This window comes from Azolla caroliniana, unplaced genomic scaffold (assembly GCF_043228905.1).
Source record: "Azolla caroliniana isolate FFs.n. ecotype wild unplaced genomic scaffold, voAzoCaro1.0.p SCAF_18, whole genome shotgun sequence".
NCBI classification, from domain to species: domain Eukaryota; kingdom Viridiplantae; phylum Streptophyta; class Polypodiopsida; order Salviniales; family Salviniaceae; genus Azolla; species Azolla caroliniana.
The window spans coordinates 910,055-975,040 of NW_028230453.1; the positions used below are offsets into that span (position 1 = coordinate 910,055).

Here is a 64,986-nt window from a genome sequence, read left to right on the forward strand (position 1 = left end):
TCATCAAAATATCCTTCTCTCGTCCCATATGAGGCCCCCCTATATCCGGACCTTGGGTAATCTTCATCGACGGTCCCATACCCACCATGTCGATATCCATTATTACTATTACCTCCCCTTCGTCCAGGGGGAGACCTGTATCGGGGTCCCGAATCGGAAGAAGCTTTCTTGGGCTCAGCTTTTTTTATCTCTATCTGCATCCATACAAATCTCAGCCTTTTTAATCTCTATTCTCTTACACACAAATCCACATTCAATACTTGTGAAAAGGTCTGGACATGCATAAAAATAGATAAGCGTCCAGAGATTGATGGCACCTGTTTTCCTCCAAGTTCTAATGTTCTGTCCTGGGATATAAGATCATCAACTGCTTGTTCGTCATCAAACGTTATGAACCCGAATCCCCGTGACAGTCCAGTGCTGTGTTCTAACATAATTTGATTATCTACTACAACTCCAAATTGAGAAAAATACCTCTTGAACTCATCTGACAATTAAATGCAATCAATGATCAGTGAGAACATGTGTCTTACATATAGAATTCCACAAGATCATGCACAATTTGTTACAAAGCTTTACTTTGCGAAGAATGTGCTGTAAAAACCATTAACAAAAATACGACTAAATGTGCAATATTGTACCCAATAATATGCACAACAAAACTATGCATAATCATTGTATAATTTGAATTTAAAAATGGAAGTATTTTCTCAAAAGGCCGGTAGCTGTGCATAAGAAAGACGAATCACGTGTGTTTGAGATACATTTCATACATAATAAATCCTGGAGTCCTGTATAAAATATGGATAGGTAATAGATTTGATAAGTATACCTTCGGTCACAGATGGAAGAAGGCCACCCACGAATATTTTTTTGGTCCTCGGACCCTTTACCATACTCTCACGAGGAACTGATCTCTTAATCTCAACCTATATAATCCGCATAAGACCGTAAATGGAAGAAGATTGGCACCCCTAATAAAGCTTGAGAAGAACATATACTTACTGTTCGTCCATCAATGAGGTGAGTATCTTTGATGACCTTATCAATGACAGATGGATCAGCGTATGTGACAAATCCAAAGCCCCGGGGTTGCCTGGTGGAGCGATCTCGCATGACAACTGAGTCAATTATTTCACCATATCTTTTGAAGTGCCTTGTCAATTTCTCTGTACAGAATATTGAAATGCACTCAACATAACATATTTTCATTGTTTTAAAATACTCCTACTTCAAAGCAGTAATTAGATAATCCTATGACCCTGGATTTGAAACAATGCTCACATGACTCTAGCTTCGACCAATGGTGTAAAAAAACCTAGCTTCAAAATAAAACTCACATAATTCTGGCTTCCAAATAATGGAAACATAAACCTAGCTTCCAAACAATCGTCTTATGACCTACTTCAAACAATAGTAGCTTAAACAATCAGTAACCATAACTTTGAATTCCCAGATCATCAAATGGAATACGAAAATATTGCTAACTGGGTTCTAGACTCACATGACTCTAGATTCCAACAATCATAGAATACTGTTTCTCACCTGTGGTAGTCTCCCATGAGATTCCTCCAACGAAAATTTTCCTTAACAAGCAAACCAAAGGTACAAATTTTAGCGTTGACCCAAGGCTTTAAAAGATGCACATAATAGAGAGCAAAAACAGAATTTCAGAGGTATTCTCTTTGTGCCAACATTAGCAATTTTCAAATCTTGTGTGCTTTTATAGCAAAGCAACTTCTAGACCTTCTTAATTTGAAACTGAACGAGTTTCAAAAAGAAGATTCATTTTCTGAACCAAATCTCTTTCAAAGTAACTCAATTATTTTTTAAAAACATTGTCTAACTAACCCTGCGTTTGTCGACTTCCCACCAAACGAATCATTACCATAACTATCACCTCCTCTCGATCCTCTCCTGTATTCACCTCCATTGTTCATCTTGAAAAATGACAACTCTGTGAAACTCTGGGAAAGAAAAGAATTCCCTAAAACTTCCTTCTGTTTGCTTTCCTGATGAGTCTAGAAAAATATACACCTGATTCCTGAATGAAGAACCTGGAAAAAGATGGATTTCCTTTCTGAATGAGAGCCCTAGAAAATAGTAAAACTTTTTTTTCTGAAAACCCGAGAAAATGCTACACTTGCTTTTCTGAAAACCAAGAAAATACTAAACATGCTTTCTAAAATCACTTTAAAAACCTGCACCTCCTCTTCCGAAGACCTTAGAAAATCCTGACCCTACTTTTCCGAATAAAAACCGTAGAAAAGCTGAACTTGAATTATATCAGAACCTTGGAGAAACGTGGAGCTTTTCTCTTAATTCCGTCTCTTTGCAAGCTTTAAAAAACGCGACTCGGCTTTTCTGAAAACTCTAAAAAAGCTGAACCTACGTTACTGAATGAAAACCACCCAACACAATAGAGGACACTGCGTTTGCGAAGGCCCTATAAAACATAATATTTTCCTCGATTACAATTTGGAAACCCTAGAAAAGCTGGATTTTCGTTTTTCATTGGAGAACCCTGATCTTTGCTTTTCTTTCTGACAGATTGATTGTATGGAGAAGGCGACGAATGCGGGAGAATGAATCAATTTAACGTCTTTTACACAGCGAAGGAGATGGATGGATATCTGAACAGAACAGAACGGAGCAGAGCAGAGTTAGGGTTTCGACAGAACAGAGAAGGGGCAGAGTTAGGGTTTCCATCCGGAAAGGAAGGAAGGGCATTGAAAGAATATTTAAATTTTACATATATAGATGTAGACATAATGTTAGGGTTATTTACAAATATATGCCTAGAATTAGTGTTGCATCATCTCTAGGCACTCTAGATTTAATTGGTCTTTCATGAAACAATAAGTAAAGTAGCTAACTAGATATGTCCCGCCCGATCTTGTCAAATTCAATGGATCATCAAATTATATGCTTGAGTTTATCCAACGCAAAGAGAGAAAGGGAGAGTAAATCTAATGGCGAGGTCTATTGGAGGCTAAAGTCGGTCGATGAGACAAAATCATGGTTACGAGCAATATGGTGGGGAAATGAAAACAATAGCTCTAGGTTTTGATCTCGATGCATTTAGTGGACCGATTCTGGAGATGGATATGCAACATGAAGTGCATATAATTGTTATGCGTGTGCGGATATGCTATTTGAGGTTGGTTACTGTGTCTTGCGTGAGGTTATGTTGAAGCTCGTTGGCTTGCTTTTTAGGTATCCTCGAGCATATTTACTCATGAGGTCCTTGTTATGGTCCATGTGTCAACATAGAGAAAATAGACAACGTGTAAATATGCATGAATTTCCTCTTATTCGATATGAAGGAATCCCTATATTAACCTCTCTGCATACAAGTTTAAGAAATCAATATTCAGTTGTGCAAATATATATATAAGTTTTGAAGCTTTTTTCCACCATTAAGGGTCTATGTGCATGTAGACCATTGTTCATGGTGTTAGATGTAAGCATCTCCCGTCACGTCTACAAATGTCCATGTTCTTGTATATCATAACATTGGTTCAGCTCCATCGAACCCCCCACTCTACCTTGATCAAATTATAAGCACAAAGATCATGCCCATTGCATGGATCAGAACAAAACATTCATTCTTTTCCAATTGGATACAATTTTCTTGACCTGTTTGGATATTCTTGTAGTGAACTCTTGAGGTTATTGAAGGTCAGTGCCATGATTAAAGTGAGAGCAAGAAAAGTTGTGTCTATACAATGAGACTTTATCATCATTCTTGATTGGTGACATTACCCCATCTTTGACATCCTAGCACCAATTTGATATCCTACTTATTCAACCTTCCCACCATGAACAAAGTACAAGCACAAAGATCGTGTTCATGGTTTCAGGTGTGACCTATATATCCGTTGCCCCATTTGGATTGGGCACACAACATGGGAATAATAAGTTGAGTGGATAATCAAATCCCCATCTTTTTATTCACTGAGGTTGCCATGTTTTCGAAAATGACCAAACTATGAATTGATGTTGAGTACTTGGATACAAGGGCACGTCAAAGAGCTTTTATGGCAATGTTTCTTGCAAATAAAAACACTAGGAAAGTATTAACAATTTCACCCAAATAATTTTTTGTATACTTTCATGAAGTTTTTGAATTGAACACCCCTTTGTGATCATTAGTCATTTGGATGCCTGACAATGAATTTTCGAATGAAGTGAGAATCTACATTATATTCACGTAATATTTAGAAACTTTAGAAATTATGAATACATGGATAACGAAACCCTCATATATATATTCTTATGCATGTAGGAGGACGATGCGATGATGACAAATCATACGATTAGATACAAATTAGATGGCAACTACAAGGATGTCATCTTTGATCTCTGTAGGGGCAAATAAAACAAACAAATCATGAGGCCGATACAATTAAGGCTAATTAGTGCATTTCAATCTTCATATCGATGCACATACCTATGACTATGCAGATTCAATTGATGTAGCTCAGTGCTCTAAAGCTGGAGGTAACATAACACTAATGCACACACACATAGATCCGTAGACACATAAGACACACGCATCAACACCAGGCATGGTTCCAAGATGAGGCACCATTATATTAAAATGAGTCTAACTAAGTCCTTCCCAAGTTGGCTTTACAATAATAATACCCTTCAAGGGCATCTGACTCGAGCGGCTCCACTTGGGCGATTGATTACAAGAGATTCAAACTTCATGGTTCTCAAAGGGCGAAAAAAAAGAACAACATGTACATACTTATGGAAGTAGCGACCGAGTTCACACGTGAATTCGAGAGCCTCGGATCAGAGGAGTGTGTTTCAAACCAAACCCTAAACCCCGGCGGCCGGGGTCATTCACACATGAACAATTAGTGACCATCAGAAGTCTGAAGAACTTCAAAATCAATTAGTGACCTTCCACCTCAAAGTGCTGGGGATGAAGATGCACTCACTATGTATATAGGCAATGAATGTCCTTTCGACGTAGAATCCCTCACAAATCTTCGTGGGCAGATCCCTGTTGGGCACCAATAAAACCAGGTTTTGGCCATGGAGATCCACGGAAGCAACTTAGCAAGGGGAACTTCAGCAACAGAGATGACGAGGAATGCTCTGCTTTTGCTTTTGTGGGCTTACTCAAGGCGTCTACCCAAAAGAAGAACCTTTCTGAAGGGTCAAGAATTCATGCTGAGATCTTGAAGAAGAATTGTTGTTTACTTGAACATAACCCACACCTAGCAACCGCTCTGATTAGAATGTATGCACAATGCGGTGAACTTGAAAAAGCAAAGGAAGTGCTTGAAGACAATTTTGAACCAAATGTGGTCTCTTGGAATGCACTCATTGCTGGGTATACCAAACATGGCCAAGTTCATGAAGCATTTAAATGTCTTGAAAAAATGCAACAAAATGGCATATATCCCGATACATTCACCTTCATTTGCATGTTGAGGGCTTGTGGCAAATCCAAATCAATACAAAAGGGTATACTAATTCATGATGAAATTGTGGTTAGAGGTCTCCTAGGGAAAGATATCGTGCTTGGAAATGTATTGGTGGGTATGTATGCCAAATGTGGAATGCTTGGAAAGGCAGAAGAAGTGCTCGAAGAGCTACCATCTCAGGATATAGTTACTTGGAATACACTAATTTCTGAGTATGCCCATCATGGACAAAGTCATGAAGTATTGAGATGTTTTGATCAAATGCGAACCCGGGGTCTATCTCCGGATTCAATCACATTCATTTGCACCTTGACAGCTTGTGGTCAAATGAGAGCTATAGCAAAGGGCAAGCAAATCCATGATGAGATTGTGAGCAATGGCTTGTTGGCCAACAATGTTTTCCTTGGAACTTCTTTGATAGACATGTATGCTAAATGTGGCTTGCTACACAAAGCTCGAGGGGTGCTTGAAAGGCTTCCTGTTCGAAATGTGGTTTCATGGAATGCTCTTGTTGCAGGCTATGCCCAACAAGGACTATGCCATGAAGCTCTGAACTGTGTTAAAGAAATGCAAAAGGATCACCTCTGTCCCAATGTAGTCACTTTCATTTGCATTTTGAAGGCATGTGCCATCGTAGGATCTATAGAAGAGGGGAGACGAATCCATGAAGAGATTGTGAGCCAGGGTTTGTTGGGGAAGGACATTGTGCTAGGAAATAGTTTGGTGGATATGTATGTCAAATGTGGTATGCTTGTAAAAGCACAAGAAGTACTCAAAGAGCTTCCTGTTCGGGACAATGTTTCATGGAATGCGTTGATAGCAGGATATGCCCAGAATGGATATGATGATAATGTAATGGATTGCTTTCAACAAATGCAAAGTGAGGGTCTCTCACCTGATACCATTACATTCACTTGCATCATACAAGTGTGTGGCAGATCGGGATACCTAGAGAAGGGAAAGCAAATCCATAATGAAATTTTGAGTATGGATTTACTGGAGAATGATATTGTCCTGGGAACTGCTTTAGTGGACATGTATGCCAAATGTGAAAATCTTGGGAAAGCGTATAAAGTGCTCGAGGAGCTTCCTCTAAGGAACGTGGTCTCGTGGTCTGCCTTAATCGCTGGACATGCCAATCAGGGTAATTGTCATTATGCACTGAACTGTTTTGAGCAAATGCAAAATGAGGGTATCTGTCCCAATGCTATCACCTTCTTGAGCATTTTGAAGGCATGTGCAACCATAGGCGCGATAGAAAGGGGTAAACAAATTCATGACGAGATTGTGAGTAGAGGTTTTCTAGAGAAGAATATTGTGCTCGGGAATGCTTTGGTTGATATGTATGCAAAATGTGGGGCCCTTGAAAAAGCACAGATAGTGCTCAACGAGCTTAATATTCGAGATGTGATATCCTGGAATGCATTGATCGCAGGGTTTGCACAACAAGGGCATGGACTTGAAGCTTTGGACTCTTTCAGAAGAATGCAAAGTGAGGGCATTGGGCCGAATGATGTAACATTTTTAAGTGTTCTGAGTGCATGTGGTCACTCTGGCCTCTTGAATGAGGCTCAAATGGTTTTTGACAATATGACTGAAAACTATGGTATTTTCCCTAAATTAGAGCATCAAACATGCTTGATGGTGTGTTTTGGATGCGCGGGACATTTTGATAAAGCGATATCAGTGATTAAGTCAATGCCATACTCAGATGATCCTGGGATTTGGCTTGCTCTATTGGGTTCTTGTAGAAAATGGGCAAATGTGAAGCTTGGGAGATTAGTGTTTGATCAGGTCATGCAGCTCGATAGTAGCTTTGCCACGCCTTACATTCTGATGGCTGATATTTTTGTGGCTACTGGGATGCAAGAAGATGCAAAAAAGGTTGAAGCCATGAGATTGAAGTACGTAGTGTCAAAGAAACGAGGGCATAGTATGTGGGATGATGTTGGAGAGATCGATAATCCTCCGAGTGAAGATATACTTGCAAAGTTAAAAGCTATTTCTCTCAAAATGCCACCAGAAGGGTATTCTCCAGCACTCCTCTGGACGGCTCGAGATAGTTTGGATGGTGAAAAGGAGGATATGCTATGAGCCTTTGTGACTATGGTGATAACCTGGTCATCACTTATGCTGTCAGCATGTACATGTTGGCCAATGGAACATTTCTTTGTGGTGAGTGTCATATGGCCTTGGAGTAAGCTTTACAAGGGTTTCAGAAAAGCACCACCCATTGTCCTTCACAGCCACTTATTAAGGATAAGATCAAGGTTATGTATATGACAGCATAGCATTGGTTCTGAGGAACATGCAAAAGCACTAGATTCAAGATACTTTCAAGATAGGTAAAAATTTATTGAAACAATCGCGGAAGTACCAAATATGATACAATGAGAAAAAGGACAAACGAAGTTGGATGCATCTCTGTTGGTAAGGTTGTCCGGTGGATGCCAAAGCTCAGGTGCTCAACCCATACATTCTCAGTGGCATCTATTAAAGTAGTGCATATACTAAGACCCAGGTGCATAGGTTAGTAAAAACGTGGCTTAAGTTTCGAATTTGAGAAAAGAGAGAAAGAATCAAACAAGTACTGTATTCATTAAATTACGTTCTTACTATGAATAAGGCAGAATGCAAAGGATGGAAATGCCTAAAAGAAGAGGAATGCTTTCTATGAATTGGTAGGCCTGAAAGTAACTGACATGCCATTATAAGAAAGTTGTGCCTCATTATTTGATGTTGATTAGAGGTGATGTCTTCTTAAAGAACAATGATAATATGATAAAAAGAGCTAAGAAATCATGGATTTATATGATGGCATGTCAAGATGAGAGGTGTTCTGATTATCCATTTCTAGATATCACTGACAGGAAGGTTTTGTATGCTCGGGTAACATTGCAAGACAGAATGATGCAGTAAGCATCTTGAGTATCAACACTTTCTACAATGAAGGAGTTTGCCAATACATGTGCATAGTATTTCTCTGTAGGATATTCTCAAAGCATGGATTAGACACTATCAGGTCAGTGCCAAGTATATCTCAAATGGGGGATGGTGTATTGTTTTATCAGCGATTGATTAGTTGGCAGATGACTACTAGCACAAGCAAAGAGATGAGCAAGTTTGTTTTTTGATGTATTTTGGGTGTATGAATTGAATTTCTTTGGAACATGATATGTGAATAGAAGTTGCCACAAAATAAGCAAGAGGAAAGTTAAAAGTCATTTACACCGATATATCTGGACAATGTCCAATAATCGATGTCTATGAAGAGATCTAGCACAAGAACAGCACAGTTTCACAGAAAGATTTTCCAAGAAGGAATTGAGAGAAGGATGCTGATTAATGAGATAAAAACTTTGATAAAAACTTCTCAAGAGAAGTTGATTATTGGGTGGGAAAGGCAGGTTGTTTATCCATGGGAGATTCCCTGAGAGGAAATTGCAAATCGATAAGAATGAATGGAATGTTGATAATGGATAGAGTCAATGGTGTCATGAGCTGGAACTTGTCACCTTATGGATCAAACTGTCAGTATGAGAAGAGGATGTCTGAGAGGAAGTTGGGTTAGAGCAACAACTTGATTTCTCAGGAACCAATGCATGTGTTATGTAGGTCTAGGTCCTGACGAGGTTATGGAATAATCCCATCAGTCCATCCGATGATGGCCAATACCTATATATTTCGAAGGACATATGTATACATGTCAAGACAACAACTTTCTCATCATTTAATTGTCACCCTGCGTGCAATATTGTGTTTTCCTTGGAAATAATGTGATGGATTGTTCTTTTACAAGAGGCATTTAACAATCGGCAATGGTTCGGTTCAAGAGGGTCCAAACCGGTTTGGAACCGAACTGTTTACAAATGTTGAAACTTGAACCGAACCGAACCGAACATTTTTCAAACCGTTAAACCATTAAACCGTAAAAACCGCGGGTTTGTGGTTCGGTTTCGGATTTCAACATAGGTCTAATTTTAATTTTTTAAAATTTATAATATTTCATTATTTAAATTTTTTAAATTTTTTAAGATGTTCCTAAAATGTGAGAATAAGGTCTAAAAATGCAAAGATTGTTTAAAAACAAATTTTAAAATTTTTTAGAATTTTTAAAATAAAAAATAAAAAATAAAAAATAAAAACCGTTAAACGGGTTAAACCACGGTTTTTGACTGTTGAAACCGAACCGAACCGTTTAAAAAAACCTAAACCTGAACCGAACAGTCGAAACCGTTAAGCCGTGGTTTCGCGGTTCGGTTCGGTTTGCGATTGTTAGAGGCATTCCTGTAAAGCTTAACAGGTGTGCTACCAAGGCCTTTTCAGCGAATCAGCATCTTTTCACAAATACCATGCAACCACCCTTCTGTAGCTCCAAATGCATCTACATGTGATTCATTTATTCTTGTTTTTGGCGAGTGAACTTAGTAATAGAATGATTGATGGGATTAATAACCCTTGTCATTACCCCATAGGTTCCGATGCTGGGTAAAGAATCTTTCGTCTACAGTCTCATAGAGAGGATGCACTGCAATATTTTCGTAGAGGCAATATCATGAATGATCTAAGAGGTATATGCTGGCAATGAAGGGATTATTCTTAATATAGAGATGATAATTGAATCTAGAAAAATATTGGGGGGATGGTGTTAATGAATGGTCCACGAACATGCCGATGGAGGAGATTGTGCAGTGGAATCTAATCACCTGGCAAGACCATTAATTATGAACTATTAGATGAATGGGCAGATTGATTAATTGTTATCATTTTGTTAAAAAAAATGTAAGCAGAGCTAATTAGCAGGAATTGAACCATGGTGGATCTCTCAAAGGAATTATAAGATTTGATTGATGAAGAATTAGAAGTATCCACCAAGAGAGTGAGGAGATCTATAGTAGTTGCAACACTGGAAGCAAGAATAAGGAAAGAAAAGAAACTCAGTTAGTAAATTTGATACATAAAATAGATGGACATAAATGAATTATAGCACGGAACATTTTGAAAGATCAAAAATGACTTATTGGGCCAAAGTGAAATATTTTCACTTAAGTGTGTGTGGAATTGAAAAGTGATTGTTGATGTGAAAGGATTTTAGTAATGAATGTTGCAATTGATCAAAGTGCACATTGTGAGTGGCACTCTGAGGAAGGTGTGATAGGTATAAGGTGACCTCAAATGGGGATTAACGAATTGGAGCATTAGAAGAGTGTCATATAAGGATTAACGAATTGGGTGGTCCCCTTGGACATTTTGCCAAGGCTTATCCTCTCCATGGAAACATGAGGTTTAAGTTTAGTAGAAGTGCAGATGTGTAGCGCGGGTCGATGAATAGAGTCTCCTGTCGAAATGTGAGATTTATGTTGAGTGGAAGCGATAGATGAGGATTTTGGACCAAATTCTAATTCTAATTCTGTCTCTTGGATACAAAGTTCAAGGGAAGAGACAGAATTAGAATTAGAATTAGAATTTTTATCGTCCATAAAGAGTGAGTGAGAGAGAGAGAACCTGAACATTGTAATGTGGGCGATTGAAAATGATCTCCCGATAGTAATTATAGATTAAGCTCCATAGCTTACAGCGCAAGTCTCCAGCAGTCTCCAAGAGGAAAGTCAAGAATACGCCCATTCTCTCTGTTTCTCTTTCTCTCTCTCTCTCTCTCTGTTTCTCTCTGGGCTATTATTATGTAAACATGATTGGCAAAAGAACAAAAAGATGGGTCTTTCCTAATAGGAAATACCCAAAACTTGAGCCATAAATTATATATAAGTTATATAAGTTATATAAGTTATATAAGTTATGACCATTCTATATGTACATATAGATTCATTCTATCCATAAAAACTCTACTCTTTTTATGTATCATCACCACAATTGATTAATAGTATGAGATGTGTGTACATATGTGTCTCTCCATCCACCACCATCCTTCCTATATATATATATATATGGTCAATGGGATGGAAGTATACCTAGATTATTAGATATATATATATATATATATCTAATAATCTAGGTATACTTCCATCCCATTGACCACACACGCTCACACTCACACCCACCCACCCTTTCCCGATTCACAATTGAGTGCTGACCTTTGCAAGACATCTGGTTTCATATATACCCCCCCTCACCCTTTCGTAATATAATGGCTCACGTTTCATGATGTGCGAAGACTTTTGTATTGCTTTGTTGTCGAAAATGATTTGCCTTTTTTCGTTAAATATGGTTTTTGACATTATTGTTTTATCGGGGGTGCTGTGGGATTAATGGTTTTGTCACAATTGTACCAACATTTGATGTCGTTGTAAGAACATCGGATTGTAGCAATCGAACTGAAAAATAAGGACATGGTTCTCATGCCTTAACTTAGTTTTTTCGCATGGCTCAGATGCATTATGCTCATAATCCATGCCATTTGGTCTTAAGATGAACGTGTGGATGTCCTCATAGACTCCTAACTATAACACGGATGAAAATAAAATTCATGAAAAGTGTTATTGAGTAAAAGGGGAGTTTCATTCTATTAAAAGTTTAACAATAAAAGGGACAACTTTTATGGTATGTTGACATGTGATTAAAGTGTCTGTGATTAAACATCAAGTAGGTGTGACCGAATCTCATTAATTTCATAATAATAATACTTGTCTTTCACAACCAAGTAGAGTCGTTGATAAATGGAGTAGTGGGCCTTGACAAGAACTATGGGGCCAAGGTAGTGTCCCATGCTAAAGCAAAACATGAGGGCATACCATGTCTTCATACATTCATGCTTATTTGTGGCATAATATCCTTATTTTATGTGAGGAAGGGATTAGGATGCTTTGGGTGCATGTGCCCATATGCACCACCAAATAATAACTTATTGTGTATGTGCATTTTAATCGTTGCAAATCTAGGTTTCCTAGTGTTCTAAAATGCGTTAAACTTGTGAGGTTTCTCCTTGTTACCTAGATAATGTCTAATCACCACAACCTTTTGGGATTTGGATCGTTTTATAACACCATACATAACCTTACAAGTTGACATTTATGGAGGGAAATTTAAAACCAATTTATTTTTAGTGGCATATAAATACTCAACCCATAGATTATACTAAAAAATTCTATTGTGCATGTACAAAACACATAAGGTCGTAGATAACATCTTGACAAGCATAGGGATATGTCTTGCAATAATCCATGCCCCAGACAAGCATATTGCATAGGACATGGCATCTGATAAAAGAAGATTACGAATTCACAAAGAAATCGTGGTTTCTGAATTTTATAAGAGTGAAGTCGAATAAATCTGGGGTTTTTCAAACGTTGATATGAAGTATGAAACTATTTTTACATACAAACTTGCCATTTTTCATGCCCATCCAAACTATCTTTTCTCTCATCAATAGTTTTCATGAATTGTTTGGATTGTTTCACATTTGGTTCCATTGGCAAAACAAAACGAAGAAACAATGAATGTTTTTAAACCTGTCCCACTTTTTAAATTTTCGCTACTTTTTGCACATTTCCTTTGGAAAGGGCAAATGTCCTGTATCTTTGTCTATCTTTCCTAATAAATGATTCAATCCTTGTATACGTGCCTTGGTATAAAGGTTTAATTTCAAATGTTTTAATACATGTGCCATATAACATCAAATCTCTCTACATCCATCAAATGTAATGTTCCTACACATCCAAGTCCCATTGGCCATGTTGTTATCTCGTGGATGTTTACATATCATCATCATCATCTCTCCCTCCCTCCTCTCTCTCTCTCTCTCTCTCTCTCTCTCTCTCTCTCTCTCTCTCTCTCTCTCTCTCTCTCTCTACGTTTGTCAAATCTCAAAAATATTTGTGCCATTTTTTGTTAACTTATTGGTTGCTACTTGATTATGAAATTTAATTGGCATTTTCATTGAGTGGCTACGTAACATTTGATGTTATATCCACATAATTTATTATCAAATGGAGAGTCACTTTTCCACCATTAGTACTTTAATAAAACACAAGTTTCACAAGTTGCAACAAATTATCATATTGTTGACATCTAATATTTAGAATGATAAATAGTCATGAAGAAGGAACTTTTCAAACCTTACTTGCAGAAAACAAGCCTTGCTATGTGCATTGAGCTGCATCAAGTTTTTAATAAAATGTTGATCAAGTATCTAGGTCAAATGGTGTCTCTTTGCCCTATAGCCAATTGGATTTGGAAAGTGTAATCAATAATCAATTGGGTTCATGACATTTACTTTGCTCATTGCTATTGGGCGTGGGAATTTAATTTAAGTTGGTATCATTTCTAATGGTGGACTAAGCTACATGGCAAATGTGATACATTGAACGCATAGGCATAGGTTCTGCAAACATTTCTAAATTAATCTTCACAACCTTACATTTAATTTGAGGTATATTGTTGTGTTTTATCATAACTTTTACATGACCAAGGGCTTTAACTTTGACCAAGTAAATGTAGATAAGTCAAAAAATAAGCAAGGATATACATACATACATACATACATACATACATACATACATACATACATACATACATATATATATATATGCATGAGCTTCCCCATATTCCATCACGTTGGGAAGCGCCTGTGGATACCGTACCATCCCACCATTGAAAATTATAAATTCATCTTCTAGACATATTGAATTAAAAGATTCGAGAGTTATGTTGGGGTCTCGTATAATAAGCTTGTGTTATTCAAGTTGTTCATTACATATGTGCCATGTGACCTTTTGTGGAAAGGTATAAATCCAACCCATATGCAATGTTGCATAATAGATTCTTAAAGTTTAAAGTGAATAAATTATTTTGTAGCTAATTATATTTCTTTTAAAGAGGTTGAACTTTCCTTGACTAATTTGTTACATGAACGATATAATCATGCATCAAAGGTGACAATGGGTAGCTAAACTTGAAGAATTATATCAACATTCGTGCATCACATTGATGCAACACAATCATTTTAATTTTTATATAAAGCTATAATTGTACTCATATAATGCCATACTATAAAGAAATATATCATAAGCTAAAAGGTAATCAAATATATGCATGAAAATTACATTTCTCTAACAAGAATACATTTTCTTAATTAGATCATTACAAGAATAACATAATTGCGTGACCGTAAAGGGAGGGGGGCTACGTAGTTTTGCTACAAAACAAGGTGATATTTTATTCTATGTTACCAAAGGAACATATAAAAGCTTAACAAAATAACTATTTCCCGATTTGAGAGAGCTTGAGAGGCTTGAAGACTGCATCCCCTCAATTCCGGGAAATTTGGATGTTGATCATAGGCTTCACCCTGTGGTATGTATGGAAAGCACGTTGTCTAAAGGTCTTCCAAGTTTTGGTACGCTTCCCGGAGGAATTGATCATGGATATAGTGCAAGTCATGAAAACTATGATGATATATTAAGAGGGGGCAATGACTTGAGTGTCACACTAAAGAGAAGACCTACAAGGTTGAGCTCATATGTGTATGCCTTATTCACAAATCGAGATTTGGTGCTTCAGAGTATGAATATCCCTTCTTAGGAAGAAGACACACCAAGATAACTTTTGTACTTAGGTCCTATGGGTCAATATTGGCCTCTCTATGGATGCTAAAAATATCTATCTATCTATCTAACCATCCTCGTAATGTAATTCCCTCTCTCAGCATTATAATTTACTAAAACCAATCTCCTTATACGAATCTAACCATCGATAGAAGCAATGCTTCTTATTAATCATGCACAGTATTTTTCTAAATCCTCCCAATTGCACTCATATTCATGTACAAAAACGGTACACCTATTTTGTAATCCATTAAGCTTACAAAAGAAGAATATTACAGAAAACAATGGAATGGTTGAAGAGACTTTTCTGTTTGTCCGGCATGAATGTAGTAATTGCTCACAAATAACTTGCTATAAAAAAACATTCGTCTTCTAATCTGTCAACATCATCAATGATAACCATCAATTTTCCACAATGAAAAAACTTTCAGAAATCAATTCTGTTTTATCTTCAAAGATATATAGAAAGAAAGGGAAAGCTGTTACCAGTAACGTGCTTCAGAACATGAATTTCTAAAAGCTTTAGCTTATCTTTTTTTTACCTTGCAACTAAAAGTCATTAGGTATGAGTCTTTTGATCTATGCCCTGTAACCTGCCATTATAGATGCTCTTCAATAATCAGCCACTCTCTTCCCAAAAAAGTTAGTATTTCCCCCATGTATCATAAGCTCAACTTATCATACAATCAACCAAAATGTCTTTACAATAACCAATCCATACTGAAGTGAAATCAGATCCATCCAATCAAACAGGTTTTCAATTTTATAGACTTTGGTGCAACCAAGTGTTACCTAGAAAGCTCCCTATTTTTCCCGCAATGAAAAGCAAAATCATGAATGTCTTACTTTTCCCACAGCAAGAATTAACAAGAAAGAGAGAAACTTACACGTAGCCAATCGGCTTCAAAATCAATGTATTGGCTCATCAGTTTTGCATTCATGCCAATCATATCCCATGGTAGAACTTCACAAACAAACTCTCTCCAGATGGCTTATTGTTTAACAAACTGATCATGTTAGATACATTAGTTACTCTCAAATTAGACATGCAAAAGAGACCAGAACACACAATATTAAATTTTTTGACTCATTAATTGCAACATATGTCAACTGTTTACATAGAAACTGCATATTGATCATAGTACTAGATGCTTGGAAACCAACATGCATACTTTTCTAAAACTCATTCTTCACCATCCCACTGTTAAGGCAGAGTGCCATGAGCTATACATCCTGATTCCTTAGAAACAGATCACTCAAAATCTCAAACATCTGCCTAGAATATTTTCAGGCGACCAGTTCTATCCAACATTTGGTAGCTAGATATTTAATTACACTCTCAGAAATATTTGGTGTTGGAGGTTCTCAACAATGATACATGAACATTTACATGAAAGACTAACTGTGATATTCTTGTGAAGGTAGACCACATTGCCGACATCTCATGTTGTATTGTCTCAGCTTAAACACTATTAATGTAGATACTTTTTACATAATCTGTGCATCAATTATGTACGATTTAGATGTTCTCATATGAAGAAGCTTTGATCACACCAGTGCTTTCTAAGAAGAAGAATGCATGAAATGGAATATTAAATTTATTAGAACTGGCAAAATCACACAGCAGCCCTCATCCCTTGAGACCAATTCATTAGAAAACTTAAACCAGGCACCAATCCTTTCTCTTTAAGCCAAAAGATGTCCAGAAACGGAACACACAAAACAAATGAGGCCATACGAAGAGTCTTTTGTCATATAAATCATTTATGATACCGTTCATAAAAGAAAATCCCTTTCCACACATACAAAGACAACTAGCTTCTCAGCAAAGCTTGTAGAGCTGATAGACGAGAAGGAAAGGTATATATGTAGATTGCAGAAATGTGATTATGGTGGCGGTTAAAGAGAAGATGATGATGACAATCTCTGCCAATCCAACGAACTGCTCCTTCAGCTTATTTTGCTACACTATGCACTGTATTATGTATAGCATTGAGCAATTCGTCTTTTTCCTTTTGATCGTTAATGCAGGTCTCCAATAGCAAGCTGCACAATTCTGCACATGGAGATTTGTTCTCAGCTCTCTATGATTCCCACAGAAAACTGTTTTCAGCTTGTGAATGCTCTGAAATACCCCGTCATCATTCATGTTTCTTTATTGTCCGGAATGCCCTCTTAAGTTTTTGTTATTTCTCAAAATGTCCTTCAAATCAGTCCTGTCAGCTTTCAGGAGCAATTCTTTGTGCTGCTTGAACTACATATTGTACATGCCTCAAGTATCTGTATTTCATTCATACATCTAATGGACAAATTTTCAAGCACAATCCCATCAGACATGGCTTATAAAATGCTTGTCCATCACTTACTTTCTCCCAGTAACTTTTGTCACAAGTTACGGAACGAAGGCCAATGTATGTTCACAATAAATTGGTAGAGATGGACCTCAAAAGAAATTGTAGCATTCACCTCTAAAATAATCATTTACCACCTCTAAACTCCACACTTTTGCCCCCATGGCCATGTCCATGAAAGCTGATAAGAGCTTGAGTTCTATGCTCCAACACAACCCGATACGACATAAGTCTACCCCCATCCCATCCACATCGCATTTGTTATCCAACTCATAAGGCATAGCCACAGACATCAACCATGTCTATGTCACCATCAATAGTACCACATGAGTCCCAAAATGTAGAATTATGATGCGCAAGGATGCAATGCCACAAGGACCCATATCTAACAAGCCGTCTATAGCATTGCTTCCATTATAACTACTTAGTTCACATTTTCTTCGGTGTGAAACAAGACATTGGGGCATACAACTTATTTGCCCTTACATAGTTTGGGAGTCTAAGCATGTTTTTCACTAATACAAAGCATTGCTTCCTTTGTCAATCTGGTATACTCCCTACATACGCTCCTCTCATAATCACAATGTGGACTTTAGATTACATCAATTACTAGTAAAATTCTTGAACATCTTCGATCACAGCCCCATTCCACACAATACTATGCAAAAATGGTTCACGTTTGGGCCATCAAGTCAAATTTGACCTTTGAGGACGATAATAAAACTATCCATCTCTATTTTCTCGTTAAACCAACTCAAGATTTATATTTCCTTCATATTCGCTATTGTATTGCATTCATGAAAAAGGCAGTCAGCCAATTATTTCTTGACTAATTAACATTAACGTAGCTTTAAAATACATACGAATTTATTTCTTGACTAATTAAGTTAATAATATATTAGCATCATGTTTGATTGTCTCTCAACATATCCTGACAGGCACATTTTTATAAACTCAAAAAATAAAAACAGTATCCGAAAAGACTGACACTCTTGGCAGCAAACTTATAACCTCCAAGTAACATGTTCAAGGGATGATTTGTGGTTCCCAGGGTCTTTCTCTAAGCAAAAATGTAGGAACATATTTTCCAGTAAATCCTTAAACAAAACCATAGCAACAAATTTCAACAATGCATAATTCTTGTTTACGTAGTCAATGGATTGCAATCATCGGAACATAATACAAAACAAATTAATGCTCACCAATTATTCTAACATAATTGGCATAAAACCATGCACCAATTTCTCTTATGTACATTTTCCTAAGGACACAAATGAACCGCATCAAAATCTTCTAAAAATGTTTTGATACATAACACAGCAGTGAATTCACCTAGGCATGGCTGTTTGCCCTAATAAAGCTTGGTAAGCACCAGAAAATTTCTGCATGGAAGTTAAGCAGGCGTTCATCCTTGATGCTCAAATAGAAGCTTTGTGTAACTAAACCTTTTTAATTATCTGCACAACATCCTCATCCTCTAACTCGTGCTCCTGAAAAGCAACATATTCCAAATTATGTTAGCAATGTTTGAATTGAATCAAATCGACCCCTAGATCATGCATGCTGCCAATGCTTTTACCTTCCCAACTCTTTGGGGCTTGTGCTTGGCACTTGATCCCCACACAAGTGCGCTGGAAAAAAAATAAAAGAAAAAGATTATAGAGACTGTAGGAGAAACCAAGCATCAACAAGTCAAATTAAAGCATAGAATATTACTATTTGAACTGTTTTAGCATGTCTTTATGGATCCTTGTGCAAAAGTCTTCCACGGTTCTTTTCTTGGCAGAAAGAATAACTGGATCTTCATAATCAGGACTCATTCCTTTCGGCTTTGTATAGATGCGAACAAGATCGAGATATTCCCACACTTTCTCAAGAAGTCCATCAAGATTCCACTCCAAGTGAGCACTATAGCATGCCAAAGAAGGTAAACATTGCAAGAAATCTACGGAAATAATCAAGTTCAAGAAATTCCTTGAAGATAATAGACCTCAGTAAATCCTCTTTTTATTCCATTCAAACTACAACAAATGACATTTTAGAATTAAATATTTTGAGATTGACAATCACACCATGCCATTGACCATGCAACTGCCTGTATTCAATGTGAACCCTTTCTTTCACTACAGATTTGTTTGTACTAGAATATGTTTAAGGCCTAAAAGGCCAGGTTGAGTAAGCTCTCTATGATATTTGCCAATTGCAGTTCTAGATGTTTCATCATTTTGTCTATGATCAATGAAACAGAATATAAATTCCTGAAATAAGGTGTTTCTCTTACAAATGAATTAGTGAGTTACATACTACATTTAACTCATGGATGCCGTTGTATTTGCAGTGTCTCAACTTCCAATACGAAGAAAATATTTCTCAAAACCCATAACAAAAACCAATCCTATTACAACCAAGCAAGAATAAAGTGCTCTGCAGCAGTCTTGTTGCATTACAATCAACCTTTTCTGGTTTCACTCGGGGACAGTAGGCACAAAGAGGCATTATCGACTCACAGAGGTACTTTCAAGATGCTACCAACATGGTCTTCCTTATTTTTTGGCCAAAAACATTGTCTTCATCCAACCTTTAAGGTGATATTCTTTTAACTTACATTTTACAAACACTATTCAGTATTTATTCACCTTTTGACAAGTATTTCTAATCAAGGGCAGAAATAAACTAAAGATTCATTCAAAGTAAAGGCATCATAAAACATGCGCATCAGTGAAGAGAATCTGATGCTCACATGAGCACATCCTAAAAAAATCAGCAACATGCCTGACCAACTGGAGTATTACCTCACAATATTTGATGCCAGATAGCAGCCCAAAAAAGATCACGTTATTGCTAATACAAAAAAAAAATTTGGACATACCTTACTGGACAATAATGTGGAAGTTTATCCAAAATTTCCAGTTCTTCGAGTGTGATCTGATCGATCTTGTTCACCACATAAATACAAGGCATGTATATCCTATTGCCCTCAATCACATCAATCAAATCATCTGCAGTTGCATCATAGCGTAGAGAAACATCGGCATTATGGATTCTGTACTCTCCACAAATAGCCTTCACAGTGTCTAAATCTAGATGTGTTGGAGTCACAGTAGAGTTGAAGTTGATGCCACCCTTCTCCTTCCTCCTGAATGTCAGATTAGGTGGAGTGGCATTCAGCCTGTAAAAGAGATGAACTAACTTCTATGTTAGAACTACCCTTGTGTTAGATGGACAAGTCTTGCAGATGAAGTACAGATTTTAGACAGACATCATTTCCAAACCTAATGCCAAATCCTTCTAGCTCCTTTTCTATCAGACGTTTGTGCGTGATCGGCTTAATAGCATCCAATACAATCAATATGCAATTGCAAGTTCTTGCCGTGCTGATAACCTATTATATCAAAAGATAGCAAATTAGGTACCTCTTGATTTTAGAATGTAACCAGAATGGCATTGCTTTATTTGACAGCTGGGCCTCACCTGCCGACCTCGGCCCTTGCCATCTTTTGCACCTTCAATGATACCTGGAAGATCAAGAAGCTGCAGAGTAGCAACACATTATTGCATCATCAGATCAACTCAATCATAAGAATCTAGAGGTTGCTGGAAGAACTATTAATTTACTAAACTACTGAAAAATGACAGTGCAGACTGTTTGGCTGTGCCATTCAGGTTTTCTGATAGATTTATGAATCCTGTAGAATCGGAATATAATAGATATAAAATTTTCGTATTCTGCAAGTGTTATAAACAAAATGGGATATGATTGATGCAGATTCCAGCTTCTCAACTACTCTGAACGTGCAACATTAGAATCCATTTCAGATGCAAGACACTTATATATGAGCAAAACTATGAAGTGCAATTTGTCTTGAAAATCAAAAGGATTGTTGCAGCAAGGTTTTCTAAAAACAAGCACAACTAAGGGTATGCCAGTTATCCTACAGAACATCAAAAAAATAGTGAGAAAACTTGACAGATTTGTTCACGTGATCGTCAACTGGTTATATATTATTGCAAGCTGCAATTATGTGGTCAGGATAAATTAATAAAGAATTAATTACTGAATATGCAATCAATATTAGTAAAGATTATTAATATTATCTCTTAATAGCTTCACGGTCTACCATGCAATGATTATGTTAATTTGGGTTTTTTGTCCATGGAGAAATTTGATGTTAATACTGAATGCTATTATGTATTTCAATAGTCAAATATGTGCATATGAATTTGCAGTTTTTTTCTAATTGATGAGTAAAATGTTACTGATTATACAAGTAAAGGCTTCAAGCAGAATTTGTAATGCCTAAAGTAGTTTATAAATTTTTCTGTTTTTCTTTTTACTTTCTTCCTCTTTTTACAAAGACTGTAGGAAGCATAGGAAGGGGGCTTCTTTTTACAAGGATGGAAGTTTCTCAAAATGTTAAGCCAGCCACTACAATCAGGGTATCACCTTTTCACGTTATTAGTCCCTTCTTTTTCAACAAAAAATGTAAGAAAATTGTTGAAAACCTGGAGCTTGGCACCACGATAGTTGATGACACCAGGAATACAGGTCAAGGTTGTGAACTCGTATGATGCTACCTGCATCCAAGAACTCTCTTTTAAAACTGTATGCTGAAATGTGACATCTTATATAGAAACGATTCCAGAAATTTTAGTGTCAAGAAAATAATACATAGGACGTACAAAATAGACTGTTTAAGTAATGCCTAAACACAAACAAATAAAGCTGACGTTGAAGATTTGATCAAGCTAAAAATGTAAGAAACTTCTAATTGGTATTTAACCATAAAAGAAGTGAAAACATACCTAGCAACCATAGTTATTAAAGACACGTATTTTATGTGTAGAATACATTTTATAATATCTGAAGTATTTAACACACTCTAGATCTTAGAACTGCCATTTTCAAAATGTTTCACATATTCTACGTATTTAACAAGTATTTAATGTTTCCAAAAAAGTGAATAAAATAAAATAATAATTTGGCCCAAAAACAATTGTTAGAAGCAATAGAATACGTATTTAACATATTCTATATATTTGATTTCTTTAACATACTTTATCTCTTGAATACCTATTCTAAGTATTTCAAAAAAAAGGTAGAATATTTTTAGAATACATAGCATACTATTGCATGCAACATACTCTACAACTACGCTAGGATCAAAAGGAACAATACCATTCACCAGAACTCTGCAAGAGACTCCTATATTCTATTCATCATATAATCTAGTATCAAACCCCCCCCCCCCCAATTCATTGCTCGTTAGTAACACATACCTTATTCATTTTCTTAATCACTTCCAAACCAATATAGGAAAAGGCAAAGCACACTGAGGAATGCAGAAACTCAATTATGTTTTGAGGAATATTTTATGCACAGAAATATATTAATTAAGTTTCTTCTAAATTGTTAATAAACACATCTTTTATGTGTAGAATACGTTTTAGAATACTCTGAAGTATTTAACACATATATTTTCGAACAGCCATTTCAAAAGGTTTCATGGATTCTACATATTTAGCAAGTATTTAACGTTTCCAAAAAAAATTAAATATATTTAAAATTTGGCCAGAAAACAATTGCTAGATACGATACAAATATAAAAGGTATTTAACGTATTCTATGTGTATTTAATCTTTAGAATACGTATTCTAAGATTTTTAAAAGAAGGTAGCATACATATTGTATGCTAAGAATTCTACAATGATGGTTTCTTGAATAATCAAATTCACAGGAACATATTGGAAATGTCATGGCTCTCTATGTTTTGTAGGTTTTCTGCAAAGAGCATATGTTTTTACCTCTGAGAAGGTGCCTGTAAGTTTGTTTAGAAGAGTTGATTTGCCAACTGATGGAAAGCCAACAAGTCCTACTCTGGAATCTCCACTTTTTGTCACATCAAATCCTTCACCTGCACCACCACCACCACCCTTTGATGGAGGTGCCAAAATTTCCCTTCGTAGTTTGGCAAGTTTTGCCTGAAATAGGACAAATTGAGCATATAAGCTAAAACCAATCAGAATTTACATTTGTGCAAAATCAAGTTAATGAATTGAAGAAAAAAATATTGTAAAAACTTTCTTTCACCTTCAAAAGACCCAAATGATGAGCTGTGGCCTTATTTTTTTGGGTCCTGGCCATCTGAAGAAAAAAAAATTGAATAGGGTTATAAACTCAAATTATGAAGAAAAGTATGCTAGGTTGATGCTCTTTTCAAGAATATTTCAAGAACAGAATTTCTTGTATAATCTAACGTCAAGTATACCATAAATATTCAGCAACTGGCAATTTACGACCCTATGGTAGTGCCAAATTGCAATCTTAATAGTCCAAGAAAAAATATGGATTTTCCAACTGTACGATTCGATTATGGAGAATATTTGCAGAGATCCAGTCCATAGCCCTCCTAGTAGCATACTATATGCCTGTCTGTATCTCTAGAATCTATGTTGGCAGCGAGGGGGGGTTGTACACTTTAACCTTTCCTAGTAGTAGCTCTTCTCTGGATCTTTCTAGGGATATTCTTCTTACTTGTACAAGCGTTATACTTTGATCTTTTGGACTTAAGGCCACTTGGACATTTTTAACCTGTTCATGTTGTCCAAGTGGCTAAAGTGTCCACGTTAAAAAAGTGATATCCCAAAACCCTGGCTTTGGGGTAGAACTTGTATGAGCTCTCTCTGTCTCTCTTAGCTTGTCTATATCATTGCTCTCACTCATGTACACCTAGTTTGTCTACGCTCTCCGCCTCCTTTCAGTCTGTGCTTAATTAAATGATCTAGAGACATGTACACATTACCATGCACTTAACAGCTAATTCAACTAAAATGGAACTTGGAATCAAAAGATGAAAGATGAACAATATGTACAGATAAAAAACAGGAACCAGCCGCAAAGGAATATGAAGACTTCCTGATTGGCTCAAGTTCCTTGCAATCCAAACAGCAGTGCATCATCTTCTTGGCTATGAGTATTGATACATCTAAAGTTAACTCCTTCTAATCTTTAGTCTTTTGTAGCTACTACCATAGCATTTCCAATGTAGGGGTTAAATTCTTCTAATTCATATTGTTTGCATGTATCTAAATATATTCAGATGATGGTGACACATTAGCTTTGTTCCACGTGCTTTGGAGACTCGGATAATTGCATACAACAATTTGGTCCTATATATCTTCAAAGTTCAAGGTATTCATTGGACATAAAATATTATTATTTCGTGTGCTTTGCAGATTGACACAATTATGTGGATCAGTTTGTTCTTATATAGTATCAGGTTATACTATGGATATATGATATAATTTTTTCATGTGCCTTGCAGGTTTAGATGATTATGTGTATCAGTTAGCTCGTTTATACCATTAAGAACAGTAGTATAACCATAAAAGCAGCGCATTAAATGAGACTACATGATGTATCTTTGGCAAAAAGATGTCACAAACAGATGATTACACGTGCTGAGACCATTATTATTGCTTCTTCATAATGCTCTAATATGCTGCTAACAAGTTTCTGTTGAGACTGTAAGGCGATTTGTCAAATTTTTCATTTAGCTTCAGATCAAATTTCCTCACAATTTCATTTCACTTCTTGAATGGAAAGGAAACTTGACCAATTACTAAAGGAGACTATTTTCCTGCAATTCAGGATCCATAAGAAACTACAACTATTTGCTCATCTTTCCGAGACAGTTATCCCGCACAAATCTTGAGATCTCTCTCAATTGTAAGTAAATGAAACCTTGTATGGTAGCAAAATGCAGAAAGAAAACGTACTTATTCGAGAATTAATTCACAAATTCTCTTCAGTTTGGATGCTTCTTTCGTAAAAAGTGCTAAAGAAATCGAAAGCAAAAAAAAAACAGAGAAGAGAAGAAACGAAATAAATCTCAGAATCTCATGGAAACTTTACCTATAACGCTAGCTGGAAATTTTAAAAAACATCAAACGAAAAAGAATAGAAAAAAGCAGAAACTGAAGAGAATATTGCGACTGACCTCGTCTTCGATGTCTTTGATCTTCTGCATGACGGTGGCCATGGCGCCGGATCACGTCTGCTTCGATATGCTTTCTTCCTTTCTTTCTTCTGCTTCTCGACGAGGAAAAAAATGGGGGGCAACAAAACAAAGAGAGAGGAGAGGGTTCTGGAGCTTCTGCAGTTTTTATTGATTTCCTATTGATACCCTCCTCCATCTCTTCCCAGTTTTTACCAAAAAGAAACAAACAAAAATACCCCAATGTATTATTTCTCAAAAATTCTCGAGCTAATATAGTGAAAGCAAGACACTAGCTAAGTTGTTGGCGTGGCCCGAACACACTAGCTTGTTGGCTTGACCTGACCTGACCTGACATGGTGGCGTGGCCCGAACACACTAGCTTGTCGGCTTGACCTGGCTTAACCCGACCTGGCCATGAGACATGCTAGTTGAGTTGTTGACTTGACCTGACTTGGCCTAGCGTAGCTTGGCCTGAGCTGTTGTCGACCTTGCTATCACTCTCCACGTTCTTTTTATAAACCTTCTTCTCTTTGTATATTTCTCAATAAATATATGGCTAGCGTATATTTGAAAGCACGCACTAATTTAGTTGTTGTCTTGCCTTGGCTTGTTGTCGAGCCGGACCCCGTTGTTATTCTCTTCACTTATTTATTAGTGGTAATTAGTTTACCTTAGTGATAATTTGTTAAATTATTCACTCTATATCTTGGGTTCAAAACTCAAATTTCTCACCTCGTTATTACTCTATATATATCCTCTAAATATACTAGATGCCATCGTGGAATGTAGGGGTTGAACCCATGACCTTCTCTCTCTCCCTCTCTTTAAAAGAAGTCACCAAGAACTTCCACACTCTCTCTTGGAGTCATCTCATGTATCTTTAGATGTGCTCCCTCCCAAAACTAACATTGCTTTGTGGATAATTAATTGGATTGTTTGGGCATGAAAGTGTACATATTGACCATAACACGAGTAAACCTTGTATTGGAGAACAAGTAAAGCATGGATAGGATCCTTAAAACATAGTATATTCGATATATAAATGCCAATATACTTGAAGGAGTTTGTCATGGTCATAGATTCTCCATGTTGGGTAAAGCTTAGATAAATCTTTTGTTACTTTGTTGAAGTTTAGGAAGCAACGGTACCACATTTGGGCTTTAGCATGGCCAAATGTTTTTTAGTGATGTCCCCATGTTTGAAATAAATTCAACTAGAAATAGTATGGTTGAACATTGTTTGCTAGGGTTTAGGGTTTCTTTGTTTTTTAATGAAATTCTCGTCATAATCCTTTTCGGAGGCTTCCTTCCACGTATTGCAATACTTTGGTCTAGTGTTGCGAGCTAAAAACCTCAATTAAACTTTTCAAGCAATCTTGACATCGGTTTCCAAACATGCAAATTAGAAATTTATTCTCGTCATTAGGTCTCTCTTTACCATCGGATTGGATGTTGGGCACAATAGATCATTTAGGTATCTCAAAATTATTTGAACGATTTGGTTGGCTTATTTTATTCAATTACTTTCTAAGACACAGATTGATTGTCCTAAATCCAATGAAAAAAAATTCCACTCAGATGAATTGCTTCATTGTTGGGCAACTGTCCTGTGTTGGATCCAAGTAGAGAGAGTGACACAAACGTAGAAATATTAGGAATTCCAAATGCTCTCGGAAGAGGCAAGGCAGCAAAAGGAACGTCAGGGGTATTTTAGGGAAATAAAATAAACACAGGGGCATTCTGGGAATTAAAGAAAACGAAAAGGGCATTTCAGGGAAATAAAGAAAATGGAGGGGTATTCGGGGAAATAAAGAAAACTCAGGGGCAATATGCATAGTCTGAGTTCACTAGCGGCAGAGACGAACAGAGAGATGGAACAGAGGAATGACAGTGAAGATGGAGAGGAATCAGTGAGGATCCATGTCGGAGGTCTCGGTCCCTCTGTCATCTCTAGTGACCTTATGCAGACCTTCTCTTCCATAGCCACGGTTTCCTCCCTCGATATCATTCGCACCAAAGGCCGCAACTTCGCTTATATCACGTTCCGCTCTCCATCCCCACAGGCAATTAAACGCATCTTCACCTTGGTAAGTCCTTTTTCCATCCTGTTCTCTCCTTCTGTCTGTCTCTTGTCTCAAAGAATATTGCAAAACCAGAAGGAAAAATCACATTGTTTCCCCATGAATTTGAGGAAGGCAAAACTGCCAATATTCTTCGAACTGTGAACAACATTGGTAGGTTGGCCTCTGTATTGTGCGATAAGAATTTCACTAGGTTTTGTTGTTTTCACTACGATAAGGCAATCTCGATCAAGAACCTGCTTACTTCACAGAAAACGTGTAACTTATCACTCAGTCTAATAGTGACATGTGCTCTATTTTGTAGTCAACATCATTTATAAGTAGCTGTAGTAATGAAAATGCCTCAATCGTTGAACCGAGCAGCTTTCACACTTAGATGATCTCGATAAAGCCCAAAATTTGCATGTTATTGTGTGACTCTCGATGTTTGGAATAGTACTTTAGAAAACTCAATTGCTATTCTGAGTTGGGATATTTTTACTTCTTCATATAGACATGTTACTGTAACCATCAATGCTGAAACCTCCAAAGATTATAATGACGAAAGCATGTCAAAAAGAAAATTTAAAATTTTCGAAGCAGCAGCAATGTGTTTGCCCTTGAAGTTTTCTTTGTTCTTTGAGTACTCGAGTGTGTTTGAAGCATTGTATGAAGCATCAAGCTGATTTGTTTCACCTGTGGTGTATCAATCTGATTTGGTTCATCCATGACGCATCAATCTGATTTTGTTAGCTCATTTTTTCAAGTATGTTCATGTATTTCTTTTAGTATATACCTTGAAATGCTCACATGATTCATTAATCTGATTAAAGTCCTGCAATGATATCTAATTACGTGAATTGTATTGTAAAGTAAATGTCAAGTTACATTTAATGTTTATATAGGCCAGTAACTTCTCTTAGAAGCCATCATCAACTTTAAAGGAACCATCATGGATCATGAAATCATCCTGCTCTTTATTGGAAAACTTACTCATTTAGGCATGCAACTTGTAAATGTGCAAATTCCTGTATGCGTATGGATGATTTTTATCCTTCTTCAGTACAATGGATGCGTATGGAAAGGAGGACGTCTTAAGTTGGAAAAGGCGAAACAATTTTACCTAGACAAACTGCGTCAGGAGTGGGAAGAACGTGATCTTTTGAATGAAAAAGAAGAGACAGAGGCTTCAAGAACTTCTTCCATAACTCAGACCAAGGGCTTACCGCAGCTTGATCAATCTCGAGACCTTGAAATTTATTTTCCAGGATTAAGGAAGGTAACATAAAGGTTTTTGTTATATTTTTTATCATATTCTGGAAATTTAACATTACATAAAACGTGTACGTTTGCATATGGATGTCTGGTTCTTATTACTTCTGCTTTTCTGTAGGATTTCTTTTGCACTAGATTGATTATATCTATTTGACGTTCTGGCTTACATCTACATACATCATGCATGCAAAGATGATGAAAACTATTAGGGTAAAGCAAAACAGCTATGATATTTGCTCATGATAAAGGTGAATTATTAGATACATGATAAGTTGGTCAGTTCAAGGATGGGGTCTTATAAAAGGCTTACATTAACACCCTTCTTTACAAAGGTTCAATAATGTGGCAAGCATGCAGATAGCAAATGCCAGGATGATTGTCGGTTTTGACATATTTATATGCTGTTTATGGTTTACATCTTGTCCAGCAGACTCAATTTGTTCTATAATCTCCATCTCATTGTAATCTAGTATCGTTTTATTGTTTAATTGTATCATTATTTCATTTCAGGTGAAGAAGATTCCGGTGAAGGGACTGGGAAAGCACAAACGCAGCTTTGAGCGTGTTGATCCACTGCCATGTTCTCTTTTAGAACTTTGCATTGGTGATGGAGATTGCAAGAGTGCTTTGTCAATCCAAGGTGACATGTAAAAAATATTTAACATGTTAATTAGATCTGAATGTGATTCAAAACACAAAGGAGAGTAGGTCCAAAACCACATATATGAAGGGAAGATAGAAGTAAAACTCGAAATTTAATTTAGGAGTTTCTTCTCATTGGTTCTTTCTTGGTGCTTCAGGTATAGACAAGAAAAACACAGAAATAACGATGAAAGATGCTGACAAGATTAATCAATTTAAGAAAAACTCACAAAGAAAGAGAAGGGAGATGTCTGAAATGGAGACACAAATGATTGATATAGATGAAAAAGACAAATCTCCTTCAAGAAAGAGAATGAAGTTTTCCAGAGAGAAACAACCAGCAAACGTGAAATATGAATCTCAAGACCAGCTACGACTGAATATAACAAAGGAATCTACAAAGGAGGTACAAGAATGTCCCAGAAAAGAGAGTTTCACGCCAGAAAAGAAGGTGACTTTTGACTTGCAATCGAACAATGAGATAACAAATGATAAAGCCAGAGAAACTCCTGATACAAACATGGTTAGAAGAGAGAACAACGAGCTGAGTAACTCAGATGCTGCAAACTGGTTTCAAAAAGGATCTTGGAAATCTCTTGTCGGGCAAACAGGGCGTATTTCTTTCAGTGTGCTAGGTTGATGCAGTTAGGTCAACATCGCTAGTTGAGCTAATATGAGCTTGCTTTAGGATTTATGACATTGCTTTTATTGAATCAGTCTAGAAAATCAGGTTTCAACAACACTGACATCATAGGTGTTCCAACAAACATAGCCGTTCTGACAATGTAGGTGTTACTGACAATTAGTGGTCTCAAATACCACTTCCACAAAATCAGATAAATTGGGGTTGGAGAGTCGACAATGGCTGTCAAAAGGAACACGGACCTCATAAAGATGCATGGAGTTGTTTGAAGATTCTACACACTAAACAAAAATACTGTTTAGTCCACTATATTCAATCCCTTCCCTGAATGTTAATCAACTATGAACTTGCCTATGAATTAAATGATTTTGGATAGCATGACCTTAATGCAGAAGTATTTTACCAGTTATTAATCTGCTGTGAATGCTCTCAATGACTTCTTTGGTTGTTAGCGTCAATGCCCTAAACAACTGAGAATATTCTGCAAGGCCAAATTTCACCATTTCATTGACATTTATTGAAATCGTGAGGGTGAATTTTCTCCAGTCACTACTTCTTTGTTGATGTTATTTTCTCATTATTGTTTACTTCGCTGCAATTTTCTCATGCAAGATCCGGAGAGGAGAAACATGGAATATGAAATTTGTATGCAAAGTGTTCCTAATTTCTATATATTGTCTTGTTGTGTTCAAGCTGCTTTGTTTGTTTAAACAAATTGGGTGAATGACTCTTAATTGTTGGATATATTTTACCAATTTCTTGATTGAGAGCTCATAAATAAAATAAACATTGAAGGAAGGTACAGAAATTCTCTTGAAGATCCAATGTTCTCTTGTCTAACCATTCTTGATATTCATTGTTGCACATATTCACATTGTTTTTGCTAGACATGGGAAAGGAACTAGGGACTTCGTCCAAGACAACTATGTAGATGTACTCCAACCATATTGAAATTGTAGTACTATTACAGCCATGCATACCCAACACACACCCTCCTTAGCACCTATGGTTGTGATATTGATATTGAGAATGTAGCATGGAGAGGACTAGTGCAAACAACATCTGCACTATTTTTGTTAATTAGAATATTGGGGATGAAGAACGTTTGCACTTCTCCTCTGAGGATTTGAGAACAACTCATACTATGATGTGAATAAGTCATGACCATTGGAGAATGCTTCCCACCATCAAAATTGGTATATGTTCAACCAAAGTGTAGACTAATGCAAATACTATAGTTGAGGAATCTTACTAGGATCATATTCTAACTAGCAACTAGATGAACCAACCTATTTATATGTGTAATAACTCCATTGTTGGATGTTGCGAAAGCTTATGTGCCGTGACTTAAGCCAGTGTGTGGACATTACTTCCAAGAAAGAGAGAATTTATGAATGCTTTTTTCCCCGAAAGGTTAAGAAAGCAAACAAAGTTAAATTTTAAGTAATTTCATTTGTTCACTTATGAGGCCCAATTGACATAATAGAATACAAAGTTCTCATACTTAAGGAAAATGAGATTTATTAGTGATGTGGCCTCACTCTATGCTATTGTATGTAACCCACTCATAAGCAAAAATTGAATACAAATTTGGGCGAATATTTTGAGTTGAAGTGTGCATATCATATTTAATCTCTCCATTTCTAAGAATTAAGTGAGGTGAAGTATTAAGTGATAAATACCTATGTCTATTAAGTCAATTGCATTATACATTATTACAATTCTTAAAAAATATCTTAACTCTTATGTCTTGATACATTCTAATTAGCCATACATTATAAGCGGTGGAGTGAATGTGTGCAATGTTTGTGAAAGCTAAATACCTAATTAATTTGTTGGCATATATCAAAGAACAACAAATACACCGTCCAACAACTTTGTAGAAACTCTTGCAATGCTCTTTTTAAAGAGGAGGGCCCATAAGAATATCCACAAGCTAAGCATGGCGTCATCTTTGAACCAAGAAGGGAAACTCTTTTGTAATGTTATTTTTGAGTCATGCGGTCATGTTTTTCGGTTCTTGAGGACATCAGAATATCATTACCATCACCATATCTCTAGCCCTCTATCTCTATGTACGCATGACTTTTAGAATTGTGGCGGAATGAACGAAATAGTCTTTGAATGTCTAAATAAAAGGCTAAAAAATAACTCCTAAACAACCATTGAGCTAGACTTACTATTGTCTTTTAATGCAAGTTAGGTGTGCACATGGTGTCCCCCACCTATATGTATAATATTACAATATCGTTTTTTGTTATTCCATCGTTTGTAGGAGATTGACAACTAGTTTTAATAACTATGACATGGAGTGTGACACTGGGACAAGTAACATCCAAGTAACTCTGTCTGTCATATGATGCCATCATCCATGTGATTAACATGGAACATTAGCTCTTTAACAAAATTGGAGATGCTTCAAATGTAAAGAAAATAGAATCAAGATTTAAAATTTTCTTCAGAAGAAGAGCCTCTACACTTTCACGCATATTTAATAAATACATGTGAAGGAAAGCAAAATTAGGCAAACTAAACAAATAGCAAATATATGAAAACTTTCAATACTCACTTTTAAGGATAATCTCTTCAAAGTTGTTGTAATAAGGTCGTCCATCTAATGGAAATGCATCAAAGATTTATGTAGACAATGCGATAATGGTTTTTAAGTCGATAAGTATTGTAAATCATTATCGGCCTATTATGTGGATATAATCTATTAGAATATTCAAAATGTTACAAATCATGATCATCGTTAGGAAATCTGGACAAATTTGTACGATGTTATGTCAAATCATGTTATAGTATATAACGTTGGAGTTAAGAATGTTGCAATCTAGATCTTTAATGAGGAGCGAGGCGATTTTTTTTTGTTAAACGAATATATTCTCAAATTTGTTTGCTACTTACTTAACACACCCATCACTCAAACATCCATGTCCATGCAATCACTCACCCAATATCCTAATGTGTATAGATGTTTATATGCTTAAGAAGCTATTCATACGCATAACAAAATTCCAGGTGCAATATAGTTTTGTCTCATTGAAAAACTATTTAAGACTTCCATCAATTTTGTTTCCCATCCAAGTCTACGACTTCTCTTTCGGAATTAAATGGTGGTACCCTATTAACTTATTTAATAATCTCATTGTTGACTCGTTAAGGTAAGTTTGAAATGTGACAAAACCTCGATTCACCCAAAGACAAGGTAATAACTACTCATTGGTGAAATCTTAATGAGTTGACAAAATCACAAAAAAGGGGCTTAACTTGTGGCATATATGTGATGGAAGGAATTGATGACAATACAATATAAGCTTGTTTTCGACAATGAACAAATACGGCCAAGAACGATCATTAACCCTATTACCTGGGGATGGTTCACGTGGGGTACAATGATCTTATAATCGAGGGCACGTTGTATGATAGACCGAAATGAGTTGCACAGGAATATGGTTGACATTCCATATGCCACATGGGGTCCTTTCTCATTGATGAGATATATAGCAAGGGAGACGAATGAAGGAGATTTCGAGTTGTTCTGCGGAGGCCAATGTAAAAAGGCATGGTTTTTATGGGATCCATGTCATGTGGCCAATAACATGGCCTATGATTTCATAAGATCGTTCTATATAATTGGGGGGGTGGTAATGGAGCAGATCAATATATATGACGAGATGAAAGAGCCTTATTGACCATGTGCCCATGGTCTCGACACTCCATGGTCTCGACACTCGGCCAAACATGTCCGTGGTGGTGTCTAAGGGATTCATTCCCATAGCCCAAGGAGACACATGGGTTCCTTCAACAAGAAGCAAGGAAGGAGATGGACCATGGCCTAATTAATGGCTTTCCTTCAACAAGAAGGAGACATGGCCATGGCCCACTCACAGACAGAGAGAGAGAGAGAGAGAGAACAGCTTGGCCTTTGAAGCTTTCTCCTTTGAATAGATCTCTGTTTATATATACATAAAATATTGAAATAGGTAGATCCAGGGCCGGCACAGCACAGAACAGAGCAGAACAGAACAGAACAGAAGCTCTTCTTTCTCCTCTTCTTCTACATGAAATCAATGAGTCTCTGAGAAGCTGGACCTAGAGCCAAATATTTTGTTGAGAAGAAGAGACAGCACCAGCAGCATCAGAGGAAGACGAATAAAGGAAGTAAATTGGTTTTGCAGATCAGGCAAAAAGGAAAATTTATTTTAAGAGGCCTCAAATCTAGGTTTACAGAGTAAATAAAGCTCCAGAAAAGACTGTTTGTTTAGGGTTACAGTGAAAGAAAGGTTCAGAATACGGTTACTGTGAGGTTTAGTTAATACTCAGCATTATTGGCTTCTTCTGTAGATCAATTAAGAAAAACATCAGAGAAAGGCTGCATTTTTTAGGGTTTCCGAAAATAGAGACTATCCAGAATTCGTTTACTCTGCAGATCAAGTAAGAAAGACTATTGCAGTTTTAGTGTTACAGAGAACATATCATACTCCATATATCCGTCACGGATAACCTAAGAGAATATCAGTGAAAAAGACTGAATTTTCAGATTTTCAGAACGAACCCAACTGTGTAAGAAGGAGAGCCTACATCTTTAGGATCGCAGATAGCAAACCCAATATTCAGACCTTGGTTTCTTATTCTAGGGTTGAAAATATGGCAAGTTTTGCACGAAGTTCTAGCTCAAGCGTGCGACCACCACCCAATAATCATCAAATTGATACTGTGGAAGGTCTACCTTCTCCTTTCCAAGAATTAGGTATGGAGTTTTCTAGAGAAGAGCTAAGAGAAACAGGTTATGAGATTTTTGCCTTAGCTTGCAGAGCAGCTTTTGGTTCTTCTGGAAGCAACATTGTCAAAGCAAAAAGTAGCTTAAATTTTGTATCACAACCTCCCCAAAAGACGCTAAAATCGCATGCTGCTAGCTCTATCAAGAAGGCTCTTGGATTGCCTTCCAAAAGGAGTAGTGAAAATGATAAAGAGAGAGAGAGGGAGAAAGAGAAGTCGCCAGTTGATATCATTAGGATGCAAATGGGCATCTCAGATCATACTGATACTCGGACAAGGAGAGCTTTGTCTCGAACAGCTGCTGGCCAGGTATGTACACAAACAATGAATTCTATTTAGAGTTTTTGCCATTGCTGCATGATCCATGGTGTAGGCTCGATCTCTGCGCCTGAAAAAGATTACCATTTGAAAAAAGGACACCCCCCCCCCCCCCTGCCCGTTGTGCATGGTTGCCTTTATGATCCATGAGCTCAGAGTAGTGTTCCGAAATATACGTCCATATGATGGCTTTGCAAGGATTTTTAAAGTTATGCTACCGAATTTATACATCTTAAGATCTTTATCTCCATAATACGAAATTTAGATATTGAGTTTCTCTAGAATTTGTCTTAAAAATTTCTATTCAAGTTCAGTTTTCTTTAAGCTTTAGCATTTCTCTTTGTTGTACACCAGGCGGGAAAGAATGTGGCTATGGTACTCCTCCCTTTGGAGCTTCTGCAGCAAATTAGGCTTGCTGATTTTGGAGATGTGAGAGAGTATCAACTGTGGCAGAAGCGTCAATTGAAGGCCCTTGAATTAGGTTTGCTTCTTCATCCATACATTAGCCTGAGCCAATCTGATAATGCTGCCCAGCAACGCCTGAGGAAAATCCTACATTCTAGCTTAGAAAAACCATTAGAAACAGGGAAAAACTCAGAAAGTATGCAAGCCCTTAGGAGTGCAGCTATGAGCTTAGCAAGCAGAACTGATGGTGGTGATGATGGGAAGAAGCTAGAAGTTTGTCATTGGGCTGATGGATTCCCTTTCAACCTTCATCTATACCAGACGATGTTATCTTGCTCGTTTGATAGAGCTGATGAAACAAATATTATAGATGAGGTTGATGATGTTATTGACGTGTTAAAGAAAACTTGGGGAATCCTAGGCATTACTCAAGCATTGCATAATGTGTGTTTCATGTGGGTACTCTTCCGCCAATTTATTGTGACTGGTCAAACTGAAGTAGATTTGCTGAAGGCCACCGAGAACCAGATGGGTGAAGTCACAAACGATGCCAAGGAAACGAAAGATCCTCAATACCTTTCAGTTTTAAGTACTGTTTTGACTTCAATACAAGCATGGTCAGAAAATAGATTATTTGCCTATCATGATACTTTCCCTACTGGAGCAAATGGGGCTATGGAGAATTTGCTTCCGGTTGCATTGAATGCTGCAAAAATCTTACATGAAGACATTGCCCATGAGTTCCGACGCCGGCGGAAGGAGGAAATAGATGTTAGCAGCAGTAGAATAGAGCTGTATGTCCGATCTTCTCTGAAGACTGCATTTGCACAGGTGCATATTTGAGAAGTTTCAAGAGTCTTTTCAGTCTTTTCCTGATATATACTTTGTTGGTCATTAATTAAGGCTGGATTTTAACCATGTTAGGCAATGGAGCAAGCTGATTCGAGAAGAAAATCCATGAATAGGAAGGGGCCTACTCCAGGACTTGTTGGTTTAGCTAATTGTACAATAGAATTGATAAGGGTTGAAAGAGAGAAGTTCAGCCCTGTGCTGAATAAATGGCACCCATTAGCTGCAAGTCTTGCTGCTGCTACTCTACACTCTTGTTTTAGCCGAGAGTTAAAACAGTATTTATCTGGTGTAAGTATTTTCACTGCCGAACTAACAGAGGTCTTGCAGTCAGCAGATCAGTTAGAGCAAGAGCTTGTGCAAATAGCAGTTGAAGGTGCTGTTGATTCGGATGATGGTGGTAAAAGGATTATTCGAGAAATGGTTCCTTTCGAAGCACAGACTACAATTATGTCTTTATCACGGAGCTGGATGCAGGAAAAGCTCAACCATCTTCGTGAATGGATTGAACGAAATGTTAATCAAGAGGTAACAAGAATTACTTTTCTCATGGAACATGGATATTTAGGCACATTAAGAGTGTTTGGTCGTATCTTCTTTCCTCAGGATTGGAATCCCCAAGCATTGCGGGAGCATTATGGTGCTTCGATTGTAGAGGTTTTCCGGTTGATTGAAGAGACTTTAGATTCCTTCTTTGCACTGCCCATGGCGGACCCTTCTTTGTTGCTTCCTGACCTGGTGCTAGGCCTAGATAGGGCACTACTCCGTTATGTAGTTGTCACAAGGAGTGGTTGTGGTAAGGCATCTAATTTGGTTAAAATTTAATTTGAGGTGCTGGTGTTACTAATCAGGTTTATGAATTATAGCTTCTGAAAATGTTGTGTTACCTATTTACAGGCTCTAAGAAGGATATAATTCCACAATTTCCACCACTCACCAGATGCAAAGAAACCAAGCTTCATTCAAGCTTTGGCGGATTGTGGAAGAAGAAAGACAAAAGTCCAACTCCTAACAGAAATAAAGGTCAAGAAAATGGCAGGCACAAAGTTGGATCTTTATCATCCAAGATATGTGTTCGTATCAATACCTTGCACCACATTCAGACACAAATTGATGCTCTTGAAACAAGAATTGCAAATGGCTGGAAGACAAACTCTGGTACTACGAAAAGCAGTAAGAAGGGGAGCAGGTCTCAAACTCAACCTCCACCTCAACAGAATGGCACTCATCTTCGATTTGAACAAACGCGCACAGGGGTTCAAGAGGCCATCCCATTGCTTTGTGAGATAGTTGTATATCATGTTGTTTTTCAAGATCTACGCTCAGAGTTTTGGGAAGGTTTATATTATGGGTCTGTTGCCCAAGCTCGGATAGAGCCAGTTATCCAATCACTCGAGTCCCAACTGGTTTTTATGTCAGAGACCATACACGAAAAACTAATAACACGTTTGATTTCCACCTTGATGAAGGTTAGCTTTGAGACATTACTAATGGTAATGCTTGCAGGGGGTCCTGGTAGAGTTTTCTATGTTAATGACGCTGAAATGCTCCATGAAGATTTCAATGCTTTGAAGGATCTTTTTAAAGCTGATGGAGAAGGCATACCCAGTGATGCAGTTGAAAAAGCTGCTAGGGTTGTGACTCAAGTTCTTCCTTTGTTTGCTTTAAGCACGATTGATCTCATACATAACTTTAGGCAATCTTTGCTAGAAGCACAAGGCCAAAATTCAAGTAAGTCTAGGATGCCTCTTCCTGAAACCACAGGTCAGTGGGGCCCAACTGATGCTAATACTTTGTTGCGTGTTCTCTGCCACCGGTCTGATCCAGCAGCTTCCAAGTTTTTGAAGAAGACATATGATCTACCTAAAAGTGGTTCAGTGATATATAATGCCAAATAGAGTAAGGTTCAGTTTTGAAATGTGAAGTACATATATCATCTGCGAGGTATATATTCCACAAGGGGTATGTTTGTAGAAGGCAGCTTTTGCCGCATTTGTATACTTTTATGAATCATATCCCATGAGCATTTATGGACTTCTTTGCTGATATGGTTATGAAGACCATGATTGAGACAACATTTCTTCAAACTCAGACAAAGTTGTTTGGAAACTGAGCTTTTGCATTTATAGCCCGGGAGAATTGTCTTCCATTGTGAAGAGTAGTTTCTGCTGTGCTGCAATATCTTGTTGATACAAGTAAAGAACCAGGACAGAAGACGCTGACATACTAATGCCAACAAGCTCATGGTTTTCTGATTGGGCAAAATCAAGTCTCCAATTAGGGGTTTTTTAGTGATGCATGCGCTGAGTAACTGAATGCATTTCTGTTTATCTTGTAATTCACATGGAAGAATATAGCAACAGCAATTGAAAATCTGTTAAAATGTAATAAAATAATCTTTGATTATTTTGGTTGCTATAGACGTTGGTATTGTATTTATACATGACATATAATTCAAAATACAGTTTTTTGTAATAATTCAAAAGCATTAAAAACAAGCAACATTTTTGCAGAGCTTTAAACCATTTTCAAAAGTACCATTTCAGAAGATACGGTTATATCTTAATATAGCTTCTTCTGAAACAGATAATTGAATTGTATGTTGTGTGGTGTTACCATCTCTATTCTTAATTTGCAGCTTCCTGGTGCAGGATTATGTGAAAATTGTGTTTTTTTCTCATCGTATTTGTTCATCTTGAATAAGTTGATCTCGTAAGATTCATTGAGATAATTCTGAAATAGGTAAGGCCTATGATGTGTTTGGGACCTAAGAAAGTTTTAATTGTTACATTCAATCCATTGATAATAACATCAAATAATATTTCTCACTTTTTGGTACCGCATGGGTTGACGGTTATTGCTAGCTAACATGTTTAGTTTGATAGACTGTTTGTAGCCACCCATGTAACATGAGTACTATATCCATTTACCTGCACATGTATATGGCCATGTATAGGACAAGAGCACTGGATCTGTCTATGCAATGCAATGATGGTAGAACGAAATTTTTTTTGCCTTCTGTTATCAGAGAAGTGCACATAGTTGGCCTTCTGTTATCACTTGATAGCTGTTGTAGGGACAACTTTTGGTCAAGAAACGGTGTATTATGTTCAATTGGTTTTCAATTTCTACCACCTTTGCTGCGTTTTTATACAATGCAAAATTCAAGTTCTTTTCGATGGTTTGTGCTGTTTTGTTGGGGTACTTTGGTATCAGTGTGATTTCTTTAGGAGGGATACAAAGATTTACCTTATGAAGTCATGCGTCCACCAAACAGCATCAATGAAAATGATTCTCAAGTCTACTGTACCAGATATTCCAAAATATCATGTAAACCTCTACCTATACTCAGACCATTGATACAGGGTACGTGTGCTAATTGGAACATAATCTAATCCACATGTATTGTTATCCACATGAATACATCCAAAAAATAGAGTAAAATTTCTCTATAATCCACTAAGGCAATAATAATTCAAGATTTAGAAACAAAGTGGCCTCTGCACCCAGGCATAAATCCTTCTATATGACAATATTTCATGCACCAGAATTATACATATGTGGTGTAATTTGTACACTGACTAGCGCTAATAGTTAGCAAAACCGGCTAAGACATAAATCCTTCTATATGACGAGATTTCAAGCAACAGAATTGTACACTCATTAGACCTAATAGATAGCAAAAAGGGCCAAGACTGTGTATAAACAGTCATATTTGTAGAAGCAAACGATATTATGGCATTTGCAACCATCCAAACCTAATCCTTGTGTATGCATAAAATTGATGAATAAATGGCAACAAGATCTAAATGGTGTGTTGTTAAAGCCTAACCCGATCAAGGCTCAGATTGATCACTGCATAGTACAAGAACCCCGTGCTTTTCACAGAGGGCTTGCTCCTGAACAGCATTCACAGCCATGCCATAGCTATACCGAAGAGGCATGGCACCCCAAAGACGATGGAAATCAGTGATACAATCACCCCTCCTCTTTCTATGTTGCTTTTTTGCACTCAATGCTGAGGTGCTCACCAGGTCAGCAGCATCAGACTGTACTGAATTGCGCGTATCACCATAGTCCCTTAGCTTTCCTTTTACGAGCAATGGCCCTTGGTTTGAGCTATTAGCCACAACAAAATTCATGGCGATGTCTTCACAGTTGCGTTCTTGATCAATGTACTCTCTGATACTAGGAGGCATTTCACATGCATATTTATACAAATAGTCCGTTGCTAGAACCATAGATTTTGTGAGCATGATAGAGTACCTGTCAGAATTTCATATAATATTAGCCACCAAGAAATTCATTGCAATAAATCTTCACATTTGCTTTCTTTATCAGCATATTCTCTGATACTATGGCATTTCACATGTTTAGAGTACAGGTTAAGTATGTAGTATAATACCCCACGACAAAACTCATGCCAAAATATTCAAAATTCCTTAATTAATAAACATACATTATGATACCATAGGGCACCTCATTGCCATTATGATACAAATAATCTGTATCTGAAATTATGATTTTATGAGCAAGATACAGTAAATTCATGTGAATTCATGGTTCCTTTCTTTATCGACATACTCTCTGATACCATACAGGATTTCACGTGTATAGTTACATAAGTCATTTGTAGTTTCCTTTTCATTACCACCATATTTCTGATACCATGTGTAACTATACAAAATCATCTGTACCTTTACTTTCTTTATAATCTCCAGCGCATTTCACATGTACAGTCATACAAAAATGTAGCTTTATCCTTTCTTTACCAAGACACTGCCTGATTATCATCCAAATATGTATCTTGATTGTCCTTTAAGTACATACTATACATTCGCATGTGGAGTTAAACAGAATGTAACTTTCCTTTCCTAAAAAACACGCTCTGTTATTTTTACCTTCTTTACCATCAATCAATCTGTAGCTATAACAGCCACAGGTCTTGTGAGCAATATAGATCGAAGAGTACCTGTCAGGATGAATGGTGTAGATCCATGACTTCATCTTCAAGTGATATTCGTGTGACCGAGGGAAGAATCCTACAATTCGGTCTTCATTCTGCTTCCAGATCTGAAATGCAAGCTTCAGATCATCGAGGTCCATGGTAATATCGTCATCACAGACCAACACGGCCCTTGTTCTGATATAAGAACGAGGAGAGAACCGTTCATTGAGGCTAGAAGAGGTCTGTCTGACGAGAAACACGGGCGATCCGAGAGAGACGAAGTCGGTTTGATTGAGAAGCATCCATGGGGTGGATGTATTCCCCCACAGGATATAGATGGAATGAACGACGGGAGAGACGGAGTAAGCGCGAGCGATCTGCTTCAGGAGAGAGAGGCGAGCTTCGGCGAATCCACTGATGAGGACAGAGATCTGATCGGAGATGAGCTTCCACGGGGGAGGGTAGAGGGTTCTGTCACAGAGATCGAGCCCTGAAGAAGAAGAAGAAGAAGAAGAAACAGAAGAAGGAAGAAGAAGGAGAAGGAGAAGGAGAAGGAGAGGCCATAGCCATGGGGCCATGGAGAGCTTCTAAGACATTTTATGTATAATCTTACTTACCGTTAAGAAGGAGGAAGAAGCCATAGCCATGGGGCCATGGGAAGCTTCTAAGACAATTTATGTATAGTCTTACTTAGTGTTAAGAAGGAAGAAGAAGAAGAAGCCATAGCCATGGGAAGCTTCTAAGACATTGTTATGCATTCTTACTTAGTGTTAGTGTTAGTGTTAGTGTTAGTGTTAATGTTAGTGCCTACGTGTATGTGTGGAAATATGGACATAGTTAGCATCCATGAGATGGGGTACATATTTCATTGGATAAGATCGAGACATGGATAAGATCGAGCCCATGTCTGGGAGTTTAACTCAAGTTCTCTTAGTTCTGTTACTTCCAATAATTCATCGTCGTCAACCTCCAGATCGGAACTTCCTTTAGCATCACCAATTTGCATAAAGAGATGTGAACAAGCATCATCGATCAATTGAGTGGTTTTGTGATGAATGGGTTGTGGCCATGGCTATCTATGAGATTTGATATGGTTTGGTACATAAATGGATATGGCTAGCTAGGTTTATCTATCGGGGTTTTGCAAAACAATATCATCATGTCATGTTTTTTTTAAAACCTTAGAGGATATCACTTTTTTATTTTGGCAATTGATGAGTTTGGACAATGACATGTAAAGCATTGGAAATTTTTTACGTTTTTATAAGATGACGTGAAACCCCGAAAAGGCCCGCTCTATCTAGTTGTCAAAACATTAATGTAAACATGTTGAATTTGTGGTAGACGCTACACCAATTATCTTCAAATGCGAATGTTACTCATAAATAGTGTCGTGTTGTGTTGTTGTTCAAGGTATCATGCAATGACAACATTAAAAGGCCTTCATGCGGCCATTATATTAGGACAATCAAAGCAAATTAGGTATATCCCTTGTCAAACTTCATTATGATAACGTGTTTTGTTTCTTGATTTCTATTAAGGTGGATAATGAAAGCAAAGGTAGCTCTTTTGAACTACGTTGCCATCACTTTCAACGTTAATTCACTCGTATGATAACAATGCTAATGGATTATTGAGTAATAATAGACTAAATGGACGTCCTTATATCTAGAGTTATTGCATGAGAACCTTCTCGTGAGTATGCCTTGGTTCAATGGATCATGGAGCTCACTATTCCATTCCAAGTTTTATGTGCGAAAAAGTCTAGTTCAGGTTTTTATGGGAAGGTCTTTTTATGGTTATTAGCTCGCTAGCATGTCTAGTTCTCTAATTCTATCATCACTAACACGTTAATGTATGTTGGCATGAATGTGTGCTCCTACAAGGATCCATATATTCTTCACACAAAATGTTCTTTCTATGTATTGACTTCATTTTCAATGAGTGTATCATCAACACAAAGTGCACACATGCACACACATTCGAAGATAAGTTAACTGATCCAAAATGTTGCGAAACAATGAGGGTGTTGGGACGTGCAACGAGCACACAAATAACACGACATGACCTCTACCACGCCGATGATTTGCATCGTACCAAGGCTTGCTTCAATTATTATTAGCATTATATCGATGTAATGCCAGCCTGCGGTAAGTGCCAATTCGAACACACACATGCACACACAAGTAGCGAGGAATCATAAAGAGCATGATTGGAACCAATGCACCACCGTCACATGATGCACATGATGTAGGATAGATATCACAGGTCGATATCTTTAGCATCCATAGAGAGGCCTTATATTGATCCATTGGACCTAGATAGATAGATACGGGCCACACGAGAGATTAGCCGACGGGACATGGATCGATGGGAGGTAGCTCATTCCACGATGTAATTCGTGAGTGCGTGTTTCGGAGATCAATCTCTATACATATGTATGTACAGATTTGGGTGTGTGTGGTCTCTAAAATCCAGAGGTTTTCTTTTTCTTTTTGTGCTTTTTCACCTTTTTTGGGGTGGGCCTGTGTGTGTGTTGGACATGTTTTGAGTGTAGAAACAGAAAACAGAAAACAGAAACACAGGAAGGAAAGGAGGAGAAGGAGAATGGCGATGGCGATGGCGATGGCGAGGAAGGCGACGATGGAGGAGGAGGAGGGGAAAAGGAAAGAAGAAGAAAAGGAATGAAAGAGAAATTGTAGCCAAGAGAATCGGGGGGGGGGGGGGGGATAGACGCCTGCTACTACAGACAACACACACAACACAGAGAGAGAGAGAGAGAAACAGACAGACAGACGAAGTTGAAGAAGGAGAAGAAGTAGGAGAAGAAGAAGGAGAAGGAGAAGACGACAACTCTCTCTCTCTCTCTCTCTCTCTCTCTTCCTTTCTTTTATTATCGCCAATCTATTCTATTTTCTTATCCTTTACTCCAATACATACACATACATACATTATACATACATACATAGATATATGTACGTATGTCTATGGGTTTGAGGGCCCCCCCATCTCCCTCTCCCTGTGCCTCTTGCGTCTCTGTGTGTGCGTAAAAACGGTGGCGCTCATACATATATTCCTCCTCCAATCCTTCGCGCAGCTTCGTCTTCTTCGATTCCTTCTTCTTCCATCGACATCGCTTCTGCTCACCAGGTAAATCATCCCATTCCTCTTTCTTGTCTTTCTGTTTCTTTCTTCTTCTGAGATATCTCCCCTCTGCTCACCAGGTAAATCGAGTAATCTATCTATCTATCTATCTTTCTTTCTTTTCCCTATTCCTTCTTCCTTCATCGCCTTCTGTATTAGTTGTGTTCGTTTGATTTTGTTTCTACCACCCCTTCGTTTGATTCTCTGCTCGGCTTCTTTTCTATTCAGTGAGGTAAATCTATCAGCCTTTCTCGCGTTATTCTTCTTCATTCCATTATTTCATCTGCTTTCATCTTCTACATCCCCTTTGATTACCAGATACAAATTGGTCCATTCCATTAGACATTTCTATATATTTATCAAGTTCTTCTTCTTTTATTTCCTAATTTCATTTCTTCTTCGATATCTCTTCTGCTCACCAGGTAAACCATCCTAATCAAGCTTTCTTTCTTTCCGCATTCCTTCTTCTTCTTCTTCTTCTCAATCCTTTATAGTACATAAGGTCCTGAAATCTCTTCCCTTCACCGTTGGCGCTATAATGGAAATCTTTCTTATCCTCTGATTTTCTCTGATCGAAGCTTCTTTTCATCTGTTTATTTCATGTTTGAAAAGACAAAATTCTCTGATTCCGTAACGGTAGTTCAAGTTCAACTCATCCACATCTCCCTTCCGCTCTTCAAAAGGAAGTTTTCATTCATATCTCTGTGATTTCTCAACCGACTTCTTCGGTTTGATAGAAAATTTCATCCTTCTATTTATTACTTTCCAATAGCAAACAAAAGAGCAAAATTATGTTTTGAAGAAACGGTAAAACTTATTCCTGTATTCTTAACAGAACATATTACGTTCCAATGTTTTTTCTTATTATTTCTGAGCTCTGTGAAGGCTTCCTAGTCCTCTCTGTCTTTTTAGGAACTATGTTACGTATGCTCGTCCCCCATTAGAATCGTAATTGTTTTTCCTTTCTTGATAAAAAATCATATTAAGGATAGAGATTTATTCTTATTATTTCTATTTAGGCTGTTTGAGTTTCTTCCTTTCTCGAAGGTTTCTATAGAAACCATTGCTTAGATTTTTGGTAGCTATACTTTTCTTTCTCTTTCTTTCTTCATGAAATTATACTATTTCTCTGCAGTTTTGTGTTTTTTATGAAGCTTCTTTCAATTTTATCCAGGAACTTTATTGTCTTTTAATTTAGCAAACAGTATGTGTGCTTTCTTCATAAGTTTATGCGAAGGCTTGAAATGATTACCTATTTTTTTCAAGTAACTTTGTCACATCTATATATTAATTTATTCGTTTATTTCCTCATGAAATCATAGGTTTGTTTTTGCAGATTTTGAAGTCTGTTTCGTGTAAGGATTTTTAAGCTTCTTTCATTTCAAAAGAATTTCATCCATTTGTTTTTCCTTCCTAACAGTATTCATTCTTCAAAAATTTATTGTTAAGGTTGCTGCGTTTATATAAAGCTTCTTTATTTTCAAGAAATTCTGAGGGAATGATAGTGAGGCTGCAACTTTGGATTGATTTCTTCTTTGTACAAGAGGAGTTTCATATCAAGCCTTTATATTTAGACTTCAGCCTTCCGTTTAAGTCTTTTAATGTTCTTTAGTGTCAAGAGTTTTTGAGGGAACGATTGCAAGGCGTTGAATTTTGATTGATTTTGTCGTTATCCAAGGGTATCCAAGGGTTTTCAAGCTAAGAGAAATCTCTTCTTAATGTTAATGTTGCTGCTTTTGTATAAAGCTTTTTTATTATCAAGCATTTTTGAGGCAATGATAGTGAAACAGTAACTTTTGATTGATTTCTTCTTTGTTCAAGGCTTTTCAATTTTAGAGAAATTTCATCTTATGCCTGCATATTTTGACTTCTGCATTTCTTGTTAAATCTGTGAAGTTTCTTTATTTTCAAGAAACTTTATCTGTTTATTTATTAAAGCTGCAGGTTATGGTTTCTGCTTCATTTAAAGACTCTTAAGCGTCTGTATTTTCCAGAAATTTCATCCGTTTGCTCTTCTGATGGCAGTTAATGTTTTCATTCTTCTTGTTCGACATGTTTGCATGGATGAGGTTGCGGCTTTTCATATGTTTTCTTGGAGGATAGACATATTTTCATTCCTACATTGCTTCAGTAGACATATTCTTTCTTCATTAATTCAGCAGCCATTTTCTTTTCCTCATTAATTCATTTAGTCTCTTGGTTTGAAACAACATTGTGTTTTATGTTTCCATGATCGACAGAATATTTTTTCTTGCTTTTGGATGGGGATTGAATTGCTTTCAAGAAACTTTATCTGTTTGTTCATGGATTTGGTATTATGGCTGCAGATTATGGTTCCTGCTTCATTTAAGGACTCTTTAAGTTCTGTTTTCTCCAGAATTTCATCCGTTTGCTCTTCTACTGACAGTTAGTGTTATCGTTCTTCTTGGTTGACATGGTTGCAAGATGAGATTGCGGCTTTTCATATGTTTTCTAGAAGGATAGACATATTTGCTTTCCTACATTGCCTCAGTAGACCTCTTTTCCTCATTAGTTCAGCAGCCATTTTCTTTTCCTCATTAATTCTCTTGATTTGAATCAACATTGTGTTTTATGTTTCCATGACCGACATAATATTTTTTCCTCCTTTCAATCTTCAGTAGTTCAGTTAGACTCTTAACTTGAATCAGCCTTTGTTCATGTGATATATGGTTCCGTGAATGAATCAGGATTTTCCTTGCATTTAGGTGGGTATAGACCTTATTCATGAATCCCATCAAGGTTGTAGAAACTGCACCCATTTACCCTCCCAACCGAGCCCCTTTTTGTGATTTATAGCTTCATAAGTGATTAGTTATTGTTTTGTTTTCGTTTGCGCATAGTAATATTTCTCGCTATTTATCAATGCTGTATGAACTATCCTGCTGGTCTCTTGGTTAGATATCAATATTTCTTCTTGAGATACAGGCATTTTCCTTTGTTTTTGTATGGAAATGGACAAACATTTTCTTTGTAATGTTGAAGAGAGCAGGAAAACCTGAAGAGATCTTTTGATGTAGGTAGTTTTGGGAAGAATCAAGAGAAGATGGGGAGAGCCTTTAAGATTGTTATCCTGGGAGGAGGAGTTGCTGCTGGATATGGGGCTCTAGAGTTTGTCAAACATGGCATCCACCATGGTGAACTTTGCATCATCTCAGAAGAATCAGTATGGTTTCTTGCAGTTTTTAACACCTGTCCTATTTTGTTCTATGCTGGATGAAGATTCCTCATTATTTCCCTTTCTTTACGTAGGTGGCTCCATATGAACGACCAGCCTTAAGTAAGGGATGCTTACTGCCAGAAGGTATATATTTATGCACTCACGCACATAGACACACATTCTTTGGTTTATAGTGAATTTTGTTTCAAATAATGAATTCTCCATGTTCAGCCTTTACCAAACTGTCAAATTGAATTGCAAGTCAATTTGCTTTTCACCAGCATTATATTATTTCTCTGAGGTCTTCCTCAATTCTTCAATGTATTGATCATGTCAGTTAGCATAACAACCCTGACAGAAAATCCAAGTGATTTGCTGTATATTACTGTTACTATATATGCTGATATTTCTCGAAACACACTCATGTAAGTTGAATTGGCTCTAAACTACTGTATGTCACTGCATTTTATTGTGTCGATTAATCTCTTGCTGATGTTCTATATATTGTTGCATTTGATCATTTCTTATTAATCGGCTTGGCTATATACTGCAATATGTGATCCCTGATATATTTTCGTTCGTGTTCTTCACATGTGAATTTATGGTGAATCATTGTACTTTGTTGCATGATATCTCCTGGAACCCTGATCTATTCTGAAGCACGAGTTACTTTAGTTATAGGAAGCTTAAGACTCCCACTACTGCATCATAAAGGTACCAAAAACGTATTTTTCCTCTCTTTTGCAGGAGCTGCAACTTTACCATCTTTCCATACGTGTGTTGGGGTTGGGGCTGAACGATTAACTCCAAAGTGGTATAAAGACAATGGTAATTGTGGCAATTGTATTTTTATATTCAACAATAATAGGTTATTATTAAATTGCTTACCCAAATGCCCTTGGACAACCCATGGAAGATGGAATGAATTGACTGTAATTGCTGAAGTATTTCACGCAAGTATATGTGTTTGGGGCTGAGCAACAGTATCTAGGGTAATGATGAAAACTCAAGGGAATTTGGGAAAGATAAAGAAAAACCCAGGAAGTATTTAGAATTTTTTTCCGTAGCTAGAATTATGATATTGGGGGAGTAATCCTATTCTTTTGTTCTTCTGAAGGAATTGAACTTGTCCTAAGCACTCGTGTGAAGTCTTTGGACATAAGAATGAAGACTCTATTGACTGCAGCTGGAGAAACAATTTCATATAAAACGCTTATCATAGCCACAGGTGCTCGAGTATGTCTGAATGCATCCCTATTCTGCCATTTTTCTTATAAGAACACTATACTTCCGGGGCACTTTCCTCTTTTAATACTATTAATTGTCTTTCCGCTACTTTTTTGTAATCATATAAATTCCAGGTCTTAAAACTGGAGGAATTTGGTGTAACTGGAGCAGATGCAAAGAATATATGTTATCTTCGCAATCTAAATGATGCTAATAAACTTGTGGAAGTTATGGCATCTTGCCGAGGCAAGAAGGCTGTTGTGATTGGTGGCGGATACATTGGTATGGAATGTGCTGCAGCTTTGGTGGCAAATAAGATCATCGTAACAATGGTATTTCCAGAAGCACATTGCAGTGAGTCATCTTCTATCTCTAAGCATTCAAAATAGAATGTGTATATTTAATGTGCCATTTCTCTTCCATACTTTTGCTAAATAATACTGTTTTTTCTTCCATAATTTGCTACATCTGGTGCTGGTTGTTAGTGGCCCGTCTCTTCACACCGGAGATAGCATCCTTCTATGAGGACTACTACATGCAGAAAGGTGTGCAGTTCATCAAAGGCAATGTCATGTCTTCTTTTGAGTGCGATTCTGAAAAAAAGGTTTGTGTATGATTTAAGTGTCTTCCTTCTCTGGGTCCCATCCATTAAAGTTATTCTTAATCTTTGATGTATCCCACGTTTAAGCCTTCCCTTATGGATTTCATTTATATGTATCTCATACAGTAAGCAGTTAATTCTCCAATGAATTTTCCTTCTAGATCTCATATATTATGCCTTTTCTCCTTCCATTGATTCTATATATTAAGCATTTTGTCCCATTGATCACATGTAGTAAGCTCTTCCTCATGAGGATTCTGGATTCCATATAATAAGCTTTTATTTGCATATATGATCACACATATTGTAGTAACCATGTTTCCCTATGGATTCTGAGTTCCATGTAATAAGCTTTTATAGATCCTATGTATTAGAAGGCTTGTGTATTTAAGATTTTATTGGATGGTTGATGTATTAATCTTATTCACTTATGGATCCCATTTATTAATCTTTTGAAGATGATAGAATTTTGAGATTGTTAATCATGATCACTTCAAACGGTATTGTCTTGGTGGTGAGCAGGTAAGTGCAGTTATACTTAAGGATGGAACACGAGTGGAAGCTGACATGGTAGTTGTGGGTGTGGGTATACGACCAAATATCGGTTTATTTGAGGGACAACTTGCATTAGAGAAAGGGGGCATAAAAGTCAATGGCAAGATGCAAACAAGTAATTCTTCTGTTTATGCTGTTGGCGATGTTGTAGCCTTTCCTTTGAAATTATATGGAGATGTGAGAAGATTAGAACACGTTGATCATGCACGTAAATCGGCAGCCCATGCTGTCCAGGCCATAATGACACCTGAAAAAGTTCATGATTATGATTATCTCCCATATTTCTACTCTCGAGTCTTTACACTCTCGTGGCAATTCTATGGAGATAATGTTGGTGAATGTATCCTATTTGGCAAGCAAAGTGAGAAGAAATTTGGTGCTTATTGGGTTGACAAAGGGGTGTTGGTGGGGGCTTTCCTTGAAGGTGGAAATAAAGATGAATATGCAGCACTTGAAATGGTAGCAAGATTGAAGCCACCAATCAAAGATAAGGAAATGCTTATTCAACAAGGCTTATCTTTTCCCTTCTCTCTTAGGGAGGCTTCTAATAGCCATTCTTCTCTTATATCATCGGTAGCTGAGAGGAGTCATATGCTTTTAGAGCATCCTTCATCCTTCACTATTCAAGTCTATGGTGGGATTGCTGTCGCCGTGGGTGTGAGCTTATTTGCCTTTTGGTATGGGAAGAGGAGACAGAGATGGTAAGAGAGGTGAATTGAAACTTTTTTTTTTCTAACTGCATCAGGAATGAGGTTCACGCAAGAGCAAAAAAAGGTAGCAAACGGGTTGTTGGTTTTTGATTGATTCTGGATCTAAATTCAAGAATGGGTTTGTGTCGAAAAAACGAATGTAAAGTTAAGGTGGTGATGACCTATGCAAAAAAAATGTAATACTAAACAATTATGGGCACTACGGGTTTTTATTTGATTAGTTATCGATTCATTTTTTAAACCAACTCTGTATTGTGACGTTGTGAATTATATTTTGACTGTTTATTACATCATGTATTGATTGGATTGTTATGTTCCTAGTTATTCACGTTTCAGAATTATAAATGACTTCTTCAATCTGACTTTGTTCTTGCTAGTCTCTGTTCACACCTGTTCATATTAACAAATGATTTGTTCCAGTAAATGATTCAGTATTAGAACAAGCTGAAATTCCACCAATGGATATGATTCCATTTTTGGACAACCAGTGCTTCCCTTTGAAAGAACTTTAGAAAGGTAGCTGGGTATGCATCTAGGACAATTCATGAGCCATTTTTAGACATGGGGATAGTACATTTTATTTTGCTTTGTTAGGGGTCGAGATTTCCAAGTCAATTTAAATGGAGTCACAATACCAAACCTAAAGCATAAAAACAGATATAGAGCAACTCATTATGGTGAATGCAGTGACCTAGTATTTGGAAGCAATAGGTTGTAATGTTGTTGTACCTTTTGGGGTATGAAGAATGTAAAGTGCTAACTAAATATATTTAGTAATCCATATTAGAGTCTACATATGCACTTGCAATGCAAGTTGTTATATGCTTTGTGAGTTTTTAAATGTTGCTAGCAAATTAGCTTGGACATGGTGGTGGAATGAACTATGAGTGTTGTTTGGGTTTCATTGCACTCTTATCACCATGAAGGGAGGGAATCATTAAGAAAATGATTTTTTTGGAAGTGGTGTCTGTTAAAAACAAGTATAATTTCTTTGCACTTAGAGTTTTCTTTATAAGGAAGATAGCGATGTCACATAACATGAAGTCACTTGTCATTTATATAGTGGAGATCAACATGCGCACTTGGATGAATAGGTAGGTATTCAAGGTAAGGGAAACAACCAAGGATTTGTCAATGCATGCTTAGAGACTAATTTTACTAAATTGGGAAAATGATGAGATTATGCTTGTAATGTCTTTTGTTAAATATGAGCTCATAATCATATCAACATGTGATGAAGCACATAAATATACTTTAGAAATCCTATAATTACCAAACTTTATCTAATATAACGTTTGAGAGAAATTATGGAAGTATGCTTGTCCATTTTTCAAAATTACCAAAATATCCCTTGGTATATATTTCATTACGTTGGTTCCAAAATGGGTATCTTGAAATTGTTGGATTAGAAGCTTAATTCACTAAAAACAATCCGATTATGGGCATGTCTTAGGTTAGTTGGATTAGAAACTTAATTCGTTAAAGTTTATGCTTCTTAGTAGAAATTGGGCATTAAGTTTTTTTTTTTCTAGTTAGAAAATGCCCTAATTGAGATACTATGTTTTTTAATTTGCTAATGTACTTTTTTGGGTTTAGGTTTTGATTGTAGTATAGTAATTGGTTTTTAATTTTGTGATTAGGACCTCAATATGGGATATATGGAAGTACTAGTGAAAATAAAGAGGAAAGCTTTCAAAATCATGTCAGTACATGTGATCACATTTATAAGATTTTTTCCGATTGCAAACCCTTCTCTTGTTTTTAATAAAATCCAATGTGTATAAGCATATTTTCTCTATTTTTGGAAAATATGCAAGCATATCTTTAGAACCTAATATGTATAATAAACCTCTATATCTATAAGCAAACCCCTCATGTTTATGGAAACTCCATATCACAACCCCCACTCATTTTTAAACGAACTTTGATATCTATAAACATATATTTGTGTAGTTTTTAGAGCCAAAATCCGTCCCTCCTTTAACATTTTGAACTTTGCTCACTTGATGAAACTTACAAAATATCATGGATCTCAATTGTATGGTTACTTTTGGTGAGATTTGATATAGAAAACATGTTTTCTTGCGCTAAACTCAAGTATATATTATTACAAAGATCCTACATAGAATCATACATAGCTCCTATCATTATATAATATACTACTATGTAAAGTGATTGATTCATGAAAATTTTGTTGGGGACAAAAGCTTGAGTTTGAAGTGACATTTGGAACACAAAGATGCCAAGTGTTCTTAGGAAGTTATGACAAGTATATAGGAAATGAATAGAGATCCTTACACAAATGATAGCACTATAGAGTTTGCTTACTAAAATACACTACTGTTGAAGGCATGATACACACATAATATCAATATCATACAGTATATTATGGCTGTTTAACATATGGTAACATGATAATTATGTGTATGACATTATAAATGATTCTTTTCTTTGATAAGAAATCTAGAGCATGGAGAAAAGTGCAAAAGTAGAGACCCCGCTAGGAAAACCTTTATAATAGCATTGTATAGATTGTGTTATTTAGGCAAAGCGGCAAACATTCGCATGTTTGGGTGCAAGGACACCTAATTTGCATTTTTGTTAGAGGTTCATTTCGTGAATCTTAAAATGCATGGTTTATGAGGGGCTACATCTTTCTCATTCATTTATGTTTTGCTTCATGTGTTATTATTATTTTTCTATCTTTCAATGTAGTTCTTGTTATGTAGAAAACATTTGGCCAAGCAATTGTGGTACCATGCCTACAACAAATGATGTCGTCTCACGACCAACATTTGAAGTGATATTTTTCGGTAAGCAGATTTCTGTAAACATTATTAGAAAAGCATTAAGCACACTAAAAAAGAATAAATGATGTTGTCTCATGACCAACATTTGAAGTGATATTTTTCAGTAAGTAGATTTGTGTAAACATTATTTAGAAAAGCATTAAGCACACTAAAAAAGAACAAGTTTTTACCAACCATGTAAATTTCTGCTTGTCTTGAAGACTATCTAATTAGAGCCTTATTGTGGAAGGACATTTATTTTTCATATTCCATGGGGATAATCTCCATTTTTACGTCATGAAAGTTGATATGAGATGTTCTAGAGAATTCCTAAAGGAGTCCAACGAATCAATCTATCAACTTAGTGAAGAAAAACATATGCCTTTCAAGTTTTGGAGGGTTTCTTGGGTGTGATATGAATCAAAACGGTCAATAGATGGATGCCCCCATCCTTGCCCATAAAACCACGTACACGCACACGCACACGCACACACCACCTCTTGTCCTCTCTTGGTAACTATAAACTACCACGCTCACCATTATACCCTAAACATTACTTATTTATTTGCTTTTGAATAAGCTACATAAACCATATTGAAGAGCCCATATAAATAATTGGACGCCCCCACTAATTTACTCTTCAATATGTTTATGTTGTAGTCGTTCCACTCTATTTATTGCTAGTAAAACTATGTTAAAGTAAAAGTAGCTTGTTTGCTTTAATGAATTGATCAAGCTTGCATGTATATTTCACATAAATCTACAGCCTTAATATCTACCTTTAGAGTTCTATACCATCTCCCCCCCCCCCCCCCAAAAAAAAAAAAACTACATTCCCATTAGTTAGGAGATTTTTACATAAAGAATATACAAGAATCAGGAATCAACCTCTGCCCGAGTTTAAGAATATGAGACTGTGTACATTTAATGTAAGAAGGTATCTAGCGTTATAACGTAGTGGCGGTGGCGTTCAACGAAGGGAAGGTGGGAGGAGAGTAGGAAACAACTAGTGTGAGGGCTGGTAGTTCCACCTCGGGTCATTTCCTCCTTGTGTCACCATCGGCGTGTTCCTCCATTTCAGCTAAAAGCGGAAGTGGGTAGTGACCACGTCGTCGGAGTAGCTGCAAACCTCGTCCAACTGCCCTCGTAGGTAGCTGATAATCGTGAACCCAAATATCCATGATCAAGCTTTATACCATCTTGTTAATAGTGTTGTTTTGTTTAGGGTTTAGGGTAATGGCTATATTTCTAAAGGTTTTCTCACTAAAACTACATTTATTGTTCTAGTTAGCATAGCTTGAAGTTAATGTTGAATAGTGTTAACCAATTTGAAGCTAATGCTGACTATTAACTTATTGAATTACATGATTATGTAATAGACCTAGATGATACCTTGTATCCTCCAAGCAATGGCCTTATGCGAGCATGTGTGGATCACATAAGAGGTTGGTTTGATCTTAATTAGTCTATAAATGTATTATTCATCGGCATACAAATATTTCAAATTTGTTCGATCAACATATTCTCATCCTCATTGCACACATGTATGATTCGCTATACTACTAGAGCATTATATATGCATCAAGAAACCGCCTCATTGCTCATAAATGATCGACGTCTAATAACATGTACTATACCTTTTGTATAAATTGTAGAGAACAAAACACAAAAGTACCTCTAACATTTGGCATATTTATGAGGACACTTATAACTTCAAACTTTTACCATAATGCTTATCTATATGCAGTATTTTGTAGGCATACCCTATTCAGAAAACTCAAGAATATGAAACATGTTAGGGGTATTTTGTGTTTTTTTTCGTAAATGTAGTGTGTATATTTGTGTATTCATGATGGTTTGTTTTTGGAACCTAGAATATCTTGTCCAAAATCTAGGATTCAAGCTTCCCCAAGCTGCAAAGTTTAGTGCTGACCTATATGCAACCTATGGCTCTACTTTGGCTGGCCTTGTGGTAAGAATCAAGATTGTCCAAAGGACCATGTTGGAATATATAAATGTCTACCCTTATATTCTCAACCTTTAAGCTACTTTAACAACTAAAATCAATTTGATATTCAAAACATTTAAAGATTTTAGTTTGGGAATTCTTTCAGGCTAAAGGATACAAGTGTGACTATATTGAATACAACAGGTTTGAATTAGATCCTTTACAGTTACGTGATAAAAACAATCTTTTGAACATTGTTGTTTAGATTTGGTTTAATCGCGTCCCTATTTGTTAGATTTATCCATGGAAATTTGCCTTATGAGGTGCTACAGCCTGACCCAACTCTAAGAACCTTGCTTTTGAGCATGCCACAAAGAAGGATAGTGAGTGGGCATAAATAAATATTGGAAATGATCCATACGGATGGAGAATAAGTTGGGCATAATTAGTCATCTTCATTTCACACTCTTGAGAGTAGATTTGTTATTTAGGTATTTACAAATGGAGATAAAGATCATGCTCACACGGCATTGACAAATATGGGAATTAAGGATTGCTTTGAAGAAGTGATATGCTTTGAAACCCTTAACTCTTTGACAAACAACTTCAACAATTCAAAGCCAATAGTTTGCAAACCCTCAATGGAGGCATTCAAACGTGCAATCGAAATTGCAAAGGTCGATGCGGACAAAATAGTATGTATTTGCAAAGGCCTTCAAACCATTGAGTTCCACATACTAACACATACAAAGAATTAACCAAATGCATGCTTTGCTTATTTGAGAACAATCATATATAATTGGTAATTGATAATGGTCATTTCATAAATAACATAGTAACGTTACTGCACTCCAATGTTTCATGATAACTTTCTTGTTTTTGCATCAAATTGATCCTAATTGTTTCGACTTCTTTCATTCATAGCTTTTTCTCGATGACAATTTGCACAATATTAAGACTGCAAAAGCTGCCCGCATGTGGACTTGTGTGGTATTGTTATCTTAAACTAAATTTTGCTTTAAAAGTTTGGACAGTTGTAGTTATGCCAAGATATATATATTTACTTATGTTTGGAATCATGTTTAATAAAGGTTGGAACAAAGGAAAAAGTGGAAGGGGCTGATTATGCTATAGAGAAGATCCAGGATGTCAAGCAAGCAATACCGGAAATATGGGATACAAGGAAAACTCTATCCATATATGCCATCATTAGAATGATTTGCACATTTATCATTGCCAAATTCCAATCTATCTTCGGCTCTCCAAGAAGAATGTCTTTCTAAAACTAGCAGCATATTGATGATTTATCTATGTATATAATAATAAAAAAACTGTCAGCAGTTGTTGAATATTTCTTATAATTTGTTAGTAGTTACTGCAAACATACTGCAGGAGCGTTTTAAAGGACCTCGGTCTGCCTCCTTTGAGCAGCAAAAGAGGGTTCCTTACACATATGTTATGTGTGTGTGAAAAGAGAGAGATATTGATTTATTTGTTAAATTAGGTCTTTGTCCAGACATACAGACAATCAAATGGGACCGTCCATTAAGATTCATATCCTTGGGACACTCAATCGGTGGTGTCAAGGCCTTTCACATCATCATTTAGTCTTAATGCTTGGTGACACTCTTTTCATATAAGCAAGGCCTACATGCACCTTACTTGCTGTTTTTTTTGGTTCTTTGATCTTTACACATTGATGCTGTTGATGATGCATTCAAGGAAGCTCTTCATTACTGATACTGCTTCTTTATCTAGAAAGCACAAAACAGCAAAACATGTTGATAAGCTACTCTGACCTATACATAGCACTTAAAATTTAGAAGTTTTAAGGGTATTGATATCTGTTTTATCAATCAATCTAGCAAAACATGTTGATAAGCTACTCTGACCTATACATAGCACTTAAACTTTAGAAGTTTCAAGGTATTGATATCTGTTTTATCAATCAATCTATCAATCTACGTATCTTTCAATCAATCCATCCATCCATCAACATCTATCTATCAATCCATCCATCTATACCTATCTAATATATGCATGTGTGTATCTTATGGAACATAATGTCTCATTAAGGTTACCGAGCTTTGGTACAGTATGCTTTGCCCCATGGCGTATCACTATGGGGTCTTTGAAAGCCAGCACAAGCTTTTCATTGGCAGGTTTCAAAAAGTCGTTTTCACCTGGAATTCACATTGTCTTCCAATCAATTCATTATAAGCTTCCCATTTACCTATTTCATAAAAAAAAAATCCATTTTGCTTTAGCTCAAAACCACAAAATCACTCAATCCATCACTTTCACCTATTAAATGCACAGACGGGCAGTTGATAGGTTCAGAATAGCAATCTTTCCATTGATGGTCACCAATAAGCATTCCGCCAGAGATAATAATAACGCAACGCAATGGTGGAAGGGATGTGAGTGCTAGACCCTGAATGAAACACCCATAATAACCATAGCAAAAAAGAAGTTAGGAAAAAAAACATTGATGTATGCAGATGAGAAACAATTTCTCATATACTTTTACCTGTTGCTGCATACCTGCAAGCGCCGCTGAGAGAAACGCACCCTACAAAAAATTACATAGATAGATAGAAAATGAGAAAAATAAATAAAGAAAGAAAGATCAACATCTTTGAAAGAGGCTGAAATGGCCTACGAGACCCAAACGAGAATTACATATTAATCTTTTGTGAGTAGTAACTTCAACATTCAACATTATAATTTTCTGCTGTACATATTAAGAAGAAGTGTTGCATGCATGTGTTACCATATCGATGTTTACAGTAGACAAATTACATTAGATTAGAATGTATGGCTGTGAGATTGAGATATAGCGTGTGAGCGATCAGGAAGATCAAGCTCCTCAACAGAGGTGCGTGATTGTAATTAACATATACATAATCATATCAATCAATACAACTTACCTATCAACATCTTTGATTGGTTGAGAAGTGTGATTGTAATAAACATATACATAATAATATCAATCAATACAACTTACCTATCAACATCTCTGTTTTGCTGAGGAGCATGATTGTAATCAACATATACTAATCATATCAATCAATACAACTTACCTATCAACATCTTTGATTGGTTGAGAAACGTGATTGTAATAAACATATACATAATCATATCAATCAATACAACTTACCTATCAACATCTCTGTTTTGCTGAGGAGCATGATTGTAATCAACATATACATAATCATATCAATCAATACAACTTACCTATCAACATCTTTGATTTGTTGAGCATGATTGTAATCAACATATACATAACCATATATCAATCAATACAACTTACCTATCAACATCTTTGATTATTGTAAAGCTTTATTTTTACCTGATTGGAACTTTTGTTAGTAGCATAAACATGAGAAATTTACCTGAGAAAATCCGAGTAGTCCATCGAAAGGGCCATAAGTTTCCATGTAATTGCTTATGAAATCTATGCATTTGTCCAGATCCTTGAATGTGTTAACGTCTCCATTCTACAAGCGGAGAAGGAAAAAGAAGGACGTCTTACAAAGCACAAGTTGAATTATTGAAGAATGATGACTCTAGGGGATTGACAAAGCCTACCCTTTCACATTGAAACCACTCATAATAAGGTGGGTCAAAGAAACCTTCAACGCTGGATTTTCCACGAGCATCAAATGGAGCATTTGGAAAGACCTGCAAACATTCATTTCTCCTCCTCATAAAAACCCTAAATTTGAGTGAGTGAGTATGTATGAAAGGGAGCTGTTGCAATGAGAAATTCAAATCTGAACCTATACAACACATATACTTATCAAGCCACATATTAGAACCCGAAATCTAATCAGACTAGATATAATGTTTATTTATCATCAAAGTTTGTAATGCAGATAAATTTAAACACATGCAAACATCACCCCCTCTCTATGATATAACTCTTATTGAGGGATAAAAGAAGATACATGGAAGTCTTTTAAGAGGCCAAAGTGATCTATGAGACCAAATGGGAGATTACATCTTAAAATGATGAAGGGAGACTGAATATTACCCATCTATGGAATGGGAATCTGGGATTGAGCCCGTTATAAGGGTCAAACTCGGTTCTCTCAATTTTATGACAAGTTTGCTGTTACAGTCCAAACCACATTGATTTGAATTTATTGCAAATATATATTTATCATCAAACCAGAATAATACCGATTCAATCAAGCATTTGATTAGTTTGGGCTAAGGCTGAATGTTAAAATATCGAAAATGATGAATGACTTTGGATTGTTGACGCTACTTTAAAAAACTATTTGTTAGACATGATCCTCAACCTAAAAAAAATCAATCAAAAAACTCTCTAAAAATCTAAAACTAATCAAACCACAACATCAAAGAAACTTGAATACCAAATGAAAATCTAACCAAAAACCTCATTTGTCCACTTAAAGATAGCTTCAATCTAAACCCTGAATCAAACAAATCCTATGTACTCTCAATCCAAACCTAAATAAAAAAATCATAGATATAGAAGGAAGCACTCCAAAGTAACGCTGGTTTTTTCTTTGATTTCATCAAAAGGGTGTGAAATGAATTAAATATTTAATTAACTAATTTAAGTATATATGAAAGAGGACATGCATGGGCCACCGCATACCAGGTCATGAGACTGAAGAAGGGAGGAATCCCATTTGGAGAGCTGGGCTTGTAAAATGCTCCCACTGGTCCTGGATCCATGGAGGCACAGGATTCGGAGCTTGCTGTGGTGTTGATGCAGAGAGGGAGGAAGAGGAGAAGAGGAAAGATTCATGGCTACAGCTTCTTTCTTCTTTCTTCTTTCTTCTTCTTCCTATTGAGATTTATCACTATGATGAGATGTGGTGCTTTTTTATGTTTTGCTTTTCTTATGGGGTGTGCGTGTTGCTCGTGTATGAGGTCTAGCGATCGAATCGCAGGGGCACGGACGGTGCACGGTCCGTAGCCGAGGCCCCATGCGATCTGCACCGTCCGATCTACATAATAAGAAAAAGTGCGGGCTCAAAAAAAAAGCTAACAGCCCATTGTCACCTCATGGTGACAAGCCCCCGACTCAAAATCTTTTGACATCATAAACTTCACAAAAAACTTAAAAAGCTATATGTAAAAGTAATAAATTGAAAGTGAATGGTCTAGCGATTGAAGTTATTCTTTGGATTTGATAGGTGTTAGAGTCCGAATCCTCTGTCGCATGGCAAGAAGAGGGAAGGCTCATTTTGCTTGTTGCTCTATTTTTGGGGTCTTTTTGGTTTCCTTCTTCGACTTCCGACTTCTTTCTGTTTTAGGGTTTCCACACTTGATTTTAGGGTATGTAGTCACTTTACACTTCATTTTTACATTTAAGGGCCCCCAATAGTGGTATTGGATTCAACACCTTAATGATTAAATGTGGTCATGGTGTCGTAATAGTCTAAAAGATATATCTTTTATATATCATGGTGTGTAGTGTGCATCATCCCGTGGAATGGTATCATAGATAATCCAAATTATTCCTTAGGCAAAATGGCATTGAATATGTGAAGTACACTCTCAAGATTTGCTAATTACGTAGGTAATATCGAGCAGGCTTTTACTCTTGTGCACTACTGGGTATTAAATCACGTGTGTAACAAAATTTTTGGCCTCAAACGCAAGCCACAATTTGGTTACATTTTTATTAAGGTGGCAAATCTTCCATGTATTTAGAATTGGTCTTTTGGAGAAATAATTAGCAAAATGTTGTCCTCTTAACACCCTCTTTCTTGTATGCGATTACTTCTCATCCTCTCCTTGCTTTATACTTGCAAGGTATAAATTTATTATCATCAAACACTTAACCATATGTTGCATAAATTTATTATCATTAAACACTTAACCATATGTTGTATAAATTTGTTATCATCAAACACTTAACCATATGTTGTTGATTGTACTGTTGTGCCCTAGTATATAACTAAACATTTGCAAACTTTGATTGATGCAACTGAACTTTTTGCTAAATAGTTGTCATATTGAACGTTTGTTTTTTTGTAACTCTTAAGATGCTTCTTTTCATAATTCACTGATGGCATTCCAAACAAGATTGTTCTCCATCTTAGATATCCTCTAATGTGCAACATTCGTGCCAAAGATCAATCAAGTTGAGAACTTGAAATTTAAGATGAAAAGCTTATGTATTGGGAATTTGTAAAGACTGTGGCCTATGCATGGATTGCTGCTACAATAGCGCAATCAAATTTACCCTATGATCCTTCTAATCGGCATCGAAGCAACATTCGTGCCAAAGATCAAGCAAGTTGAGAACTTGAAATTTTAGATGAAAAGCTTATGTATTGGAAATTTGTAAAGATTGTGGCCTATGCATGGATTGCTACTACGATAGAGCAATCAAATTTACCCTATGATCCTTCTAATCAGCATCGAGCCCTTACCAACACTTTTGTTCAAGTAAAGTTAGTTGTTACCATTTTGGGATATGTTTGATTGTCAATTTAATATGCTAACTAACTCTCATGTTCCCTAAGTGAAGTTAACTCTCATAATTCAAGGGCTTTTTCTTGGTTCTTTGACATTACACCATGGATATAATCTATCTATGGATCATCATCAGCCAACACAAGAAGAAACATGACACAATAACACATTCACAAAATTTCCAAACTTAGCAGGAAACATTGGACATCACTTTGGAATTTCCAAGATTAAATAGACATAGCAAACAACTACAGTTAAATTAAAGAGTGCCCGAGAAACTATATATAACATTTCAAAATTTCCACATGAAAGATCCCATATTAGCATGTAAAATAAATTCCCATGTACATACAAATTTACAATCTCTCTGGAGTACTAGTATATCAATACTGTGTTGTTCTCTCCACTACCAGAAGAGCAATTATACTGGCGTGAGTGATTGGAAAACAATGAATCCGAGGCAAAACGTACAAAAAAGTTCAGATATCAAGAGGGGAAGTAATCCAATCCAATCCAATCCACTTAAATTTGCTTTTAAAACAAACTGAATGATGATTCTAATGAAAAATTTACTCAATGTGCCACATAATCTATACTTGCAAAATTATGTATTGATATATAATAATACATTATTGATTTAACTGAACCAGTTGACGAGGATAAGAATCACACTTAGAAACATACCCTTCGGTATACATATATATGTACATATATGCATCAACAATAAGTTACATACATGCGGTTTGCATTGGTGGGAACAAATGGGGATGATTAATACATTGTGAATCATGCATATCATATGGCTGGTTCTAGGGACAACAACAAAATGATGACGGAGTTAGTATGTCGAGTTGTGGCTAAAGGTTGGGGCTCCAAGAGAGTTCAAAGCAAAATCAATGTTTTTAACATTCACAAGAGATCAATCAATTGTTGTGAGACAGTGTGTCAACGAGAAATCAATCTTTTGAACATTCACGATACAATTGCAATCTATGACATTATGACATAGCCCATATGACTTTTATGCTATAGTCTCACAAAATTAGACCACACATCCAAATTTTTGCTAAGATGGATGTGTTACCCATAGGAGTGTACGGGGCGGTCTAAGGGTGGAACACGATGATGTGGTTTATGTGTATGTGTATTAACACGTGCACATTTATGTGCATGTGTAACGGTCATATTATGTAACCGTTTTATTTTGATGTATTATATAAACCCCTTATGGGGTATGCAATGATATACATTTTTCCCTCTCACATTTTCTCTCTCTCTCTCTCTCACACACACACACACACACACACACACACACGTAACCCCCTTGGGAGAGGGGTGGAGCCGTTCATGGCTTCACCCCCCCCACTCAGTAATAGGATGTCGCTCAGTTGGTAAGGTCGCCCAATGGAGACTCGAAGTCATGGATCAACCCCTACATTCCACAATGGCATCTAATAAATTAAGAGGATATGTATGGAGCAATAGAGAGGTGAGAAATTTGGGTCTTAGAACCCAAGACCTCGAGCTACTAGTTTAATAACTTACCGTTGGGTAAGGTAATTATGATAAAACAAGATACGAGATAGAGAGAACCTAAATGGATATAGCTCAATTGGTAACGTTGCCCAATGGAGACTAGAAGGTCATGGGTTTCCCCCACATTCCATTGTGGCATCTAGTAAATTAAGAGATATGCATGGAGTAATAGAGAGGTGAAGAATTTGGGTGTCAAACAATCTTGGGAAGGGGATGCATGTATGGGACCAATTTCCCTTGGTGTCCAAATTGCAGATTAATTGCCAAAAGTGTCCCTTCATTTGATGTAGTAAGAGGGACAATTTGGAAAGTCTAGGGTGTCAATGATTGGGAAAGGGCTCTACTTTTCGATATTTCGGGATATCCATTGGGCATGAATATTGTTCCAAATGGCCAATTTACTGAATGGATGACTAGTAAATCATGGGAATATTGTTAGAAGTCACCAAATCTAGGCAGGCCTAAAACTTTTTGTACAATGTATATGAAACCCATGACATTATATTTATTGTTGTTGCTACCATGAACCAATAAAACTTTGCATTTTGTTTTGCAACCTATGTAGCATGATCGATCGTTATAAAAGCTCGATTGTATCGTGACCTCAAACCCTTCTAAATTGATTGTAAATTGCTTGAAACATTTCCATCTTTATGCATTAAAAATTCTGTATATGCTAAACAACAAAATTTCTAGCTTGAAAATCTGAGCACTCGGGCAAAAATGCAAAATTTGTCTTAATTTTGTAGGAGACGAGAATCAAATTTGTACATCTAAGTGATCGGTTGTCTAGTGGTTTCCATGCGGGACACAACCATGTTTTCAAATTGAAAATCTGAATCCTACGAAGAAGTTGCAAAGAAATGAAATTTAATGCTAGGATTTTGAGCCCACAATACGAAAGTTTGGGAAATCTGATGCGCTATTGACCAAATGACGTTCACATTTAGGCAAACAAAATTATGTGAGAGGGAAAAGGGAAATTTTTAAATACAAACCTTTGGGAATTTTAATTAATTAAGGTTGGATCATCAAGTAAATCCAATTAATCGAAAGTCTATCGCCTTGGTAGCCCGATTATTTGAAAATCGATCATTTTAGGAAATTTGTAAATATATTGCTACTTGATATTTATAACAATTTGTTAGGGGCTTCACGTAATTCAATTATCCTAAGGTCCAAAGCTAATCCCTAGTAAATTAATATCTAGCTAATCCATTCTCATTCTTAGCATATACATCCTTCACCTAGCATTTGATTTGGGCCATTGTGAAAAACCATTTGTATTAGAAATCCATGTGCCCTTCCCAAGGCTATATAAAGTGTTTGCTATATTCTATTGTTACCGCTTTTGAGGAACTTTTCTACAACAACTTCTCTATACGTAGCCTAGTTTGTGTCAAATATTGTTGCTTGTTCATGCAACAAAGTCTCCTAATTGAACTATATCCTCTATACTAGCAAAACTGATGTCATCATAGTCTAATGGTAGATACATATATTGATTTTCAAAAGGTATAAACCTAGAGTAGCCAAAGAGCACCAACTTTCTTCAAATTTTAG

At 36.5% G+C, this 64,986-nt stretch overlaps 9 protein-coding genes across 12 annotated transcripts in view; 5 read left to right on the forward strand and 4 right to left on the reverse strand.

The window, feature by feature from the left end:
• LOC147851958 (heterogeneous nuclear ribonucleoprotein 1-like) overlaps window positions 1-2,711 on the reverse strand; it is a 3,505-nt gene extending 794 nt beyond the window's left edge. The window contains exons 1-7 of the mRNA XM_087334136.1: window positions 2,208-2,711; window positions 1,852-2,093; window positions 1,546-1,586; window positions 1,006-1,169; window positions 833-929; window positions 318-487; window positions 1-194 (exon numbers count right to left, since the gene is read on the reverse strand). The exon at window positions 1-194 is cut by the window's left edge and continues 794 nt beyond it. Coding sequence (XP_087190262.1) covers window positions 1-194; window positions 318-487; window positions 833-929; window positions 1,006-1,169; window positions 1,546-1,586; window positions 1,852-1,940 — 755 coding nt within the window. The 5' untranslated portion in view covers window positions 1,941-2,093; window positions 2,208-2,711. The remainder of the gene's footprint in view (window positions 195-317; window positions 488-832; window positions 930-1,005; window positions 1,170-1,545; window positions 1,587-1,851; window positions 2,094-2,207) is intronic.
• A 2,214-nt stretch (window positions 2,712-4,925) lies between these two features.
• LOC147851959 (pentatricopeptide repeat-containing protein At2g03380, mitochondrial-like) lies at window positions 4,926-10,362 on the forward strand. The gene has a single exon (XM_087334000.1). It carries the CDS (start codon window positions 4,971-4,973, stop codon window positions 7,536-7,538), a length of 2,568 nt encoding a protein of 855 aa, XP_087190126.1. The 5' UTR covers window positions 4,926-4,970; the 3' UTR covers window positions 7,539-10,362.
• An 8,114-nt stretch (window positions 10,363-18,476) lies between these two features.
• Window positions 18,477-25,496, reverse strand: LOC147851960 (GTP-binding protein-like protein). The gene is made up of 10 exons (XM_087334204.1): window positions 25,353-25,496; window positions 23,444-23,497; window positions 23,158-23,334; window positions 21,859-21,930; window positions 20,827-20,886; window positions 20,628-20,737; window positions 20,225-20,524; window positions 19,072-19,263; window positions 18,935-18,986; window positions 18,477-18,845 (listed from the first exon to the last, which is right to left on the reverse strand). The coding sequence occupies exons 1-10, from the start codon at window positions 25,392-25,394 to the stop codon at window positions 18,795-18,797; spliced, it is 1,110 nt and encodes a 369-aa protein (XP_087190330.1). The 5' UTR covers window positions 25,395-25,496; the 3' UTR covers window positions 18,477-18,794.
• Window positions 25,497-27,192: 1,696 nt separating this feature from the next.
• On the forward strand, window positions 27,193-30,404 carry LOC147851961 (protein REPRESSOR OF SILENCING 3-like). The gene is made up of 4 exons (XM_087334454.1): window positions 27,193-27,438; window positions 28,475-28,690; window positions 29,197-29,326; window positions 29,487-30,404. Exons 1-4 carry the CDS (start codon window positions 27,223-27,225, stop codon window positions 29,966-29,968), a joined length of 1,044 nt encoding a protein of 347 aa, XP_087190580.1. The 5' UTR covers window positions 27,193-27,222; the 3' UTR covers window positions 29,969-30,404.
• Window positions 30,405-33,979: 3,575 nt separating this feature from the next.
• LOC147851962 (protein unc-13 homolog) lies at window positions 33,980-38,731 on the forward strand. The gene is made up of 5 exons (XM_087333840.1): window positions 33,980-35,062; window positions 35,426-36,307; window positions 36,401-36,853; window positions 36,932-37,121; window positions 37,223-38,731. Exons 1-5 carry the CDS (start codon window positions 34,622-34,624, stop codon window positions 38,221-38,223), a joined length of 2,967 nt encoding a protein of 988 aa, XP_087189966.1. The 5' UTR covers window positions 33,980-34,621; the 3' UTR covers window positions 38,224-38,731.
• Window positions 38,732-39,834: 1,103 nt separating this feature from the next.
• Window positions 39,835-42,039, reverse strand: LOC147851963 (Nucleotide-diphospho-sugar transferases superfamily protein). The gene is made up of 2 exons (XM_087334335.1): window positions 41,298-42,039; window positions 39,835-40,591 (listed from the first exon to the last, which is right to left on the reverse strand). The coding sequence occupies exons 1-2, from the start codon at window positions 41,849-41,851 to the stop codon at window positions 40,162-40,164; spliced, it is 984 nt and encodes a 327-aa protein (XP_087190461.1). The 5' UTR covers window positions 41,852-42,039; the 3' UTR covers window positions 39,835-40,161.
• A 2,253-nt stretch (window positions 42,040-44,292) lies between these two features.
• Window positions 44,293-50,976, forward strand: MDAR4 (monodehydroascorbate reductase 4). Of its 2 annotated transcripts, none has more exons than XM_087333859.1 (8): window positions 44,293-44,423; window positions 47,456-47,601; window positions 47,688-47,739; window positions 48,343-48,423; window positions 48,713-48,831; window positions 48,957-49,176; window positions 49,308-49,426; window positions 49,946-50,976. In XM_087333859.1, the coding sequence occupies exons 2-8, from the start codon at window positions 47,482-47,484 to the stop codon at window positions 50,681-50,683; spliced, it is 1,449 nt and encodes a 482-aa protein (XP_087189985.1). In that variant the 5' UTR covers window positions 44,293-44,423; window positions 47,456-47,481; the 3' UTR covers window positions 50,684-50,976. The 2 variants fall into 2 exon arrangements, with proteins under 2 accessions (XP_087189985.1, XP_087189986.1); XM_087333860.1 differs by having other exon boundaries at window positions 44,327-44,423; window positions 47,460-47,601.
• Window positions 50,977-52,688: 1,712 nt separating this feature from the next.
• Window positions 52,689-56,776, forward strand: LOC147851965 (uncharacterized protein C24B11.05-like). 3 transcript variants are annotated; one of them, XM_087333864.1, is made up of 9 exons: window positions 52,689-53,295; window positions 53,404-53,501; window positions 54,857-54,922; window positions 55,352-55,449; window positions 55,592-55,634; window positions 55,726-55,808; window positions 55,917-56,120; window positions 56,350-56,415; window positions 56,517-56,776. In XM_087333864.1, the coding sequence occupies exons 2-9, from the start codon at window positions 53,447-53,449 to the stop codon at window positions 56,706-56,708; spliced, it is 807 nt and encodes a 268-aa protein (XP_087189990.1). In that variant the 5' UTR covers window positions 52,689-53,295; window positions 53,404-53,446; the 3' UTR covers window positions 56,709-56,776. The 3 variants fall into 3 exon arrangements, with proteins under 3 accessions (XP_087189990.1, XP_087189988.1, XP_087189989.1); XM_087333862.1 differs by having other exon boundaries at window positions 53,022-53,295; window positions 55,592-55,629; window positions 55,721-55,808; XM_087333863.1 differs by having other exon boundaries at window positions 53,022-53,295; window positions 53,418-53,501; window positions 55,592-55,629; window positions 55,721-55,808.
• LOC147851966 (alpha/beta-Hydrolases superfamily protein) lies at window positions 56,627-60,246 on the reverse strand. The gene is made up of 7 exons (XM_087333865.1): window positions 60,056-60,246; window positions 59,017-59,109; window positions 58,821-58,925; window positions 57,956-57,997; window positions 57,730-57,859; window positions 57,507-57,608; window positions 56,627-57,179 (listed from the first exon to the last, which is right to left on the reverse strand). The coding sequence occupies exons 1-7, from the start codon at window positions 60,206-60,208 to the stop codon at window positions 57,115-57,117; spliced, it is 690 nt and encodes a 229-aa protein (XP_087189991.1). The 5' UTR covers window positions 60,209-60,246; the 3' UTR covers window positions 56,627-57,114.
• Between the last annotated feature and the right edge of the window lie 4,740 nt (window positions 60,247-64,986).

Coding starts and splice junctions, on each gene's coding strand:
- LOC147851959 (XM_087334000.1), top strand. CDS start 4,971: ATGTCCTTTCGACGTAGAATCCCTCACAAATCTTCGTGGGCAGATCCC.
- LOC147851960 (XM_087334204.1), bottom strand. CDS start 25,394: ATGGCCACCGTCATGCAGAAGATCAAAGACATCGAAGACGAG. Junction 19,264..20,224: donor CCACATTATTGTCCAGTAAG/GTATGTCCAAAT, acceptor GGCATGCTATAG/TGCTCACTTGGAGTGGAATC. Junction 18,846..18,934: donor AGCCCCAAAGAGTTGGGAAG/GTAAAAGCATTG, acceptor GTTGCTTTTCAG/GAGCACGAGTTAGAGGATGA.
- LOC147851961 (XM_087334454.1), top strand. CDS start 27,223: ATGGAACAGAGGAATGACAGTGAAGATGGAGAGGAATCAGTGAGGATC. Junction 27,439..28,474: donor TTAAACGCATCTTCACCTTG/GTAAGTCCTTTT, acceptor ATCCTTCTTCAG/TACAATGGATGCGTATGGAA. Junction 28,691..29,196: donor ATTTTCCAGGATTAAGGAAG/GTAACATAAAGG, acceptor ATTTCATTTCAG/GTGAAGAAGATTCCGGTGAA.
- LOC147851962 (XM_087333840.1), top strand. CDS start 34,622: ATGGCAAGTTTTGCACGAAGTTCTAGCTCAAGCGTGCGACCACCACCC. Junction 36,854..36,931: donor AACGAAATGTTAATCAAGAG/GTAACAAGAATT, acceptor TTCTTTCCTCAG/GATTGGAATCCCCAAGCATT. Junction 37,122..37,222: donor TGTCACAAGGAGTGGTTGTG/GTAAGGCATCTA, acceptor ACCTATTTACAG/GCTCTAAGAAGGATATAATT.
- LOC147851963 (XM_087334335.1), bottom strand. CDS start 41,851: ATGGCCCCATGGCTATGGCCTCTCCTTCTCCTTCTCCTTCTCCTTCTT. Junction 40,592..41,297: donor TACACCATTCATCCTGACAG/GTACTCTTCGAT, acceptor AAATTCTGACAG/GTACTCTATCATGCTCACAA.
- MDAR4 (XM_087333859.1), top strand. CDS start 47,482: ATGGGGAGAGCCTTTAAGATTGTTATCCTGGGAGGAGGAGTTGCTGCT. Junction 47,740..48,342: donor GGGATGCTTACTGCCAGAAG/GTATATATTTAT, acceptor TCTCTTTTGCAG/GAGCTGCAACTTTACCATCT. Junction 49,177..49,307: donor ATTTCCAGAAGCACATTGCA/GTGAGTCATCTT, acceptor GCTGGTTGTTAG/TGGCCCGTCTCTTCACACCG.
- LOC147851965 (XM_087333864.1), top strand. CDS start 53,447: ATGCCTACAACAAATGATGTCGTCTCACGACCAACATTTGAAGTGATA. Junction 54,923..55,351: donor ATGTGTGGATCACATAAGAG/GTTGGTTTGATC, acceptor TTTGGAACCTAG/AATATCTTGTCCAAAATCTA. Junction 56,121..56,349: donor AGGTCGATGCGGACAAAATA/GTATGTATTTGC, acceptor TTTCATTCATAG/CTTTTTCTCGATGACAATTT.
- LOC147851966 (XM_087333865.1), bottom strand. CDS start 60,208: ATGAATCTTTCCTCTTCTCCTCTTCCTCCCTCTCTGCATCAACACCAC. Junction 57,998..58,820: donor GACTACTCGGATTTTCTCAG/GTAAATTTCTCA, acceptor AATTTTTTGTAG/GGTGCGTTTCTCTCAGCGGC. Junction 57,180..57,506: donor GCATACTGTACCAAAGCTCG/GTAACCTTAATG, acceptor TGTGCTTTCTAG/ATAAAGAAGCAGTATCAGTA.